The following is a 60566-nucleotide window of genomic DNA, read 5'->3' as shown; positions in this document are numbered from 1 at the left end:
CAGTCTCATTAGAGAGGGAAAGACTGAACTGCTTGGCACAGGCTGCAGAGCTGGCCCAGAGCAGCATGTATCCTGGCCAAATCTACTGACTATGGGAGCCTCTGTTTCAGTGCTATCCTGCGTTGCTTGAAGGTAGGGACACACCTATAAATCCTCATTACATTAACACAGCGCTATACTGGGGTGGAGCAGAGTAAAGTGCTCTGTAAGCAGCAAGGAATGAAGTACAAAACTACTCATAAAATCTCTAAGGGAACTTTCTTATTCCACACTAAATTAAATGAAGAGGACTCCTATGACTCGTTTTCCACCAAAAATCATAATAGATATTCAAAATTCTGGAAAAAAATATGTATAATTTGTAATCATTATTATCTGTCATTTGAAAGGCTGATCCTAATACAGTAAAGCTAATGATACACAAAGCAACATTTGGATCAATGTTGCTGGGCAATGTTCCAAAGTTTTGTTGTTCTGGCCCATTGATATTGGGAAACATTTTTTTTCTTCTGAGAGGGTTAATCATCCGTATGCAAATGATCACGATCACTCAATCTGAACCCATTGAACTGGTTATGTGGTTGCCCAGCAATATTGCACAAAAAGTGGCTTATGTATCATCACCTTACCACGTGCAAGCTAGAGTTGTTGACTTTTTGCACGTTCAGAGAATAGCTCTACAAGTTTGGAGCCATAATTGACAACAAGTGAACAGATGAGTAATGTTGGCTAAAATACTACCTAGCGTTTAATTTAATTGACTGTCCTTGGATGATTCGATAGATCATTAATAGGGCAGGAAGAAGGTTTGCTTACACACAAACGTTTATTAGTTTAGACCTACCTGCTTTGGGGGACTGGTCGCTTTCGTCTATCACCTTAAACTCATCCAATAGCGAGCTACACGCGCCCCTGACTCCTCCCTGGTGGGTAACTGAAGTTTCTTTAGTTTCTCCAGCGAAGTCAGAACGCATAGTAGCGCCAACTGTATGCGGATAAACATTGGGTCGCACAATGTCCAAAAGGAGGCCAGTTATGTTCTTTTCCCTTTGTTTATGGATTATAGTACTTTCGAACCCGGGGAAGGTCGGTGCGAGGAAACACGACGAGTCCTTCTTCACCACTAGCATTTACCGAGCAAGATGCGCTTCGAGATGTCTAAGTCTTCACATCACCCGCATATCGGCGTTCTTCAAGCATTTTCAGGTAGCTTTGGCACATGTGGAGTTATTCATACGTCAGTTTGAGTGATGATGTTTATTTGAAAATGTGCCGTACATCAGCTATATTAGCTGTTTTGCAAAAACAATGTTGCTTATTGCGTCTGTCTCTTTTGGACACCCCGTGCGCGCATTTAGACCTGCCTGCCGTTAACAGCATTAGTAGGGGATTCCTGAAGTTTTTAATGTATGTTTCTCACACATGGTGAATCATCTTCAACAAATAAGAGAAGCGTTTACAAGAAGTTAGGTGTCACTGGCCTGCATTTGCTATTTTCAAACTATTGGTGCTGATTTCAGAAATGAAATGAATGGAACACCTACCTGTTAAGCTGGCCATGGCAAAAACATCACCAATGCTAAAAAAAAGAAAACGAATTACTGCTTATAGGACCATACTATTTATCAGGTCCACTTGAGAGTCTACTGTGTCTTAGTTTAAAGTTCCAGATAATTTCCGTTCTCAACCGAGGAGTTGTTTAATAATGACGGTGATTACTACTCTAATTCATTTCTACTCTACTACTAAGAAACTGAGGTGAGAGAAGAGTGTTTTACTCAGAAGACGTGGTGTATATTTTACTTTTCCACTGAGGGTTCAGAGTGCATGTTGTAGGCAATTTCATCTTGGCAATATCTGTCACATTTCATATTCTTGGGATTTGACAGGGTAGGCTACTTGATCTTCCACCTTCCACCATTCATTCTTGTAGCATTTTGACAGAGTAGAAAATTATGTTCTCCCCATTGTAGTAGGTGTTCAGACCATTTCATCAGTAGAGGAATTAACTATCTCCTCCTCTGGGCTATTTGGTATGTTGTGTCAGAAGTTGTTTTTCACCCTTGACTAGACACACTGTTCTCTCCCAGAACCCCACTAAAGAGGACTGCAATAGATCTTTTCTTCTCTTACTTTTCATTCAGGGACTATCTCTTTTCTTTTATCAGTGGCATTAGCATAGCAGCCTTGTAGTTGATGTTCTAATTGTAGTAGACAGCACTTAATTTGGTGGTCACTGCACTTGTTCATTGGTGGTTTAGTAAATTCACACACTGTTTGCAAGTTTGTACATTTTTGGCGTGGCAGCAGCATAAATTGGCAGTATAAAATAGGTATGTAAAAAGATGCATCAAGTTACCATTAAAATAACATTTATTTGAAAAAGGGAGAAGGACCATGTCTTTTTTGTAAGAAGGAAAAGAATAGACTACAGACCTGATAACATCCACCTTAAGTAATTCTTTTCAGTCATGTAACCTGAAACAAGTCTTGGCCAGATAGATATGCAAATGTATGAACTGACCATCTAAAAAAAGAAAGTTCTCTGGTGAGGATATTATTTGCTTGCTTGAAGTGAGTGTTACATATTGTGCTGCTTTTGGCTTTAGGCATTTCCCCAAAGCAGGAAATGGGAAGGTGAAAAATGATGCATTTGTTTCTTGATAAGAGGCTGGTTGGACGGGATTGAACAGTGCTAAGAATAGAATGCAATTGTTGTTGATTCTCGGAGTGGACTACCGAATGGACTGTGTTCTCAGCAGGCCTTTCATGTGGAAATGGAGGTCTGGTCAGCTGCAAAAACATCCCCCCCCACCCAGCCCTGTGCCCCTGCCACCAAATGCCACCGTCACACTTCATAGAGGACACTGTGTCTCTCTGCTTTTCGCTTGGTGAGGTCACCTTCTCTCAAAAGCAACATAACCTCATGTGATCAGCTCCAATGTAGTTTTTCTGGAACACACGCACGCGCTTCAACTCATATGGCAGGCAGCAGACTCTGATGAGGCAGCTAAGGCTGACTTCAGATTTTATTATTGAGCTTTGTGGACTCAGAAATGATTGAAATGGAGAATGTTAGCATAATCAAATTGCAATTAATCATGCATGCATTTGGTTGCCACATGGGTGTTGCTGTCAGTGGTGAATTACAGCGCACAGTTTTGTTTCTGCCCTACTTTCCAATGCAGACTAAGGATGTTTATAACGGGGAGCACAAATATGGGGAGCTCCTGTAGCCCTTGGGTGCTGTGACATTAAGGTGTTTAAAGGTGAACGTACATGTGTTAATGGCTTCTGTGATAATGCTCATAATGTTGCACACTCGCCAGTTGCTCTGGTGACTAAATACTGCTACAGAGGAATACTTTTTGGCGTTTGGAGAATTAATGGGTTAATTGAAGCATGTTCTGTTTTGTTATGTGTTTTACTTTGCCCTGACTGGGTTAAGGAGAGTTCTGTCCACATTGAAGGATATTTTCAATATTTTCCGTCCTATATGGATGATTTGTATCTTTTCCACCATGGATAGAAGTAAACTCCCACTCGTAAATATTGTGGCTGACAGTGTGAAGTGAAACAGGGGTTTTGTTCCCTAATAGACTCAGAAGGCATCCCCCTTCTTTTGGATTATTAATGTGCTGGTCTACAGAACCAAAAAAACAAGGTGTGTCAATGAGGTCTTGTTTTTCCATGTGCAGCCATAAAACAGCGCATGTTAAATTCCACCCTTCATTCCCCCACATTCATGTTGAGGCCTTTGGTGTAATGTCTGGCACACTGGGACCTGTGTTATTAACCAGTGGAAAGAAAAACAGTGGAAAGTAGTTTTGCTGTGTCCCCTTGTTTCATCTTTGATATTAAATAACTCCGGGTGGAATCAAACCTCAGCTACAGCTCGCCTCATGTGTGCAGGTTTGTAGTAATCATGACGGGATGAATAGGGGCCTATGTTGCCTGGGTTCACCTCTCTGCATGGGGCTATGGACCAGGACAGTCTTGTCCAGTCTATGCACCTACTATTGCACCCATGCCTCATCTTACCAGTGCCTCACAACTTAATGGCAACTCTTAACCTTTGAGCAGCTGATTTCATATGCCCATTGATTCAACATGTCCAGAATGCTTTTGAAAAACCATGTGTTTCACCTAAAGATCACAATAGGGGGAAAATGTGTAGGTTAAGAACATGCTCACAGATGTTGAGCAGGTGGAGAGGGATGGGGTTTGTGCTCTTTGGCCTGTCCTAGGGATTGTTTTGTTTGGATTAAGGGTGTATGTAGGAAGCTTATCTTAACTGCTGTGTAATCAAGACACTCTAAACATGCTAAAGAGCTATGCGCCTAGAGAGTGGCCCTTAGCATTTCCCATGAACAGAACCTTGGAATGTGACTTTATTGTTCACAATTTTAGATTGTCGCTGCAACTGAATGCAGTTTCTATGGCTTAATGAGGTGTTCTGGAGCAGTGTGTTGATAACCAGTATCGCAACACCTCTGCTGGTGTTCTGTGAGCTCGGGGTGCAAAATGTCCTTTTGTACTGATGGGAATGTACAAGACCGGCCCATACACCACTAAGGAAACTGTGGCTATATCCCTCTGAAATATCCAAACAGGAAGGCCCCAGGTCACCTGCTAGGTCTTCTCAGCTGACAGGGACCATAAACCAAATCTGAATGCCGTGTTTACACGTCTATATCAACAAGGCTTAAACATGGACCCACTCCCAGATGCACTGTCACTCACGCAGCTTCCGCAGGTTGCCTCTTCTCTCCGATGGCAGCAGCTGCACTGACGCAATGCAAAAGCAATCGATCTGCAGACTCCACGGCGTGCATCAGCTCATCATAACATTCAAGCCGAGCAGGAATGTCTTCAGGACTTTAGGGGCTGAGGAGCTGACCTATAATTATCCCTTGTCGGCCCGTGACATGGAAGGGTCAGCCCGTAACAGCTGGGGCAACATCCCGCTGAGCCGCCGCGCTGCAGAGATGCTGTCACAGATCAAAATGAACCTCTCCATAGAGCCCTGCCACTGATGACTGATGGGTTCCGAGAGGTGTCAGAAACACTGGCCATGATGTAAGGGTTTGTCAGTGGCCATGACGCGCCATATAAATTACTCTGAGTGATGGCCAGTGGGACAACCATAAGGACCTTTTTTTTTCTTTTTTTTTTTAAACATGATTTACTGTTCTCTATTTCTCTCTCTCTTTCTCTCTCTCTCTCTCTGTTTCTCTCTTTTCTCCCATGCGGTCCCCTTTCCTCTGTCTCTCTTACCATCACCAGGCTGCAGGTACCATACTGGGATCAGAGAAATCAAATCTCTGCGGCTGTAGCTCCCTCCGCAGAAAAAGATAATTTTGAATTAGGTAAAACGGAATGAGGGCAGGTGACGCATTCCCTTTTCCCTCCCCCCAGTGGAAATACTCCTGAACGCTGTTAAGTAGGCAGCGGCTTCTCGTCTGAAATGGGATGGTATCGACTTAAAAGGATAGACTCTGTTCCAGTCTCGGCCATGGATGGCTTTGAAGCCTGTTGACCATTATCCTTGACACTGACTGCACAACACCCACCGGAGCTGGACGGCAAATTAAGTCCTTTAATGATAAGTTCGCTCCCAAGGTTTCACAGGGAATTTCCAGTGGATTACATTGTTTGAGGAGGCTTTGAACTTGACATTGAACTTAAGCAGACTTTTTGCATGGCAGGGTAGTGAAGTTTGGCTGTGTCCTTTAATGTAAGGACCAGAACACTGATTCATTGCCTGCCGTGACCTTTTATTAGCCTCACATTTGTCTCAACGACTCAGTTTTGCCAAAACACTTTATTACTAGACCCCATGTTCACCAAATGTCAAATTCTGTTATAAAATAGAAAATAAATAATGAATAGAAATACATTAAGTAATTACTAGGCCTGTTCAGGGAACATCTAGAAATGTGTGCACTGAAGTGCTCCATCATCCCCTGCAGCCAAACTGTGGTGCTAAATGTTGTGTCATTGTATTTCATATCTCCACCAGAGGAGCACTGCCAGGGCTGGAAGTAACAGCTCACGTCTCCCCACTGGAACCCAGGAAATTACTGCCTGTAATTGCTCCTCCATGGTACATTTGAAAGTGAACAGGAAAAACTACATTGTTACCCAATACACTTAGGACAACATGTCTGAGTTCATGGAAACCATACCTTGGCCCTCTCGGAGAAATTAGAGAGTGGTTTAGGTGTTTGCGCTCCGCATAAGTGTGCTGACACAAGTTCCTGTTTGTATAACCTCTCAAATGTCAGGAGGTTAGCTAAAGCAGTCTGTGATGAGAGCTGGGGTCAGGGTGTCCTCTGGCATCCGTGAAACTGACCAGAGACTCGGCTGGTACACATCTTTCAGCCATCTGTGGCAGCTCTCGTGGGGTTCTAAACAGAATGTATACCGTCTTAATTAATTACCTCTGGGATTGCAGCTAATTACTGTGAGTGTATGAAAGGTAAAAGAAAAATCCATTGTTGAGAGAGGAGGGGCACTATAAATGTGTCTATGTTTGACTTCCTCTGGAGAGAAAATGTACTGTAACAAAGCATTCATTTTATACGTTTTACAACATATTGATTCTAAATGTAATGCAACTGTCTGGTAATGCAACCCTAACTTATGCCCCCCTCCCTCTCTCTCTCTCCTTACAGAGTAATGGATCCTTGGCATGGTGTCAAAATCACAAACAGTGCTCAAAGGTAAAGTAACAGGAGGCTAAATGGGTTCTTTGGGCAATGTGACATGGTGCTATAAAATGTAATTATGTCTAGCAATTTACCACAACATGTTTTTGTTGTTGTTGTTACAGTTACAACTCGTTATATAGCATATTAATAATGGCATTATGGAGTTTCAGATATAGATACAGCAGCCCAGTGGTGGGATGTATGTAGACAGCTCAACCGCCACACTGTCAGATGAGGATAATCACTTTGTGTGTGTTTGTGTTGTCTGATGTCCAAGCTGTCATCGCTCCGGCTCCTGCTGCTTACACAAACATCCTCTGCAGCTCGCCACAGTTTATAGACCTCATTTATGGATTCGCTGCAGATTCACATCAACATCTTTTATGGCCGACTTTTCCTCTCACTCACAATAGGTGAGGCTGAAGTTGCTGGCTGTTGTAACCGCCGTGTCGGGCCTAATAAGCGTGCCACTGGGATGCCTGGACCGGGCTCCTGCTCATTTGAATTCTTGTCATTTTGCTCCGTGGCTGGGCTCATGGCGCGCTGCTCTGGCGCGGCGGTGTCCCGTGGCGGAGGATGGTGTGTCGGCCGGCTGAGGGGCTGGTGTTGACATGTTCTCTCAGCTCTCCCCTGAGCTGTTGACATCCCGTTCGCAGTTTGCCCGAGCCCACTGTGGGCTGTGCATTCACGGGAGGGGAACCTGCTCAACAGGAGCGCTCTTACTGGCGTCCACATGGGACCGGGCCAAACTCAGTGCCGTGATGTTGTCTGTTTTTCTTTTCTCCGCTCATGGCACCAGTCTGCATATTTTGTTTCAAAGGTTGTCAGAGGTAGAAGGCAGCGGTGGGAAGGATTGAAAATAAACTTGGTATTGAATGTTGTCTTTTACGAGAGCCTAGATGTTTATACTGTCTGCCATTCGATTGTATGAGTGCTTCTATTTTGATTGCTCTGTTTTTTTACACATTGAAGAAGTTTACAGTAAATTGTGTTTTTGATGAGGTGGTGACAACCATGTCTATTTAATAGCATTGATAAACAAAAGTTTAAGTAAATAAAAGTGTTGAAACATACACTTTGGTTAAGATTTCCAGTCAAACAGTCCCACATTCCAGTCCCATGGCAGTCTGATTAGAACTGAGGTAATACTGCTGCAACTTTAATATGTTCGGTAAAGACAGATAGTGAGAAAAACTCTGTAGTCTGAAATAATGGATATGTTGAACCAGAGCTGTGTGATCCATTTGAACATTTGGTATCATTTATTTGAACCACGAAGTAGGCCCAGTTCACAAATCCTGCATTTTTAGTTGCACATCTTTGACACATGGATGTATCCATTTCTGTTAGGACTCACTCCAGTCACATGCCTTCTGTATGAGGAATCCGTGGATGAAGGTCTACAGATTTCACACTAGTCTGTCTTGTCACAACACATTGCGTAATGTCATGGTTATGACATCCATGGTTTATGAAGGAACTGCTATTTTAAATGGTGGAAGCCAGACACCATGAACTATCTACTTAGGCACACCCTTTCAGTCTTTTTGCTACTAGCTGTCCAGTTCTGTGATGGTGTTTTTAAGTTGTAAATGTGTTAGTAGTTGTATGAGCTGATAAACAGTTAGCCTGAAAATATGGCTTATAAAAGTGGAACAGAAAGGAGCAGCCATGAGCTCTTGCCAAAGGCCTTGGGCGCAAAACAAAAATGAATTTCATCCAGCTTAAGGCAGATGAGGTTTTACGAGGTCAGGGCTAATGAGCTTGTCTGGGTGCTTGAAGGAGGAGATAGAGGGGCATCTCTCTCAAGGCTCAGGCTCCCTCTTCAATGCAGCAAAACTTGTTCCCCTCTGTGCGGAGATAGCCAACCTTGGCTCCTGGCATGAACAGATCCCAAGTCATTCATCAAGAGTTTTATGTTTGAAAAGGATGTGGCTGGATGCATGCCCAAGCACAGCACATTGTTTTCATAATCAGCCATCTATGTCACAGAAAGTCTAAAAAATGCCTGGGATTTTTTTTCTTCTTCATGCACATATTGTCCCCACCCCCTGAATCAAGCATGTCAGTTTGCCTCATTCACTGTGTGAAGATAAATAATATATTTTTAGTGTGAATTAGACACAGATGTAGATGATGTAATTATTTTCTATGCAAGGCAATGCTATCTGGCATTACTATTGCCAAAATAACTTGGGGATGCTGTCATCAACCCCCGACAGATCGAAGAACATAGGGCTATATTGCAAATTCAGTTATGTCTGTGTAGTATTGTATTTCTTTCCAAGTGCATACTATTTTATGACAGCATTATGTTTAGAGACCTATAAACTCAACTCAACACAAAAGCTGAGTTGAAATAGAGTTACTAGAGCATCTGTTTTCATCCTTGTGTGTGTTTATAGAGTTCAGATATACTCTACTGATCTGCATAATTGACAGAGTACTTTATTGAGGTATTCAGAGCGACTGGCACACAAAGGCTCTGGCCATTGTGACCATGTTGAACAATTCCCTCACACAGGCCAGAGTGTTACAGTGCTGGGCGTGTGAATGGCCCTACAGCTACCGATTAGCCTCCTCACTTCATCAGCAGTGCACAGCCTCAGTGGAAGTCAAACAGGACGACAAAAGCACTGGCCCAAGCAAACCCCCTGTGACTGCTGTGGGGATCAAGTCTCTCACACTGAAAGGTTTGTCAAAGACTCCCACTGGGGTCCCCGGGCAGATAATGTGTGGAGAGATTGGTTAATTATTTAAACAAAGATTCTGACCCCCCCCCCCCCCCCACCCGCTCTAGTCTGTCAGCACTTTTGGAAATCAAAGCCTGTAGCATTCATTTGAGTGTGGGGGGGGGGGGGGGGGGGGAACGTAATCTTGGCTGGCTCATATGCAGTGTCCAGAGTTGGCCCGACTTGGCAGTGTGGCCATTGTTATGGTAATTAACCTCACTGGCCTCTCACTGGAGCAGGGAGAGGGGGACATTGGGGACCGCCGTGGAGTCATTAGCATGCTATAACATCCCCATTTCCCCATTGAGCCGCGAGACGCCAGGAGGCCGGAATGCCAGCCTTTGTGAAGGGTTTTGTCATGTTGCTTCTTTATCTTTCATACAACCACTTGAAAAAAAGCGAAAGCAAAACCAGGCTTACCCATCAAAAGTTTGAGAATGCCGGGCTCCTCTTTCACTGCCTTCACAGTATAAAGGAGGTGTATGGAAACAATCAAAACAATCAGAAATATCCCAGATTTTGAAGTCTGCCGAGTACAATCAGGACAGCACTCTACAAGAGTCAAGCATCAAATCAAACACTGGAGTTGATTTGCGAATAGGAATTACTCAAACCCAGCTCCACAGCCACATGCATTATTCAGCTGGCCAGTGAGACCACAGGAACCTATCCAAAATGTAATTACATTGTTTCCTGAAATCTTCAATCGAACATTTAGAAACTGAAGCAGTAGAAGTGTTCCTCTTGTTATTCTGTTATGCTGAAATGAATATGTCAGTGAACAGAAAGGGGCCCTGTTCCAAGGCTGAGGAAGATTAATTCATTAATCTCTAACTCGGCCTCCCTGAGCGGTAAGACTTCGCTCCAGCATCCTCTTCCCCCTCTTTATTCTACTTCCAAGGTCTTCCTCATCAGCCAGTATAAAGGCTCTTTTGGGCGATGGCGTCTATAGGGCCGCTATTTAATTGCAGGGAGTCGTGTCCTTAATGAGACTGAAATGCCCAGGTGTCTCTTTTCAGACTGCGCTTTTTGCAATGGTGCCTATTGTGAGGGAAAGCCCTGAAGATATGGCTTGTGTGTGAGTGTTTATTCAGTGGCATCACTCTTGAGATCTCCTTTGAATTCGATGTAAACGCGAAAAATAAAGGTCAGAATGACAATCACAACACACCCCTAAGGCTTTCAGGGAAGAGTGTTGTTGGAATACTGCTGGTTTCCTCTCTCCTTCTCTCTACTTGAGCTTGAGAACTGTCAGGCGGCACGTCTCTAATGGTAGTGTTGTTTCTAGGTCAATCAGTCCAGTGGAATTAAATTGGTAGCGCTGGCACTGTACGCATCTTCATTAATCTTCATTTAAGACATAACTTTTGCTTCAGGGAAAATATCACTTTCCCCATTTGCTTCAAACTTGGCCGGAGAGTGCTGGCGTTTCACTGTGAGCTCTTTGTGTGGTCATCTTTTCTTTGGCGGCCAGCAGTCATAAAGGGTCCCCTGAAAAAGAGGTAGGTGCTAGGTGGTAGTTTTATTGTGTGGCGAAGCTGGTTTCCTTGTCTGGCAGGAAATGCATCAAAGCACCTTTTGGTTCTCTTCAGCCAGACTCTCACACCTTGCGCCATGTGTGTATGAGGTGTGCCACCTTCGTAGACAAAGCAGACTACAGCTAAAGGTCAGTCGCCACTGAGTGTGAAACTACCATTTTTTCCTGTACCCCTGCATTGAGACTTAACTGGATCCAGTCCAAATATTTCGTTGTCAGACACTTCTCTCTCTCTCTCTCTCTCTCTCTCTCTCTCTCTCTCTTTTTCTTCTCTCTCCCTCCTCCCTCTCCCTCTCTCTCTCTCTCTGTCTTTGTCTTTGATTCTCACTCTTCATGATGTTGTTACCTCTTGCCTTAACATGGACCATTTATTTCTCAGTATTTCATAGCTTTCCACAGTGGCTTCCCTAAACACATTAATGGATCCCTTATCCATTAATATTTACCTCTGTCCTGTGCCGTGGTGGTGTGGGGGGACGTGGGGGGGCGTGGGGCTGCAAGTCTGGCCGGGTGTGTGGGTGGCGGAGGAGTGGCGCAGAGGGCTGGTCAGTCTCTGCAGGGAGGAGCAGCTCTGGACATGGCTGTTAAGTTTCATTGGGTGAAGGAGGGGGCCCGCGCTGTTGCCTGCTATCTGTGGAGCTCATTATTCACATGGTGGGTGGCAAGGATGGGGGTGAAAAAAAGAGAAGAGGAGCCGGACTGGGGCATGCAGAGAGGTGGAGTCCTGCTGCAGTCTAGCTCACTCCCAGGGTCATTGTTCTTTTCTCAGACTAGTCATGTCTGAAAAGGAGCGAGGTGACTTTTATGTTGGATTCAAACAGTTGGCAAGCTGTAGTGGCTTGCTTGCTTGTTTATATATATATCTTCAAAAGGACTGAATGTGGGTTGCATTTTAAAGTGTGTCATCAGGAATGTGTACTTATATAGCATCTGCATTCCAAATATATCCTGATTAAGAAATAATCTGTTTCTTTACAGCTGTCATGATCTGATGTGTCTGCATGTCAAATAACAGCTTGTTTTTAATTTAGCTGGTGTTGAAGGAGGATTATCTGAATTACGACAGCTTGTAAAAATCCTCTTTAAGCAATAAAGACTTGTCACAGAAAGAATGTCTGTGATTATCCTCATGCCAGAGTGTGTACTGCTTCTCTGAGGGCCTATCTTTCTTATCAGCATCCGCAAGTTCCTCTGATAGTTCTGTCCTCTCTGGAAGCCTCCCGAGATGATGCAGATGGACCAGAAAAAGCCCTCAAAAGGGACCGATAACATGGGATAGAGGTCAACACTGATGGATTGAATGTTTCTGACATTTGATTTAGTTGTTTCAGTGACCTAGCAATTAACCACAGTGATGTGTCAATTAATAGCAGCCTACCCACTGATACCACTGGAGCACTAGACAGTTGAGAATATGGAGATGTATATTCAAAACATGTTCTATTTGTTAGAAATATGTATTCCAACTGTATTTGGATTGGATGGGCAAAGTGAACTTTGTACCACTATAGCTAAAGTTGTTGTAGCATTCTTTGCTACACAGCCCAATTTACAAACTGCATGTTTATCAGTTTGCTGCAGCAGCAGTGACATTTGTTGAGCTTTACTTGAAATGGTTCAGCAGGGGCTACTCAATTATCTTAAGCCTCTTGGTTGTCTGGTCAGTATGTCGGGGGAGTGAGTGTGCCTGCTCAGATTCCTAAGGACACCCAATTTATCAGTAATCAAAAAGTCATCCATTCTGGACTAATCCCACATTGATCCCCTGAAACGTGCAGCGGTTTAAATCTGTTCCATTTGCTATTCCTTTGCCCTATGACTTCCAGCTGGTCTAAGCTGGAAATAATGGAGCATGTTAATTATTTTGAAGACCTTATAGCTCCCTAAATCGCACCATACTGTAGCCGCATTCCCCAGCAGATGATTGAAAATGATTGGTCCACATCCTCACTCCTCACTTCAGGCTGCATACTCACAACATGGCATGACTGCTATGTGCAGCCCACAACCAAAGCCTGGCCATGGGCACTCATGCTCTGCTCTGGAGTGTATATCTGAATCTGGAGCAGGCAGAGCATGTTCACACATTAGTTTGTGTTCGGTGGCGTTTTGAAGTGTCCATCATTTCTCGAAGACTGTGGGTTTTGCCGTCGCCACCTCCTTAATATTATGGACTCTTAAGAAGACTTGTGTTCTTGCTCAGGAAATCTTCTGAGAAGCTAGCCAGAATGATCCAGGCGCTGTGCTGAGCGGCTGACTTTCCCAGGCTTGTGGCCCCTGAAAAACCACCAAGCAGGCTGTTATCAGGCATCTGACCTCTCCTGATGGATGTATCCTGTTGAGTCTAATTGTCACAGAATGTAAACGGAGCCCCCAGAGAAGCACTAAGTTCAGCTTGTGCCACCGCGGCGCTAGCAGGCTCGGCACACCCTAAACTAGTTTATCAACACCAATTAACCCACTCTCCCAGATCTACAGCACGGGCCGTCTCATGATACCAGCAACAACAACAACAACAACAACAGAACAAGAGCAACTGTTGAATGGGTGCAGTTGTAGTTTGATCCGCAGCGGTGGGGGGTGGGTGTTGTCTGCGCGAGACGTCAGGTTCATTAAGAATTAAGCGAATTGGCTATTACATTCCACTGTCGACAAAGCCTATTGCTGTTCGAGCCGTTTCGCTTTTTCCTCCAGCTCATAAATAAGACAGGCACCTCTGATTGTGAGGTGCATGTATAATTCATAGAATCCCCCAAACACTGCCCCGCCGCCCCCCCACCCTCCTCCTTCCCCTCCCAGCCCATTCTGCTGAGCTATCCCTCCCAGTCCTTTTGTTGTCTGCTTCTCCAACTGCATTTAAATTAATAATTGAGGTGATACTTCAAGAATGTCTGTTTGATACCACCTGCTAGGCAATTCAGCAGTGTTCTCTTTTCCCCTTCAAAGGACTGAGGCAATGCTCCATCTAAGTACTTTGAGCGATTAAACGTGTTGGGTGTGTTGCTTAGACCAATGCTATAGTAGGCCTATGAGCTATACTTTTAAGGGAATTTGTTGTGCTTGAATTGTGTCTATAATCCATGTAGGCGTTTGTTAAGCTTCAAATCGCTGGATGTTTTCATAGTTTCTTATGGCCTTTTACCGTCTCTAAGACTCTAAGAGCTACTGAATCACCCAGCTCACAAAGAGTGTGCATTCAGCGTGGCTTTTCTACAGTAAATGACATAACTACATATCTGGGCGGATAGATACGGTAATTGCTCAAATAAATCTTTGAAAGCTGAATGATTGTAAACATATGAGTCAGATTGACAATTCACATCTAAGCTCAGCGATGAAAAGCAGACAGCCTCCCTTCCCCTAAAGGCTTTTATATGACAGCAGTGGTGAAGTCCACATTCAGTTTGGTGAGCGTTGTTGTACTCTGAACCCGCCAAAGGGTCCAGGGCTACATGACTCATGGAATCCTTGGTAAACACCACGACCAACACAAACTGATGTGGATGCCTTTGAAGTCCGATGCAACTTGAGTCAAACCAGTGCTTGAGTCCTGATGAAAGATGGAGGGGGTTGGGGCGAGAGTCGAGTTGCGGAGTCGAAGCACCGAAGCTAATCAGTCGCGCTCTTTCTCCAACCTTGACATGCCTAATCCACTCACACACTTAAATGTGGCAGCATGTTCAGACTGCTTTTGCAAACACACACCTGTGTTGATTTACCAAAAAGGAGAATGATACCATACTTGATAGCTTGTGCTATCCTGCCCATTGCCACATTTTTGAAAAATAGCTTCTCTGAATAAAGATTTCACTGAGCCATGATAAAATATCTGTAAGTTCACAGAGTGCATGCCGCATGTTTCCACGCGAGTTGAGATCAAGGCGTCGCTATCAATCTTCACCTCTCATTCCTATACACACCACAGTTGGAAAGCATTCCTTTAGCTGTGTAGGTATTGCAAAATTGTATGGAGGGAAATAGCACAGCAGTGAAAGTGTTAAGTGTTTCTTTGATAGTGAGGTCTTCAGCACAGTGTGAGTATGTTCAACAATTGTAGAGATACATACCCCAGCATGGCTAATTATTCTGCAAAGCTCTGTGGTTATAGGAACTGAGTTCACCTCCCTTGTGCCCAGCAAGAGATTAATTTTTAATTCCCGATATGCCAGGAAGCCTGTGTGGATACTTTAACACGGGCAAGGAATAAAATGCCTGACTGCAGTATGGATTTGGACAAGAATGAAACTGACTTTATGTTATGATAATGTTGTTGGAAGCAGGGCCCATGCCATGAATAAGAATGAGGTGTTGTAAAGGGTAGACCATGGGTTGACAGGGGAACCATCAAGAGTAATGGTGCTTACAGCCTTCCCTGTGTTAGTGTTTGTGCGTGTGTGTGTGTGTGTGTGTGTGTGTATGTGTGTGTGTGTGTGTGTGTGTGCGTGCATGCTTGTCAGGAAGCCTAAAAGAGTGTAAAAGAGAAAAGGAGAGAGAAATAGGTCCACCAACCGATATCAAGGATGGCGTTCAACCTGAGGAGGGCTCGCTGGATCGATACTCACTTCCATATAGGAGGAGGGGGGGGGGGGGGGGTAATTGAGTCCCCCCCACGTTTGTGAAAATAGCAAGGGCTGGGAGAGGACACATAACTCAGTGCTGTACAGTACCAAACGGGGACGCTGAATTTACACGGCCGATCAACAAAGGGAGATTCTCCCAGGCCCCTCCCTGGCTGGGTCCTCAGCGGGGCGCGATCCCACCGCTCACCCCTCCGCCATTCCGCTCACACTCCATAAATCTCCCGCTGCTCCGCACTGAGCTGACACGCAGCCTCACCGCGTTGTTTCAGGCAGAACAACGCTTAGCGTCGGTGGGGGAAGAGATGGAGAGAGGGAGAGAGAGAGGGAGAGGGAGGGAGAGAGAGAGAGAGAGAGAGAGAGAGAGAGAGAGAGGGAGAGAGAGAGGGACCGAAAGTGGGGAGGTGCGCTGGAGGGAAAGTTTTTCATCTGGTGGAACTGGTGAAGAAAAGGAAGTGTTGGCTCTCATCTGGTTGTTTTTAACAGGAGAATTACATTTGTAGTCGCCAGCCATTTGGTAACAACATACACATGGCTGTGTGTGTTTGTGTGTGTTTGTGTGTGTGTGTGTGTGTGTGTGTGTGTGTGTGTGTGTGTGTGTGTGTGTCTGTGTGTCTGTGTGTGTCATTTGATAACAACATACACATGGCTGTGTGTGTTTGTGTGTGTCTGTGTGTGTGTCTGAGTGTCTGCTGTGGAGCCTGGCCACACACATGCGTTCTCTCTTGTGTGAGCTTGTTCTGTGTGCGTGCCTATTCCTCCCGTGTGATTCAATTTCAAGAGTTATGTGCCTCTTATTATTATGACTGCAGTGTGTATGGTAAAGCCTGCGGCAATCTTCACTGGTAGCACTTCATGCTTCATTAAGCAAAGCAAAGCACCTCAGCTGCCTTTTGTACATTCGTCTTAGCATAGTTTATGTTGTTTCAGCTGTCCCCTTTGGGATGTGCATGTTTCAGGACGAGACAGAGATAATCTTGAAATGCCACAGGGAAGTTTGTTTTTGGATGCTCAGTGTCCTTTTTGGTTGTTTTCCCCCCCCCCCCCCCCCATCCCCTTGCCTTTACCCAGGGAGGAGAGATTGTGGCGGGGCCGCCATTCATCCTGACTTTCACATCGGCCCCACATAAAGCCTTTCAAGGTTCCCCAGTGCAACAACTGCTGCATTTTATTACAGCGTGAAATGGGAAAAGAAAAGAGCCCAACGGCAGACCCTACTTATCCATGCAGAATGTGTCACTTTTGGGGAAGAAGATAACAACACAAAGGGAGAGGGTGAGGCACAATGCTTTTGTTTGGAGGCTGCTCTAGCCGCCATTCACTGGACTTACAAGCTTCTGGTAAAGCCGGCAAAGCTCATGTTTGGGTCTGCACAGGGAACCAGTGTGAATTTCTCCCCACCGCCCCAGTTTCCTTTGCTCCTACACAATAAAATGGTGGTTCTTTTTATTATCATTTCACCATGTAGATTCAGTCATCTGAACAAAACCCTCCTGTTCTGGACCCCGAGGACACTGACACAGAACACCTGATCCTAACAATCAGCACTTACTGTGGTGAATGGATCCAGTTGTAAACATGTGTTTTAAAAGCTATATTTTTGATTGATGCAAGCGGCTTTGTAATTATAAAGAGCTCTCATATTTGCTTTGGCAAGACATCTGTTGTCACCCTTCCCTTTCCCTGCTAAACTGTCAGTGTGTGGGTGGGACTGTTGGGAAATGCTGACAGATTGTCAGTTATCAGCACACCTGTGCAGGGGTTTCAGACACTCGACTGCTCACTTACCTGCTGCCACCCTCACCTTTTGTGACACACCTTACCGCTCTGAAAGGCTGAAAAATGCCAAAAATTCCATGACCTCCAGAAAGGGATGAACGTGAATGAATGCAGCTTATCCTGCTGCGTGAGAATAGTATCAACAGGTAGACAGAGCCCTCTAAGATACTGGGCATTATTGTTAAAAGAGAACCATTAAAGGGCCAAAAAAAGAAGTATAGACGGATTTGAGTCCTTCCCCCCCCTTTAACTATTGTAATATCTTCATATCCTGTGTCCATGGGAGCGGTGAGAGCCAGAGCGGCCCTGATCCTGGGCTTTATGTGTGTTTAGAGATTTGTAGAGGGGATTTAGAGCCTTGGCCTGTGCATGAGCTTGTTTCCTCCGTTTCCCCGGCGGGTCTGCTGGAGCCACGCAAGTCGTTGTCCAGGTATGGCCTCGGAGACACACTGGAAATCAAACTAAGGGTGCTGCTATGTTGCCGTGAGGGAAGGATAAATCCCTCTCTTTAGTTTCATGCCTTGCCTTGGTCAGCTCGGCGTGGAGTTCTTTTTTTGTGGGGGAGAATTCACATCACCATGCAATTTCAACATCATCTGGTTGTCGTCAAATTTTCCACCAATCTGTTGAGATATTGGCGTTCACTCACCTCTGAATTTCTAAATCAGTGTTCCCTATTCCCTGAGTTCCATTCCGTGAGGCCTGCTGTGATGTGGGCTCTCACTGGCCCCAATCTAATCATCATTAATGAACACTTGCACCGGATTCCAGGAAGCCAGCGTGCATTCTGAACACCTCATCACCTGTGTTCTCTAATCTCACAATTGTTCAGGCCCTGCATAATCAGGCTGGACAACCAGCGCCTGAGTCATGAGTGAAGATGTTCTGCCCACTTAACACAATGGCCCCCATCTCTCTGCACCACGTCTGTGCCACTTAACACTTGCGTGGCCAGACGATGTCACACGTCCTCCCCTGAGACAAGACACGCCAAGTGCTAATTAAGAGACTTGCGGAGTGTTATTAAAAACTGGCAGTGCCTGCGCGCCGGGCCCCCTTGATTTCAGCCTCACAGGAGCCAGGCTGTACGCTTAAGCATGTGCGTGTCCCACACTCGTCATTAAAGCCAAATAAACGTTTTCTGTGGGAATGGCATTATAACGATGGACCCGCCTAATGAGCGAATTAAAGAGCCATAAACAACTGCGCAGTGAGCAGTGAGCATCAGACAGAGGCTCTCGTAAAAGTCCATTTTCCCTTTGCTCCCCTGATTTGCCCTGATTTTCCCATCTCGGGAGTCCTTGTTACTGTAGATGTAGAAGGCTACCTAGGTCTGTATTTTCGGCACACTATAAGTCCGTTGATTGGCCGTTCCATCATGCAGCTCAGACAGCCCCGGTCATCTGTATGGACGTGAACCTGACGTGGGCTCCTTCCCAGGCTGTCTCTGCAGCGGGATGCTCGTGCAGGGCTCGGGGCAGACCCAGGCTCAAATTGAAAAGGGCTGAGTCTGGTTGGCTGCTTGTCTGCTTGGTGTGGTTTGGGTCGGCCCCAGTGGCTGCACAGAAGCAGCCCGACCGCAGGTTTCGGTTCTCCCTGCGAGCGAGCGAGCGCACTCCCAGGGTTCTCTCTCTCTCCGAGCGGCCGGCACCAGGAACGTATGAGCTGTTTGCTCGCTGCTCGATCCCGTCTGAAGATGCGCTCTTTGCTGTGGTGGACTCAGCATGATTCTATCAGACATGCATGAACTTTCATCTTTTATTACATTTGGACACATTGGATTTGATTTGTTGTGGGTAAATAGCTGCACTTACGACCAAAAGAATATGACTATAGTGATACATTTTCTCTGCGCTTCTCATGCGCTATGTTTGACTGGGTGCCTGGCGTTGTTGTTACATTATAGTGCATAGCTCTTTTATCTGCAACCCACGTAAAATATCCAGTAAATAAGTTCCATGTGTGGCAAAGAAGGGAATCCCAGGAACATTTAAACGGGGTGTATCATCCATTAGGCTGCTCCCAGTGCACTGGAACTGGAAGTGGTACAGAGAGAAGCGTGGTGCTGATGCCAGAGCCTATCAGGTCCAGACGTGAGCAGGACCGAGTACTGATGCATCCCCAAAGGAATCTCCGAGCGCTCCCACCAGCCAAACGCCACGCACCGCCGGCAACCGAATCTTTTATGCTGAGCGGTCCCCTATTCGCCTCCACTCTAACACATTGCTGGTCTGGTAAATATTAGAGGACTGTGTGTCCTGTGTGGAGGTATTTTTGGGGACATGTTTGCTTTGTGGGAGTGCGCCGCATCATGTGGATAATGGCGTGTGTGTGTGTGTGTGTGTGTGTGTGTGTGTGTAGTGTGGAAGTGGAAGGTGCTTGGCAGACGGTGTGGAGGCAGCCGGCTGCTTTGATGTGGTGTTTTCTTTGAAGCACTGACTCTGTCCTTTTTTGTCACTGTCTGTCTCTCCTTTTCTCCTTGTCTCTCTCACTCCATTCTTCGCTCTGTCTTGCCCCTCTCCCAGTGCCTTGAGCCCTGCAAAGAGTCCTGGGACCTGAAGGAGAACCAGTGCCAGGACTTATGTGAGGTATGTCACCGACTCTGCTGTTTGAGTGCTCCCTGTAGGCTGAGAAAATTCAATAAGGGAAATGATGAGAGAATAAGGCTGAAGTGGAAGCTCTGTGTTCTTAATGGCATGCCGTACATTACCGAATCAAAGCCCTTACCCACCCACCCATCAAACTCATGAGTCATGAGCTGCAATGTAAACAGGGCTATTCCTGTAATGGGGCACCTCTCTGACCTAACAGGCGGTGCTGCACTTGGCTTCTCAAATCAATCTGACATGGGTTTTTCCTTCAAGTCATATTTCTTTCCTCCCTTTCCCCCCTGCTTTTACTCTTTTCTGTCCAAAAAAAAAAAAAAATGCTCCTCAGCCGCTTTTCCCCAAGAAGCACTACGAGTGTCTGACGAGCTGTGAGTTTCTGAAGTCGGTGGAGTCGGCGAAGCAGGGCGACTGCCCGGCCCCCGAGAAGGCCACTGGCTTCGCCGCTGCCTGCGTGGAGAGCTGTGAGGAGGACAGCGAGTGCTCCACTGTCAAGAAGTGCTGCTCCAACGGCTGTGGACACACCTGTCAGCTGCCCAAGAACCTCTACAAAGGTACAGACCCACACACACACAGACACACACACACACACACACACATGTATGTGCACACACATACACACATGTGTACACACACACACACACACACACAACCCCCCCCCCCCAACACACACACACACACACACATATACACAAATGCACAAACAAGTAAAATGTACTGGTTTATACCACACCACACTGGCTGATCCATAATGTATCATGGTATGTTCATGAATAGGTTATTTTGATAGGCACAGTTTGATTATTTTCAGGAAAGTGCACATGTATTTACAGAGCCCACAGAATAAATAGAGCATTTATCTCTGTGAAATGATCATGTATAATGTATGCTATGTAGTATCACAGGAACAGCTCTGTTTGCGTGATGGCTCAGCTTGCAGTGCTGCAAAACGAGACAAAGGATTCAACAAGAGACTCAAATTTCAGAGCTCTTTATGTGTGAAGCACTTGGAGCGCAGGAGAGGTGTTTAGAGGCCATGCTCTGGGAAGTGAAGCATTGTTTTAAAGTCCTCCGAGACTGAGCTCTGAAATGGAACTTCTTGCTCTATGATCTGAACATAGTGTAGCCCAAGGCCATAACAAGGCTTTAAAGGAACTGAACTCAATTGGGGAGAAACAGAATGCAGCTTTGAAGAACCATAGTAACAACCCTGTACCCATCTCTCTCTCTCTCTCTCTCTCTCTCTCTCTCTCTCTCTCTCTCTCTCTCTCTCTCTCTCTCTCTCTCTTACTCTATCTCTCTCTATCTCTCTCTCTGTGTGTGTGTGTGTGTGTGTGTGTGTGCATCAGGGAAAGTTAAAGAGAAGGGAAATGGGCAGAGAAAAAGCTCCACAAAGATCCCACAAGGACTGATACAGTATAAAGCTCAATGATGTATGTGTGTCTGTATAGATGGATTTGTGCAAGCCTGTGTATGCTTGCAGTGCACGTAGATGTGTTTTCCATCAAGTACATCCTTGATGGGATGTTATTCCAAAGTCTTTGCAATCTCATGCCAGGCAGTAAGTCATAAATGAAGCAATTCTTTCAGAAAGCAGCATGTGAAAATAGAACAGCAAGAGATCCTCTTCCTAAGACCCACGCATGTATGTTCATTCCTCCTCATTTCCAGGTAGACTGAATTTCTTCATTATAAATCACCACTTCAGTTTGCACTGAGCAAACATCTAATTATTTGGCCAGTTTTCTGAAGCTCTAATTGCTTCTACGTGTGCAGAAGCCTCGTAATGGTGCCGAGGGGGGGATGATCCATAATGCTGGAAACGATTACCCCATCATGAGTGGGGTGCAATTGAGCGTTGCTCAGGGTGAGATGGTTCTCAGATGTTCTCAGCGTGCAGGTGGAGGTCCTGGGAGAGCGTGTCCCTGACAGAGGGGGAACCGGCTCAAAGAACCCAACCCTCTTTGTGCGCAGCAGATCTTTGAACACTCGGAGACAGAGGAGCCCATGCTGGGGTTTTGTTCCACAGTGCGCTGGGGGTCTTCCATTACATCTGCACCCCCAAGCTGGAACAGCGCAGTTCCACTCTGTTGTTCCATCTCGCCCTGTTCAAAAGCCTGAGGCCTCGGCGTAGGTTCATTAATAGTGTTTGTGTAGGGAACCAGCAGACATTTCTTTTAATCTTTTTTCTCTAAAACGTTCAGATTTTGCCAAGGTTTTGGGATCTAATTATGGAACCTCGTAATTTTTGCATGAATGTAATGAATGCAAAAATTATGCTGTGATATCTGCTTCTTGCTGAGTTTACACTCTGTAGTGTTGCGGAGTTGTCCTCATTAGACTGCTATATTCAGCGAGACTTGTAGCTTGCGGACAGTAAAGTCTGTAAAGCTCACTCCTCCCAAAGGGCTGGAGAGCTTGCTGCTGGGAGGCTGGTTCCTGTAAGCTGCATGCTGCCAGAGCCAAGACCTCTTCAGGCAAAGATGGAATGTTTGGGCACAAAGGAATGTGAAGCTCCATATTCTCTCCTGTTCCATACATTGCACTTCATGGCTTTGATTTTTGGAGAGGAAAAATGACCAGTTAGGAGTTGTTTTGGACCATTTCATATTCAAATATTCCAGTGCAACAGTTTCATGTTATATGAGCCCAATCAGTGATGCCAAAGGTTGAAGTTCTGATTCATTCTGTCGGTTTGGGAGATGGATTTTTGAAGGGTTGCACCATGGAAGTCAATGTGACTGGCTCGCAATTCTGTTGCTGATTGGTTAGGTTCATAGACTTCACATGTGGTTAAAGAAGGCTATAATCTGCGAGTGCACCACTGGAACCTGATAGCCATAAATAGACACTTCTCTTGTGATGGAGGTGATGTGAGCGGGTGAGGTAACATGAGCTGCATCATGAGCATGGCTGCTGGAAGCTGCCGGAGAACGTGTGTGGAACATGGATGCTGCAGCTATGATTCTTGGACAAGGTGCAGCGGGGGGGGGGGGGGGGGGGGGGCCAAGCCGGGGCCATGATTATGATTGGCAGACTGTGTCGTATGTGGGTGAGTGCTGGAGCAGAGGAGAGTTTGAGCACGTAACGCTGCGGTGTGTCTTTTCTCAGATGAGGAGGGTGGTGCGCGGGGAGGGGGGGGGGGGCAGGACTCGCCAGCAGCCGTGGGAGGAGGAATGCTGCGGTATTGTTATTGCGTTACACATTGTGCTGGGAGGTGTGACACACGCTCGGCCTGTGAAAACCACAGCACAATGACAGGCAGCTGTTCGCTCGGAGAGCCCTGGAGAGGCGCACGCAGGAACGGCCCCATATGTGCCTGGCGGACGCCTCTTTCCTCCTCTGTCTTATTTAAATCACACGTCCACCCTGAAGAATAGATCACAATAATGTGGGCCTCTGTGCAAAAAGTGAACTCCCTGATAGAGCTACAATGACCATTTCCATGCCTTAACTTATGGAATACATTAAGTAGGAGGGTCTCCCAAAGACTTGCACAATGATCAGCTCATGGTTCATTCACTCTTAGCTGAGGAATGGCTTCATGTGTTTATGCTCTTCCTCCCACACAAAACAGTAGAGGTGCTCAGGTGCTAAATATCAAGTCCTCTATTATTCCATCAGAAGCGTAGTGATTTATAGAGAAGTGTGGAATTTGTTCAGCATTCCTCTGCACTTAGAGAGCTTCCTTCTCTATTTCCATTTCATTAAACCTACGGGCTGCTCCTCAATCAGCGGCTCAGCATATCTCACTAGTAATAAATTGAGTGGGGAGAGTTAATCTGTCACGCTGGATGATTTTGTTTTAAAGCCCTGCGCTTAATAAATCTATAATTTATAGCACATGGACACATTTATTATGGTTTATAGGGTTGAATGGGGGGAACAATGATGCAAATGGAGTGTGTTTGTGTTCTCTCCGACAAAGAGGAGCTCTCAGCCCACAATACCCCAGATAGCACTTGTCTAATCCAGATGTACTCACATCCTCCATAGAAAGCATTTGTCAAAACATGTGTTCCTTCCCTGAGGTTGAGCGCGCGCTCAGTGCGATGGCTGTGATTAGAACGGATGGAGTTTTATGTGTTTATTTTGCCCTCAGTCCAGAGAAGTCCAACAGAGCGCCACAAGTTTAGAGTGAAATGGGTGAAATGTATGTCCTCTCTTCCAGGAGTGCCCCTCAAACCCAGGAAGGAGCTGGTGTTTTCAGAGCTCCCCGCGGGCCAACTGGACATCCGCTGGTCCTCCAAATTTAACATCTCTGTGGAACCTGTCCTCTACGTGGTCCAGAGGAGATGGAATTATGGGATTCACCCCAGTGAAGATGACGCCACGGAATGGGAGACTGTTGCACAGGTAGGCATGCATCCAGTAGATATTGTTGCTTCAAACATCTCTTCTTTTAAATGCCTATTTGACCTTTCTGTGATGCTGGCAAGTTTGTTGTATATATTTTTATTATTCAAATATTTAGATATGTGTTAATGAAATGACAGGTGCAGATTTTGTGCGATTTTGAGGAGAAGCATAGTGAGTCAGAGCGGAGAGATGTAGCAGTAAACATGTGACCTGTGACTCTGTCCGTGACCCCTGACCTCCGTGTGCCTTTGCCCTCCCTCCATCTGTCCCCCAGACTACAGAGGAGCGTGTCCAACTGGCCGACATCAGGGCCAGCAGATGGTACCAGTTCCGAGTGGCCGCCGTCAACGTCCATGGCACCCGCGGCTTCACCGCCCCCAGCAAGCATTTCCGCTCCTCCAGAGGTCAGTCCGCCTGGGTGGCCGCACTTTGATGGCCAGTTCCTACGGCTCTGGCCCTGACACCTAATCCCGCTCAGCTCTGGTGTTAAGACCAGGGAACAGGTGGAACCTTTGCATAGGGATTTTACAGCAAGTCCCCCCCTTCAGTGCCCAAGTTTAGCAAGAGTGTTGAAGTGCACCCTGACGCATAGTTCCCTGTGTGTCAACTGTTGATGTTCGCATGTCCATAGGTGGTAAATCAGTTTTTAACCCACTGATGTTAGTGCGAAGTGTGACAAAGCCCAGCGTTGCCATCCTCAGCCCATCAACTCACACTTGTACACTATTGACACTTTTCACTGCATAAGCCTCTTTAAACTTCTTGGCTTTTACGGCGTTGTTTCTCTCCCAATTCAGAACCGCGCAATGAGCAGAGCAGAGCCGTGAGCCGGGGTTGTAATTCACTGTGATGGCTGTCAGTGCCCAGGCGCTGTGATGATGTGACGAGCGCAGAGCGTGCCCATTCACTGTGGCAGCTAGCGCTTCATCTGCCTCCACTGAGGGGGTTCCCCTCTTTACTGCCATATAAAGTGTAATATCTTTGAATTAGTAGGGATATTGCAGGTCTCAGATACATGTAAGGGCTGCCTCGGTGCCAAGATGAATGAGGTAAGCAAGCCTGCTTCAGATCTGGCCCCAGATTAGTAGCCGCTGATGGCAGGGAGACCAAAGCCAGACTTTAGCACAGAGTCTTAAATGCCCAATGACATTGAGGAGCTTTCTAGCAGAAACCCAGATGTGTTTTTTTTTGTTAAAAACTCAAAATGATTTTTTGCTGGCATAGATGCATACTGATGCTTTATAAACGTGATGACGTGTCTGAATGTGGACTTTTGTATCTGCAAAGTGTGACATACTGGCAGAATTTATTTTAATTTCAGCAATATATATATATATTTGGTTTTTTTTGGACATTTTAGTTTTACAATTTAGTGTGCAGAAAAAAAATGAATTTGTTTGGAAGCTGGTTTAGTTTGAATCATTTCCAATTGCCAGCATTATACTCCTCTATTCTCTGGCCTATTTAGGCATATTTTACTTAATGGCAAAGAAGCAACACATCCATGGCCTGAGGGCAATTAGAAAGCAGCTAATGCATTTGCTCTCTGTAGTGTCATGAATCATCAGATCTCTGGTGTGGAACTGTGAACAGTTTTCGATGTCTCCTGCTGCACACACCCACACTGGGAGGCTCTGGTCTGTCTACTGACTTCCTGTTGGCATGAGATGATTAGCTGTGCACGATTCCAGTAAGTTTTTAGAAACTCACCCGGCCGAGGATGTAAAAACGTCTTGCGTGAGTTGGGGGTTCAGTAGTGTTGATTGATTGTGTTTGGTGTTCTTGGCGTGATGAGGTCAGCGGAACTGATGAGCATGTCAAGGTGTTGTGTTTTTATGAAACGCACACAAGTGTATCATCTGATTCCAATTTCTTACTTGTATAATTTGCAGCGGCAATTTGCTGTGACATTGGTTGCTTATTTATCTTGCATGGATAGCATTAGCTAGCTCTCCGTGATGCATCCAATTGCTCTCCGCGAGTAGCCCAAATGTGTTTCAGGTGGGAGCAGGCTTGGTAAGAGGAGCCGCCTGCCTTACAGTCCATGTCATTTTCTCATTAAAACCCAATTCCCCCTGGTCTACGATTTGGCCCTCAATGGCTCAACTACTCTGACATCATCGGTCAGACACACGCTACTCACGGCAGCCGGCAGCAATTCACGGCTCAGTCCATCTGTCAGAAGGCCTGTCCACATATGAGGCCTAACAGCCTGTTTATACAGGCCATGTGCTCAGCAGTCAGGTACAGTAATGTTGAGAGGCAGAGCAAACATAAAGCTGCATTTACAGACATGCGCCTGAGGGTCCGCAATAGTGCTCTTGCCATCGCTATAGTAACAGACGAGATGTTACATCAGAGTTGTCTGTGGAAAAAGGCATTATACTGCCATTATGGTGTCATTAGTATGACTTAGAAACATGACCCACATAATTCATAGAGCACACATTTTGTTACACTGACAAGCCTGAAACTAAAAGTACCACCATCTAATAAACAACTTAAAATTGTGATGACACCTTAAGAGTTTACAGATTAGACTAGTAAATGAGCTAAGTGGAAAGATTGTGTTCTTTTGGAGGGAAAAAATCATTCTGAGGAGGGAGAAAAAAAGAATCAGAAACTTGTGTAATTGAGTCAAAGGTTGCAATAAATCACTGTTCTGGATTTTTCCAAGAATGGACCTCCTTAGCTGCTGAAAGGCCCACTCACAATGCGGTGATGTTTTCCACAGACCCCTCCGCTCCACCCAGACCGTCCAGCCTGAAGGTCACCAACGTGACAGTCGGCGCTGACGGCTCGGTGACGGCTTGTCTCAACTGGACTCTTCCTGAGGAGCCAGATATCCCTGTGCACCACTTCAAAGTCTACTGGAGCTGGACTGTTGCTGGCAAGTCTGTGGTGCCGTCCAAGAAGAAGAGGAGAAAGACCACCAACGGGGTAAATCTGCCCTCTCTGTCTCACTAATGTGGTGCTGGATGGTTCACACCCCAGTGCCTGGGCGGGACGGCTGAGTGCTAACATCTAGACTCGAGTGTGCAACCCGCAAAGCTGTAAATAAGAAACAGTCCCACAATGGAAATGATACACAGCAAATGGCAATCACTGTGATTGCGTAAACTGTTTAAGCCCATTGTTTATGCATAAACACAAGGTCCCATTATTGTTTTATTGCCGTCTTCAACAAATTAAACTCTTTTTACATGGATGGTTAATCTTTTAAGGGGAATAGAACATAATGTTTGTGCCTTATTTACAACAAGGTATCCTGCAAGGGGTACTTTGGAAAAGCCATTTCCCCCTTTTTCTCATTGGTTTTCAGTTGGGACTATTCAAGCCATGTGGAGAGAAAACAATTGGATTACATTTATATTCATTTCTAATTTTTAAATTCATCAGCATTCATCAAACTTTTCATCTTTGACATTGTTCCACACTGCATTTCGTGATCTAGGTGTCACAAAAGCCCTCTCACATTCCAGTTGAAATTAGTGTTGTAACAAGTTTCAGATGTGCCACTGAAGCCTATGGGCACAGCAACATGAGATACTCATTTGACACGTGTACCAGTGGTTTTCACTTCGGCACCTCAGTGCTTGGAGAGCGACCTGCTGGTACTGGAATGCCAAAACAAGCACTGTCAATAATGAAAGGCAATCAAATGCATGCTGTTTAAGGAATGCCAAAACCAAAACATTAGGTAGCTAAGCGCTCAGGGGGTTGATAACACAGTCTTTCCCACAGGTTCTAAAGAAACAGACCTCAGAGTGGTAATTCTCACCATGTCAGTCCACACACCCAACATATGCTTCTCATAACTCGGGTTTCCCATAGGCCCGGCTCCGGTTCCAGAGTCAATTGGGTTGGGTGACACTGACTAGCCACAGTCTGGCTCCGTGATCAATGCTCTGTCTGTGCTCTGTCCATCTTAGGCCAGAACCTCTGTGGAGCTCGAGGGTCTGCAGGCCAACAGCAGCTATACAGTGGAGCTCCAGGCCGTGACGTACTGGGGACAGGTGCGCCTCAAGAGTCCCAAAGCCTCCCTTCACTTCAGCACAGCGCTCTACGATGACTCAAGTAAGCACTGACAACCGCGCTATTTCTCAGTGGTGAGACATGTCAGAATACACGATTTGAAGCAACAATACTGTGCAATGTTACGGCCCATCTCAAGTTGTAATATCACAGAGATTCCCAAATACTTCACATATTTCAATTAACCACTATAACAACCACATCTGTGGTTTATTGATCTTTGCTGGTCAATTTCCAAAGCATCAGACACTCAGACACTTGAATAAATAGATCTATTTTGCAAATCGTCCTTAGCAGAGTCGCTGTCCAAGACAAAGAAAGAAGATGGTCCTGCTGTCAGCTCGGTACCAGGCAAACGCCCAGCAGGCGCTCTGGAGGTGGGAACGCCCTTCTACCAGGATGGCCAGCTACAAGTCCGCATTTACTGGAAGAAGAGAGGAGGTACGGCAGATCGACAGCTCCCCCTTCTCAGTTCTGCTGCCAGCCCAAGTCACTCTAGCTGTTTTACAGGGAATTTGTGATATTAGCGCCTGCAGCTCCGATTCATTGAATGGCATAGAGGAAACAATGGCTACTTGTGGCAAGTTAATTAGAAGTGTAAATGTGTTCATGCAGAACCAGGGTTTGCATGGGCAATCCAACAATAAACACTTATTGGGGTGGACCTGGCCTTCAGAGTGGATTGAAAGCTGAGTTTAATAGATTATCCTCCCCAAAGCAGTCCCATGCTCGTGTGTTGAAACAGTCCATTTTGTTTTACAAGACTTGACGTCACGCCCAAGAAACACCAGAGGGGAACACAAAAGGGTTAAATGGAGAAATCCCCTCTATAGCTGCACATATGCCCCATCTTTCTATTAGGACCAGAGTGGAAATACTGAAACCTTGAAAGGCATACTCCAAGGACAGCTTGTCAGGTCCCATTCAGTGGTCTATGTTATGTTACTAATATATGTCATCACCCAAGCCAAGCTCCACATAACAGAGTCAAGAATGCACAGGCCATGGGGAGCCTGGTTTTCGTGATGGAGTGGCCTTATGCAGAATCCTAATGAGGGAAATTCTTCCTCGTCTGGAACTGTTAGCAGAGCTGGACACGGCTCTTGGCCCTGAGTGGTTGTGACTCGGCACGGGCACATTTTCAGCCCCAAAAGAGCTCCAAATTTACGAGCGCTGGTCTGTTTCCTGGTGGTGCTGGTAGTGGTGGAGGTGGAAGTGGGCGCGAGCGTGGTGGAGGTGAATGGGCAGCCCAGGCTCCTTGAGTGGCTGGAGCAGGCAGCTGCGCCGTGCTGGCCAGCTAATCCCTCCACACATGGGATCGAGTTTCTCATCAGCTCCTGCGGCTGCGGCCTGAGGAGCAGGTTCATTTAGTGCTGATTACAGCACTCACTCATCCCTGTGGCACCTCTCCGCTCAGCCTCTCTCTCTCTCTCTTTCTCTCTCTCTCTTTCTCTCTCCGCTCAGCCTCTCTCTCTTTCCTGCTGCCTGTGCTGCTCCCAGAAATATCTACCAGGCCTAGAGCAGGAGAGTGGAATTGGACAGGGACAAAGCCATGCAGCTGAGACTCACCCGCATTAAATCATCAGCCATCATCGGCGAGGCCCTTTTGGACAGGAACCTGTGTTCACGCCACACTCTGCGTGCCATAGCCATGTTCCTTCCTTTGCTTTACATACCACTTCCCTTCCCTGTCAGCCATGCTTTACATGTCTTGTTTAGTTTTGCCTTCTTCCCGCTTCCTACTCGCCTGTGATTCCTCTTTTCTGCTTCCAAAATGCTCTGAGCCACTGTGCACCAGATCCATGTCTAAGTCTTCAAAGGAGCCCTTTTATCTCGCGACCGCAATCTAGGCCCCTGCCAAGGGCTAACACAGCGTAGCTCAATTATTATTTTGAGAAGTATAATTTCACATCTAAACAGCACAGCTTGATGAATAATAAACTCTGCAAATAACATTGGGCATTGCGAGTATAAACACCCTGATTATCCCCACTGAAGCACTACTGTTTAATAATAACCAACACGAGGGGAGTTGAGTCAAGTGAGGCCATGTCCTGCTGCGACGTTTAATGGGAAATATTTGGAGGGGGGGAGGGGTGTGCTAGTAGATATCTATGTTGATACTGTATGCTCCGACTAAATTCTTTTCATTATATGGTCTGTTTATAAAGAGTGTCCTTGGTGAACTGCCTGTTCATTGACAGTATTTTTCCAGAAATCAAATTGTTATCTTGCCACCGAAATGAATTATCCATGTGAGGCAGATAAATTTATAGCAAGAGAGATTACAAGAGCAGAGCTCTTGAAAAAGAGTTGCAGTGAACCGAATCTGCCACACAGCAACATCGCCATGATCTAGAAGCATTGGGTTGGCTTTTATAGAGGAGTTGTGTGTGGATGCAGGATGACTCTACTCAGCAACTTTTGTAATGGGATTTTGTTTTTCCTTGGGACCCTGTGGCACTCACCCAATGATTCTATCTGTTCTATTGGCTTTAGACCCACTTGTGAGTCGCTACCATGTACAATGGGCACCTGAGTTCTGCAGCTACAATGAAACCAAGGGACCAGAGAAGTCTGTCACCCAGGTATGTTTTTCATTTATATGGCCTTGGAGTCACTGAGCGTAGGGGGCTGTTCACAATCAGACACCCTCTTGTCTAACTTGATTACTCTACAATCGATACCTTGCCACGGTGCAAATGCATGTATTTTTCAAAAACAAAATGTCTATCGCTTTAACAGTTCCCTGAAGAGGGCGAAACAAGTGAATGTTGTTTTTAATAATGACTTGGTTCATGTGGTGGAACATGTGGTGTGTTGGCTAATAAAACCCATTCACTAAAACAATGTTTCTGGGAACCAGGATTAAACCCTCCCTGAACCCCCATCCCAACCCCCCCTGCATGCCCTTGCGTCGGGGCTGGGGCTTGGGCTGGGGGCCTGTTTGGGCTCAGTCTGATGGAGAATGGCAGTGGCCTGGTGATCAACACATTCTTTAGAGACCTCTGCTCTGGTTGCTAGGAAATGCACATCCTTTCTCTATAGATGCCTGGAAAGAGATCCAAATGTGGGCCTGTCCCCTACACTCTGTATGAATGCCGTGCCTTGCTTGAATTCATTGGGGTCTGCTCCATATCACAGTAGTACATGCCCCCTTCCACCATGATTCTGGCTCCACAGTCCCTGGTTAAAACATTTGTGCCACAAATAACTCAAATAGTTTAGATCTTGAATTAAAAACATATATAATTATATTGTATATCATTATATGAAGTGAAAGTAATTCTATTAAGAATTAGGAACCAGTATCTGCTGTCACTTTTCATTCAAAGAAAAGTTTTCAATAAACTAGTGAAATGAATGTCACTGATCTCTAGCTGTTCTAGCTTTAATGTGAGTGACAGTTACAGAGCATGGCAGGGCTGCCTGTTCTTTCACAGCATTTATTTCATTATTTCCTGGACTTCTTTGGACTTGACCTGTGAGAGAGTCTGTGAGAGTCATCAGGGCTGACAAATGTTTCTTTTTTGGCTCAGGATAACTACATCAACCTCCCTAGCTTGCTGTTCTCCTGCAAGTACAAAGTTACTGTCCACATGATGAAGTCAAAGAGACGTTCCAAGGATGAGAGCGTTACGTTCCTCACCCCATCTTGTGCTACAATCAGGAGCAAGAGCCTCAAGCCCATCCACTGCCCTGGAGAACCAGGTAACTCCCAATACACAATGCAATGATATCTCATCAGTATCCGACCTTAGGCCTTGATGCAAAAAATCATAACATTTCCCCATAAATAAAATAGCATGGCTAAATAATACCCTTTGTCAGTAGTTCCATTTCAGCTTTCAACTGTTAGTTCCTCTGAGTACTCTGAGTACTGAGATGTAGAATTTTAGAACTGCTTCTAGTAGTGAGTCATTCTGAATATACCACATGTTACCATTGCCAATTGGGTTTCAAAATTGACACGTAATGAACTTGATGTAAACATTTACATTACATTTCTCAGTTTCAGGGCATCCCAAAGTTCTGGCCAAACCAGAGAACCTGACCGCAGCCTTCTCTATCCACGAGGGGAACATCACAGGGAACTTCTTCTGGAGAGTGTCTCGACCGCAGCCACACCAGCGCATCACGGGCTTCCAGGTCACGTGGGCCGAGGTGACCACAGAGAGTCGGCAGAACAGCCTTCCCAACAGCATCATCTCGCAGTCCCAGATCCTCCCCCCGGTATGCCTGTCTCCAGACCCGCAGGGTCACCTGCTCTCATGTGGTTTGGGATATTATGTCTACAAGGCCCTTTTGAGGCGACAAAGAGGGAGCGCGGATGAGATCTGGAGTGCTGCTGTGAGCTGTCAGTCAGGGCCTCTCTGGGTGGATATGAATAGTTGTGCAGACAGAAGCGGTGTGAGATCCCAGAGGGTGAGGATGGTGTTGCTTCCCGTCTCCTCTTTTCATCTGCCGACTGGCACAAACGCTTTCATCTGCCAGGAGCTGAGGAGGCTGAGAAACCCACACGTTTACATAACGTCCCCCATCAACAACACACGCGGCCTGTCGGCACCACCCAGCAAGATGAGGCCCTCTATAAATACATGTCCCATACACCATCTATCACACCAAAGAGGGCCGCTAAAGAGGGGGGCAGAGATGACAAAGTCTTTATTTACTATTTGTTATGAACGTGCGCCCAAAGTGCCTTTGATTTACAGATCTTCTCTTTATCTCTTTTCTCTCTCTCTCTCTCTCTCTCTCTCTCTCTCTCTCTCTCTCTCTCTCTCTCAGGATCATAATCTGTTGGTAGTGGCTAACCTCAGGCCAGCGACATACTACCGGTTGGAGGTGCAGGTTATAACATCAGAAGGGGAGGGCCCCGCTACAATGAAGACTTTTCAGACGCCCAGTGTGTCTCCAGTCCTTCAGCATCGTAAGCACCAGCTCTCTTCACTACTTTTCCATTGCTTTTGTGGCCACTTTTCAAACCTGGTGGAAATGTAAAGGTTTAAATTGATTTAGTACATTAAAAGGAAACATTCTGTTCAGGGAGTTTAGTAAAGGCTTCAAAAACTGTTGGTAACACTGCTATGTGCTTTTATTGTGCACATTTTTTTTCCATATCTGCCCTGTGTGTATTGTTGAGATTGTTGTGGGGATTGAAGTTTGTATATTGGAAGTGAGGATACAAAAAAAGAGTTACACACTCTGCTGGAAATTGCTACCAAAACAAGTGGTTTAGAAATAGTAGTTATTCAGTATGTGCTTCTGAATACCACTGTCACCACAAAACTGCCCAAATGTTAAAGACAGGGCATGCATAACTGTGAAGTGGCCACATATTTAATGGGCATGAAGCATCTGGAGACAACAGTCTTAAGAGCAGTGCTGTGTGTTGGGCATAGCCATATGGTTGGCAGATTGAAGCAGAATGAGTAAGAGCTCATGTTGTTCCCCAATGGCATTCCACACAGGGCCTCGGCTCAGGCAGCACCACCAACACCACCAGAAACCAGCGGCAGAGAAACACTGAGGAGCGGCTGACCAGACCCACTCCGCCAAACCAGCTCCGGCACCCTCAGCCTCTCATCCACAGGCCGACTGCAGCACACCGACCGCCCCAACCAACCATCAGGGGAGAGGCCATGAGTCCCCACCCCACACCCCACAGCCAGCCCTCCATGGCCTGGGAGTCTGCCTGCACCACGGCCGATGCCTCTCATTCAGTGGAGTAGCTCAGAGCTTTCAGGAAAAAACAACACACACATGGGAGGAAGATTTCATTTAGTTCATTTACTTCCCCTGGCCTCCCTCTTGTGCTCATGTGCTGTGCGATTCTGTCATCTTCATGGACAGCACAGACAAATGTGCTCTGCGATCTCTCCGGTTGTTCATCATCAAAATGATTATACACTTTTCTGTTTCTTTTGCCACAAAACTCATGAGTATATCAGGGGAAATATCCATACTTTTTCACATAAACTTTGCATAAATTTGACATCAAAGACACTTGAGAGCAATGGAATGAGTACCATGTGAGTGTTGAATAGAATCAAGCTTTGAAGCAGTGAAAGACAGACTCCACCTATTTATTTTGTGGTACAGCACCAAGTCTGCCGCCTAGGCACACAGAATATATGAGTCATGTAGCTAAAGAGCTGTGTAGTGGACCTGAGGATATCACATTTAAAAAAAAAAAACTGTGTAGTTGACCTGAGGATAATACATTTAGGTTGATGTTGCATGTAGAAGTCCATCTCATTTTAAGCTGTAAATGTGTAACTAGCTTCAAACTGAATGCTCATATTGGTTTTGCATGAGAGACCTTCTTGTTCAGTAGGCATGAGAATACATCTGTGTCACCTCATATGAATATGTTAGCAATATTCCATTAACAGATTAACAGATAATTATTTGGGGAGTAATATGTATTGTATTATTAATGAAATTATAACTTTTTGTGTGGACATGATGAAACTGTATATGTTCTTGGCTGTAGAAATATTTGTTGTGAAACAGTCAGTGAATGTCTATATTTATTTATGTGTGTGTATTGAAAAGTTTGATTTGTGTGTATGTGTGTGTTTCTGTGCTCTTGTCTAGACCTTTTCTGAACCAATAACTCTGTAAAGACATTTTGTAAAAAATCAAATTGTAAATATAGTCTTATGTTACGTTATTTTTCCATGGTAGACCCTGTACATACTGTTAAGTAATAAAATAATCCTCAAACTCCATTGGCAAACACTGAGACTCTTGTGTTTACATGTTCTACCACGGAAAGGCCTTAATGTCAGCATTTAAAGTTTTCTCTAAACATTTTGCTTTTTGGCACATGCTGCTGCTTATTTAACGCCAAAGTGCAACTCAGCATATTTGCACATCTCTCGCTATTTTATTAAGCATGAAACATCCACTCAAGCGCCCAAAATAAAAAGGTTATTCAGTTTGAGGGGAGCACGGCGTTCCAGAGGCTGACTCATTAAATATGATCATCATGTCATTGTTTGTTTTTACACCATGGTGGAGTGATAGAAAGAAAGGCTTTCTAAATGTGAAAAACGAACTGTCAAACACTGCTTGAAGTAGCTTATCTGAAATATGAAGCATGTGTTTATCATGTCGTGTGGATGATATGTTATTGCATGGCATACATGCTCAGTACTGTTTGGAAGTGGACTGTGATGTCAGATGAGGGCAATTCTGCTACACTCTTGGCTGCTTTGCCATGATGCTATTGTGATTAAACCAGGGTGTTGCTCATGGAAAAGAACATCGCTACCATCTCTTGGACTGATCTCGATTGCAAATCCATCACCCAGTTTTGTTTTGTACAAGGCTGAAATGTTTGCAGGTGTAGGTCTTTAAGCTACATGTTGTGTCTTTTAACCATCTACTTTTAACATTTTCCATTTTTTCTTTTGAGAAACATAGGCTACTGAGCAGTATGTGAACGGAACTGCTTGAAAATGAATAAGATTCATAAAATATATAGCCAATAACTACTCATTTTGCCCATGTTGAAATGCAATTATTTTTCCAAGCATTGCTTTGGGAGTGGTTTCTGTGTATTCATATTTGTAATGGCAAACGTCAGACTTATTTCTTTAGCTGTGGAATGATTGATTCTGTGTACAATAATCTATTTGACAGTATGTGTTTGTAGGAAAATAGTGCAGACACAGAATGTTTCATCCATCTCATTTATTAACCTACCTGTCACTACTGCATACACACACATATTTCCATTGTTGGTTCATACTGTAACGTTATCTTGAATGTGTCTCAACCGAATCCTGTGTGCATGTTTGCCCATATCCACGGTATGTGCACTTTATCATGGCCTGTGCCTGGGAGAGTGCCTATAGGAAAACTGTGTTATTATGGAAGTCCTTCATCTTTAAATTCCTGCAACAAGAACTCAATCTGGATCCAGACCTTGCCAAAGGCTTCTCTGGCAGAGAGGAGATATAAGCACTCTCCCACAGAAACACATGGTTTTGCCCAGCTTGCCTTCTTTTTTTATCTGGACTGAGTTTCTCAGGCTCAGTTGTGTGTTTGTTCAGAATGTTCCTTTACATTCCTTGGTATTAAGAAACCCTTCAATGGCAAGTCAGTTCAGGGTAGAGCATTTGAGACAACCACATTACCAAGTGGTCAAGGTCTGGCCTTGATGCCAATAGACTCTGCAGCAAATTGTTCTGAGAACTTGTTTTCACACTTTACCCATCTTGTCAGTCCTTGAACACTTTGCTATTCAGCATGTTTATGTACAGTTCTATTATGTCGCAAGAGATTAGTTCCTCTCTGTCCATGCAAGGTAATCCTCTTGTCTGCACTGCTACCCTGTTCGTGGCTGAGCCAAGGCCTCCTCTCCTCCCAGCCAAGTCCATCCCTCCTCCCCCTCTGCAGCCTCTCTCAGCCCCAGCCCCAGCCCCTACAAACAGCAAATACCATTGCCCTCAAGTGTGAAGACATCAAAACAAAGGCTTCAACTCTCCTTTGAAGCCGCCCAAAATGCAGCTGTGGGTGCAACGTTTTGGCGGGGACAAAAGGAGCAAAGCTTCAACAATGAAATACACGCACATATCGGATAGTGCAGGATTGCGGAGGAGAAATGCAAACGTAAATGCCATGTAAACAGGATTGCTCGCCGCGTGCAGATGAATAACTGCGCTCACTCAAATATTTACTCTTCTTGCCTGTTGACCTGTGTCTTTTATTTGAGTAGAGAGTGATGAAACACTAACCTTTTTGTCTCTTTTGAATAGACCAACAAAGCCCAGCCCTGTCTCGGACAGATTTTGTTCCAACCCAGCAGCACCCGTTCTGCAGATTAGCAATGCCATATTTACTGTTCATCAAAGCTCTCACGCCATCACTGCCCTTAGCCGCTCTTAACCGCCCGCACAACCCCTCCCCATGTCCCAGGGTGGCACACAAGAGCACCAGAGGGTTTCCATACATACTCCTACAAATGTTTATGTTCTTTGGTAATTAGTGGCAGTTTTAGATGCCAAAAAGAACAGTATACAGTGAAGTTCACTGTGTGAAAGAGGACATTTCTCCTCTTGTGTAATTTCTCCTCTTGTGTGGTTTATTCAATTTAAGTAATTTTTCTTCATATTTCTTCTTTTCCATTTTTAAGCCCATGGACTAGATGTGTGTATGGAATGTCACAAAGGAAAATCTTTCACAGTCATGGTCCTTGGGTGGATTGGGGCTCTCAAGGTACAAACGGCAACAATATCCTGTGCAATTGATAAAACTTTTTTCCCTTTCTTCATTAGATGCTTTGTGCTGGCCAGGACTCCCCTGACCTTGCCCAGGGGTCCGGTGTGTTTCTGGTTACAATCCGGTGAGTGGGAGCAGGCGGGCCACAGATGAAAGACTGTCAGACCGGGAGGATGTTCACTCCAAGTCTAATGAAGTCCAGAGTGCTTATGCTCACCACACCATGAGGAGGTACACTACACACAGACACATAGACCCACATAAACACATCGACTGCAATCCAGTCTTTTTTATTAGATACTTATTCACCCCTCTTTGAATTTTAATGTGTGATTAATGTCCTTTCAGTGAGATTGTTAACAGTGTATGTCATTATTTTTCCTTTCAGTTCAACTAAGACTAAGTTATGTCTAAATTATCCAGTACTGATTAAATAGCAGATCTTTTCCAGAGCCATCTTTATAAGAGGCTGATGCTAATTCCATTAGTCTTAGTGAGGATCAGTGAGGATATCTCCTTAACCAGCCCAAAGCAAAACACACTTAGTGACAGGTCTTTTTGGTTTGAGTAATCTCTTTATATTGACTAAGACTTAAGATGCACCAGACCACTGTCTACCTCACTGTTCCTTTCTGAGACGGGAGCTTTTCTATCAAAGCCACACACACTGAGTACAAAATCCTTTTCTACCGCAGGGTATTGGGGCCTCACCAAGGCTATAGCCAGGAGTGCTTATGCTCCCTTAAGCATTATTCAAGGCCTATGAAATATATTTAAGCCCTCTGCTGTGCACTGAGTCAAATGCAGAACACTTTTAATGACTTTTACAGCATCGCTCATTCTGTCACTAGAGGAAGAGAGCAGTGTTGTGCTGAGAATATTCTTTGAAAGTGGAAGAGAAACAGTTTGGTTTGAAACTTTCAGTATGAGCAATAAAGTATTAAGAGGAATTATGCAATCTAGAAATAGCCTTTCACAGAGCCAGAGGACAGTTGTGACTTTCCACAATGAATCGGGACAATTAAACCCAACTTTGAGTCCTTGTCGGTCCTCTGTGGCTGAAGCAAATCATAACAAATCTATGCAGTAAAGTCACTCATGCCTGAAGAAAAGTCATCCTTCCAATATCTCAAAGTCCCACTGTGTCCATCCCAGTGTGCTGCGGGGTAAAGGCGGCAGGGTGCTGTCTATTGTGTACACAGCCTGACATGAGTTGTCTGTGAAGTTTATTAAGATCCACAGGCTCCTGAGATGAAGGCTCGTCACCTCCTCTCAGGGACATGTGTGTCACATTAAAGCAGATAAGGCGTAGAGAGGAGAGGAGTGGAGAGGATGGAGTGGCCCCTGGATGCTCAGGGACAGAGCGGAAAGGTAAACAGAGCGGGGGCCCTTGCAAATCTCACTTAGCAACTGGAGAACAACCCCCTGGGAGCGTATTATCTAGATCTCATTTGCCCAAAGGAAAACATCCTCTCGTGCCCCGCTACAAGGGCTCCATGACTAGGCGATATTTCAAAATCTATTACATATCCTAAAACTATTAACCGTGGTAAATCTGAACGCTGATTAGCAGTAATCCTCCCCGATGGCTCTTCCAGGAAATAAACAATTATTGACCCCCCTATTTCACCTCTGTAATGAAGCCAAGGAGTCCAATCAACAACAAAGAGCTTAATACATCACTCTAACGCAGAGTGATCTGTGGTACATTTATTGGCATAACATTGAAGTGGATATGATTTAGACGAATTGCACGCTTGAAAGTGGAATTTTTTTTACATTTATTTGTGAATTCAATGATGGCACTTGTTGCAGCTGCAGCAGACTCCAGTGAATGCTCCTCAGTTCTTCCAGTGTGCCGGTGTCAGTGTTTGTCTATTGTGATGCTGCTGCTGCTGGTGTTTGGTGTTGAGACAGGCCATGCCAGGGGTCAGCAGGAAAAGAACAGGTCTGGAGTTCCGCCACTCTGAAGTCGCTGGTGGTGGATGGTAGCAGGACCTCCGAGGCAGGTCAAAAGGTCGGGCCCCCTCCCAGGAGGAGGACGGCACCAGAGGGCAGCAACCTGGCTCTGGGACAAGCATGCGGTCACGGGGTCGGGTTCAGCTCAAATCCACACACAGCAGATGTAATTGACTCTGTCAAGAGGGAGCTCCGCCTGACGCTCACACAGACCTGCTCCTCCTGACATGAGGTGAGGGTACGATGAGGAGGACGGAGGGGGGGAGCCACTGGAATAACAAAAGAAACCTGAAGCTTGTCATTAGGGCGCACAGCAGAAACCGCACAGGGGCTGCAGAGGGCAAGAATCTGCTTGATGTCAGGATGGGGTTTCTGCATACCGCATTGTAAGTGCAATGCAAATGAGTTTGGAGAAGAGGTGTACTTTCGTCAAATTCTCTTCGTTGTTGAATCTGATCACTACTTCCACCATATTAGGATGAAGAAGGAACTCCTAAACATCCCCAGGAGAACAAAGGAGGCCAAAGGACGGAGAGGAACAGCAATTTTCCAATAGGATGAGCACTGCCCATTCCCCTTACAGAGGTCAAGGAGAATAAATCTGTAAGGGCTGAAGATTGTAGGGAATAATATCAAATACCAGTCATAGTGTAATGATTGACAGATGACACAAATAGATTGTGAAATATTTGATGTCTGACACATGGATCGGGTAAATGTATACATCTGTTAATCCTCATGGTTCTCCACATGGATTTTCCTTAGGCAAGAAATAGTGCATAATCTTTAGACAATATATGAAAAGAGCAAAGTGAGTCAGAGTATATCCAGACACTGGTAAAATCTTGCTATTATGTGATGCTCAATATCCATATGTATTGTCTTACTGGTGCCATTGTGTTATTTTATGTATAAAGTCTGTTTAAAATCAGCCCACATGTGTTTTCAGATCAGAGTGGTGTATGTTCTTTATTCTTCATTCATTCGTGTCTTATAAACGAGAGGCAAATGGTAGAATGGTTGGCATGTTATAATGTTATAAAAGTTCAGCTAATTTGTGTTATGAAGGATCACACAAGGAGCTCTGAGGTGAAGTATAACAACTCCAGACATTCCATTATTCTTTGCACAAACACAGGAAGGAGCTGTTTCATTTGATTGACTCCTACATGAAAACACCAATGGGGTGATCTAATGTGATTTGCATTATTCCAGTAAGTTGTGTCTAAATATAATAGGATGGAAACCAACACATGGCTTTGGCAAACCACTATGTTTATAAAAGGGGTGCCGGCCTGCTGCCTGTGTGAGAGAGTTTGTCTGAGACTTTATATGTATATCCTCTGTGTGTGTGTTTTCTGAATGTGTGTGTATGTACAAATGTATTGAACTGGGTGCGTAAGAGAGAGAATACGAAAGCGAGAACGATAGAGACTGTGTTTCAAAGTTTGTGTATTCTTGTGTGTGTATGTGTGTGTGTGTGTGTGTGTGTGTGTGTGTGTGTGTGTGTGTGTGTGTGTGTGTGTGTGTGTGTCAGAGTGTCTGCACAGCCAGGCCCAGAGCTTGTTTCCACTCCCATGCTCACCGGCACCATTGATTGTAATCACAGCGAACAGGCTGTTCTGCCCTGTGGCACACCAAGGAATCTGGACGTGTTTAAAGCACTAACTTTTATGTTTGCTAGACATGTATGAAGTTAAATTCTGATGTTGCGGCCAGCTGGGTTTCATTAAGCAAACATTATGTCAGACAGGGGCCTGGCTGATGGATGCTAGCGACTCTCCCTTTCTGCTCCACTGGGGTGTGATTGAAGCCTTCCGAGCATCCCGCAGGTAAGCCCCCAATTGCCAATCTCTCTCCAAGGCTACACCCCGCCTCACGTGTCAGACAAATTGCATACTGGCCACAGTTCAGCTTTTACATATTAATCATGGTGAGGAAAGGCCCAATGGTTGGGTATCTCCATGGATGCCCACAAGCCAGCACTTGTTTGTGGTTTTGTTTTGGATTCATATTATTCTTGTGTTTTGGCGCGCGCACCACAGAGTTCCTGGTTACAATCCCTGGAGCTCTGTGGATTTCACATTATGAGGATATTTTCAAGTCTATGTCTTGTATTATGTTACTGCTTTTTGCAGATGAATTGGCTGTGCTATTGTTGGTGATTAAATCAGACAACATGTATGCCTCATTTACCAACATGCCTATCTGTGCTCATCCTCAGTCACAGCATTTGGCTGAGGAGCTTCTTCTGACTCATAGAACAACAGAGGGTTAGTGGTTAACCCTACGTCAGAGTGCCAGTGCCCAGGTCGCAGATGGTGGGCTGATTGGAGGTGTGGAGGATGCAGTAACTCACTCGTCACGTCAGTACAGGGTGGAGCTCAGGTGCGTGAGCCGTGAGGATCACCCATCAGCTCCTCATCTGCCCCACAGCTGCCTATTTGGAGGTCCAGCACCGGGCACTTTTTTTATCACTGACTGCAGCTGTACTACTGTTTGCACAGGCTGCACACAACACTGGCTCTACGTGCACTGGAGCCGGTCCGGTGAGCCACAGTAAAAATGCGCTGGAGGAAAAAGCATGCAGTGACACTGAGTGCAGGGGCCAGTGGAGGCGGGAGTGTTTTCCCGGAGCTCCGCGCTTTTATTGGCTGTTGTCAGTGTTGCAGTTGTTTTATGCGGGAGAGCTCGGGCGCATGTGGGGGATCAAGCGGCCCCATGCCAGAGGCAGCGGTTGAGCTGGGGGTGGAGGTGCTGAGACGGCCGGTGATTTATGCGGGTCGGGGAGCCCCGCGACGCCGTGTCAGAGCAGGCCAGTGCGGCCACGCAGCTCCAAGAGGCTCCAGGGAGAGGGAACATGTGGGATCTGTGTTAAACAGTCTCCGACTGCACACGACGGCCCCGATATGATCTCTCCTCCTCTCTTTATCTAGCTCCTCTCTCTCTCATGGTCACCAGGCAAAGGCAGTCTCCAGCTCTACTTTGATAGATGTTGTTTTCTTGTGGTCTGTCTAATGTCATTATTAAAAGTTTTACTGTTTGTACATACTTGGTTGCTTAACTTCAGTACACAGTTTCAAAATGTCACTTTTACAACAAATTGTACAACACAGCTGGTATGCACAACGTTGTCATGATGATTTCCTGTAGTGAATAAAAAAACAACAACATCAAATATTATGTTATGACTTGAGGTTTTTAACACTTTCATGTATTCAACAAATATCATGAATATAAACTAAAAGAGAAATAAACTATAAAGAAATAAACTAAAGTGAGGCTTTCCATAAGAGCCAGGGAAGGCGGTTGCAGGTCGTTTAAGAAACACTGGGTGGTTCCTCATAGAGGAGGATCAAGTCCCAGAACACATTCAGAGTTTATGAATCATGAAGGTTGGTTCCGATTGCTGAGATTCTACGACATGACACCGCAAAGCCATCCCCCAGTGCAGCGCTGCTTTTCCACGGAATGTTTTCAAAGATGATAAAAAAATACCTTAACCCTCCACAGATGGTCCTTGACCAAATGGATGGTCAGGTTTGAGATTCCAGCGCATATCAAACAGTCCGAGGTATCAGAAATCTCCCTGACAGATGAGGGAGCTGAAGAAAAGAGCTCCACAGATCCGGAATTCTTTTCTATTTACTTTCAAAGGCCCCGAGAGCTGCCCTGAGCCATCTAAGGCCTCATGGAAAACACAGAGACATCAGGGCAGTAAGTGGAACAATAATAACTCAGTGTGTTCTCTTGGCTTCTAAGGAAAGGCTGGATCAAATATTACACCATTTTGCCCTCAAGCTGAAAAATATTTATTTGGGATATTTATATGAAATGAGAGGCTTTTGTTGTGTTTTTGCGCCTCTCTCTACTCCCTAAGGGTTGTGAGCATATTATGTTACGGATTATGATATAGGCCCTCTCAACCCTGCCGCCCCCTCACTGGACACACATATCGTCTCATCCTCAGCTCCACTCTCTATAAGGGAGGTCTACAACACAAAGCGCCAAAATACAAGGAAAATATTGTGTGGTCTGTAAGACTTTTAGGTCTTTTTTTGTTTTATGAAAACCTTAAGGTCTGTTGGACATGTATCATTTCATGTTTCAACTATCTGTCTGGAACGTGTGCTTTGTTAAATTTAAATGTACTGACAGCTAGAAGTCTTAGTCATCACAGCAAAGCAAAGACAGTTGGTATTTTTCGACTAAAGAACTCACTGGTTCTATGGAGAATTGTTTATTGTGAAGAAAGAGCCTTTCATGAGGTCTTTGAGGGACTTACTCTAATACTTTACAGACACATTTTTAGCATCCACACTTTGTAATGGTTTTGTAGCCTGTTACCCAGCTGCTTTTATGACACAGCCCCAGCTCGTACCTTCTGTTAATTTAGCTGTTATTTGCTTAGTTGCTTATTTTGCTTCTCTTCTCTCTTTGGTCAGTTAAACTGTCCACACAGCTTATGCTTTTCGTGTATGTATGTGAAGATACTCTTGTACATTTCAAGAAGCTGAAACACTGAAACACGGTCTTTTAAGGATGCATTAATTAATGCTATACTGAGGCTTAACAGCCCATAAACGCCATCTGAACTGGAGCCTTTTCATGCCAGAGCCTGAAGTAGCAAGACTAATGATCTCCCACAAACAAATCATTTCGTGTAATTAAAGCAGTGGTTTTGCACGGCTGTTGCTCCTTCATTCGCTTGGACCTCATCAGAGTGCCAGGCTCGTGTGGTTTACACTATTCCAGTGGGCTATATTAACCAAGGTCCTACTCTAAACTTTGGTGATTAACATAATTAGCAGGGCCAAATCAGAACCAGGAAGCAGTAATATGTAAAGATAATATGAAACCCAAACATTTTATTAACAAACCACTGCAGTGGTCTCCCCAAAATCCCTGTAGAAGACGTCTGATCTTGCCTTATGATCTGTTTTTCATAGACGACGTGAGCAGACTGCCAAGAATAGCACTCTCTCAGCTGTGTCTGGCTCTTGTTAGCAAAGGATAGGTTCCACTCAGAATCAACTTTTCAGAGAAGTGATTTCTCTGGATGGCTTCTGTTCTTCATCTGTTGTTATGCCAGAGAGAGGGGCAGTGTCCCATTGTGTGCGATCCTTCAATGACTGATAAGCCAGGAAGAGTAAATGACACACCTCCAATCATCTGATGTTGTGCCAGGGTCCCGTCCACTTCTTATTTCATTAACGAGAGGCAGGAGCAGGCCAAATGGAGCCCAGATGTCCAAAGTCTCAATGTATCAGCGTCCACTTGAGCTTGTGGAGTTGTATCATCTTCCTTCTTAACTCTGTGATATCCTTCGAGAGCAGGGATTGTGCATTTGAATATAATCCCATAATCTATTTAGCTATCTCAAAGAACACTGTCAGATTGCAGATCTGGTTTTTTTCCTGAGGAGAGCCACACCCTTCCTCTATGCTGTAGTTAACCACTTCCCTCCAAATGGATCTGGCACACATTTGTGATACTTCAGTTTGTACCTTCTGGGATCAGTTTTTCTCTCTGATTGAATTTGCTTAATAACATTTCACTGCTTGGAAATGTATGATGATTACCAGTATCCAGCTAACTCAGATATGTTTGAAAAGGATTCAATTTAGCATTGCTCTCATTCGACTTTAAATCTGGTCTGCATTGATTTCCCAAACCTATTGGACTTGAAGACTGTCTTTAAGGTGTAAGAGGGAGAATATTCATAACAGTCTCCCAATGAATGTACACTCCCCATGGAGAGTGAGGATATGCTGAGGGATTAGAGTGGATGTTGTAGATGACACACACAAGCGTGATTAGATTCCTCGAAAAGGCATTTGGAAAATCCACGAGTATTAACTTGCACAGAGATGCCAAAGCAGACTATCAGCATCTATGCAACATTTATTTCCCTCCAAGATTAAACAAAATACCTGATAGGTCAGTCACCTGGAGACTAAGCATTTTGCAATAGTGATCAGCTTGAATAATGAAGTTAAACAATCAATGGAAGAACAAAGCGAAACACAATCACTGAATCATGCCATATCTTAAATAGCCTTTCAGCATATCTTATTGCATTTTGTTACCAACTCCATCTTTCTTTAAAATATGGACCTTCGACTTGTTCTCCTTAGATGCTGCCAAGCATACGGTCTGTTTTTTATTGGCCCGTTGTCCACATGGTCGGAATATTCATATTGCTTGCCAAGGGCCCCATTTCTTCACATCAGCAGCTGTTGACGGATGACCATTTCAGATCTAAATCCTATAATTGAATAGATGGAGCTTGATTGATGTTTTAAGGAAGTTCCTTTCCTATTTAAATATTCATGTGTTCCATGCCCTGCAGGGGGGACTGGAGGAAGCCAAGGCAAACCTGCGGAGGACAATAACAGCATCTGACTTCCCCTGTCTGCTTCTCATTACGGCCGTTCTCATGGGCTGCCATCCGCACTGCATTCCTGCCGCACTCTTCAAGCGGCTGGGCTCAGGCACACATGAAAAGACGATTGGTCAACAACAATAACAACAGCAACAACAAAATATCACGTTACTCTATTGATCAGTGCCGGCGTGATTGCTTCCTGCTGTTTAATGCTGCATGTATTTCTCTCAGGTAAAACATTGCTATGAGTTAGACAATGACTGTATGCACAACTCATTTCATTTAACTCATGTAAACACAGCTGAATTTCCTTGCATAGATAAAGCAAAAATGTAAGCAAGTCAATCTATTGAACTGTTGACAGTGCTGGCTTCAATCTGTTAAGACTTGCACAATATAGGAGTAATCCATCAGAGCTTTACAACTTGCCCAAACCCATCTATTTGTTGAGCATGAGCAGCATAGAAATATACAGTATAAATTGATTATCATAAACCCAACCAAACAATGTTCTTGGGGAACAGGCAAAACAATTTCAATAGAGAGATTGTTTGTTATTGAAGACACACTTGCCACAGGGATTTTGAATAAGAGCGCACAGTCTTCTTCATTACTCTTTTCTCAGTGAGACTGTACAGTATGTCAACCACAAGCAGCAAGTTGTATCTAGCGCTGTTAGCAGCTCTGAGTCCAATGTGTGTGTATGGCTTGGACATTTACGTCTCAAGGACACAGAGTTGGATAACACTTTTTAACAGATTTTTGATTGAGTGATGTCCTCTCATACCTATTAAAGTAATCTTGGCAATAACCTGAGAAAAGTGCTGGGGTCTTTCATCCAAACCTTGAATTTTTCAAGTGAGAAAAATAGAAGTCAACCTTGAGTCTTGCAATAACATATCCCACGCAAAAGGTCTTGCAACATCATAATAGCCAAAGATTTTTCAATTTGTACAAATACTTTCCATTTGTGTCATTGAAATTAAATCGAGAGGTCAAATTAGAGTTGGCTCGTTGTGCACAGAGTGGCAGAGTGCTTCTAATGTCGACTGTCTCCTCTTTCACTTGTAGGAGGACAAGAAATAAATATGATCTCAACGGAGATTTAATTAAATGGGTTTGTTTGGGAGACCAGGCAAGTAACAAAACAATAAAGTTTTGTTTCCTTACTGGTGAGAAAAAGCTGATGGGAATGCAACTCTCTGCTCATTCTGTCATCCAAGGCTTTACCGCCATGCATAATTAGTCTACACATCTTCAGGTTTGGGCCATAGCCAACACATACCTCTCCATCACTGACACAGTACAGTCAGAGTGACATTTAATGGGCAGGGCAATTATAGACCGTTTATTATATTATTTATTATGCATTATTCCACTAAGTGAAGTGCATTTTACTCTAAAATAAATGAACCAGTATTTTTCTCTCTTTCAAAGGACGTGTCGTGTCTGAATCTAATCTGCAAAGCGTTTAAGTCTGTGTCCAAATCTGCAAAGCAACTCTGACTGTGTGTGTAATATGTATGTGGGAGAGAGAGCTCAGAGCGTTGGTGTGTGAGACCTGAGAAAACCACAGAATAAAACAGAGGAATCAGTTGTCTTTATCACTCGCTTCCGCCACAGAGCCTGAGACCGGGCCGGAGCAGATAAGCAATAAAAAGGATATGAGGTGTTCAGCGGTTAGACATCCTCATTGCCTAAGTCACTGGCGCAGGCCCAGCCTCTCCGATGCAACACAGTGCATGTTGTTGCTTTGACAGTCAGAGTTGTAGCAGAGTCTGTGGAAATAGCTGGATCAATTCAAATGCAGAGGCTTTGAAGTCGCAGATAACGTGAAGTGAGCCATAATATCCTCCGGGGTCCTATTTAGTGTTTAGGAAAATAAACAGTTGTCCACCAAGTTTCATCTTGTGTGACTGATTCTGAATACAGAACTCTGGGACAGACGCCAGTGGTGTTTTGACAACATAATTAAAAAGACAGGAATTTAAGTATGTGTTCTTCAAACACACAATGTTGCGCAATGCTTGTCTGTCTGTATCAAGATGGAGATTAATAGCAATGTGCAGGTGATTAGCACTTAATAAGGCGGCGATGAAGAGTGGAGTGTGCAGTATGCAAACTCTCTGCCCTGATAAAGCGCGGCGTCTGCCGCTGGATCAGAAGCATACCCATGAGACACCCATGTGACGCACGCAACAGATGAGAGATATTCAGGGATTGAACTGAAGGTGTTTTGAAATTCATCTCTATCTGAACCCTGGATTATTATTGATCTAACCCAAAGAAAATCAAGGAACATGCAGCTGTATGATATAAATGAATAATGTACATGGGAATATGATTTCCATGGATCACTTACATGGGAAAACACATTGCATGATACAATCATTGTCTCAAGTGGAATATGACCCACTGAACGAAATAACATTTCTATATAAATGCGCCATAATCTAGAGAATATTCTAGAGTTGGGATATAACAGTCTCTCCAGTGTCTCCACCATTTTAGATCCACAGTACTATGTGTGGGTCTCAGACCAGCAAGTGCTGTTGGTCTTTTGGACGTTTCAGACACATACAGAACACGCTGTGTATGCCTTGGGCACTGGCTCATTAAGATCAATGTCACTCTGTTTTTATAAACATGGAATCATGGAATATCAAACAAGTTCCTTAGGCATTCTTTGGTAGGAAAAAGAGTCTGTCAAGGTTGAACTCACTCTATTTCATCAGTGTCCTCAAGTACTGGTCTTATTGGTTTTAAGGAATGACTCCAGCAATGAATGAATGTACAGTAACAAAGGGCACTGGGTTTGTTGTTTAGTCCGAACTGCTTTAGAAAGTTACTGTGATTCTGAAATGCACAAAATTAATATGTTTTTTTTTGTCAGACGTCACATAATGTTGCATGACATTACTAATACCGACCCACCCTGACATTTACTGGAAACATTTGCAACTTGCTGTTCTCTATTTTCTGCAGATCCTTTTCCTCCATTTGTCATCACATAACCGCAATGCAAATAGTTTATACATAAGAAGCCAGTTGTAATAAAACTTTATGGTTGCTTGAAGTTTTTTGAAAACGTTTTTATAACAAGACCCACCTATTTGCATACAATAAACTTGAGCTTGTTACAAGTTTTAATCCATTTACATGGAAAAATGGATTTTCACTATTTTAACTTCAAATGCGGTGGTTTTAGAAAGCCTATGTCAGAATAAAAAGATGATTGTATATTACAGTTGCATGGTGAAAATGAAATAGTTTTGAGAGACACAGGCGTACTCCCACCATGGAGAGAACAGGACAAGACACTCTCCTATGACACACAAAAAAAATCATTTTGAGGCGAAGCAGGCCAGCACGCCAAAAACACTCTTAAAGAGGCATGAACTGGCAGGGTCCTGTTATCCACATCTTGGAAAATAATCACTACCTTCTGGTTGTATTTATGAGGGCAGTGTGGCCTCGTCTATGACGCTGAAACAATACATTGTGAAAACACACACACACACACACACGCACGCACACACACACACTCACAGAGCAGCTGATCTCCTTCACACTGGAGCAGTCGGGCCTTGTGTGAGATGGGGGTGGGGGGCTGAGTCTGCTTGAGATTATGTAGTTAAGGCAAAATGCACTATATCAGCCTTGAAAGACATCAAAAATCCACTCTTCATACCAGCATGGATTTCATTTGCAATTGTAATGATTTATGATCTACATGCAGGCAAATTATTCGCTGAGACTTCACAGAACTAGTTCTCCACTCTACATCCCAACTGTCACTATGGGTTTTTGTGGGGGTGGTTCTAGGAGAGGTGACATTTCTCCAAACAAATTACTTGTATCCGTTCCATAATTGATGGAAAAAAAAACGATTGCAGTATTTTTTTATTTATGTACTGTATGTTTATATATGTATCTTAGGTATTCCACACATATGCTTCTGATCAAGTCATAACCAGCATACATTAAATTGTCCTTAAAAATCATATATTATGGCACATGTGAGCTTATATAAGTTTTGCCATAAAATAAAATATTTGTCCCTGGGCACAGAGAGATTGCTTTGTCCCAGTGAGAGCAGCACCATCCATTGCCACACAGGCGAGCACATTTGTCACATCACTGGAGAAAGGGCACATTGAGCCACAGCATACTACATGCAATCACCTTTAAAGCTGTTTTTTCTTTCAGCACACGCTCTGCAACTCTGGTGGAAATGCTGGAAACTGAAATGCTGTCCTGAGTTTTTTGAACATGTAATAAAATCATGATTTTGACTTGTGCCCGCAAATAGAAAAATAAAAAAGGATTGACTGAATTACTGCAGTTTGGTTGCTTGTTTACAGACTCAGATATTTCAAAGAGGGTTAGGTTGCAGATTCATATTTGAAAACAATACATAAACAATTTGAGATTACTCTGGGATAGATTTCTTCATGTGACTTTGAAATGAGAGGCTGGGCAAAGTTTCTGCAGAGAGGATTTTCTCCATTATTTGGGCTCACAATGTTTATTTATGTGGGCCTCTGAGGACATGTCTCAGGCAAAGCCAAAGACCAATTTGCAGCATGCACAGACATAACAGCCACGGAAATGCTCATAATAACATAACAACACATTCATTTTTGGATTAAAACTAATTTCAGTCAAGAACATGAGATTACTCTTATGTAAATTTTTCTACAGCAACCTTTCATATCACGTTTCAAGTGCTTCAGTTTAATTTATTGCACTCATATTTCAAACTGTTTGGACAGATGGACACATTTAAGCCTCCTTACGAGACAAGTCGGGCCATGTACTGAAATTTCTATTCAACCTTAAAAGAAATAACACAATGCATATCAATCTTCCGTGTTTGCTAGTTAGATTTTTCCCCCCTCATCTTTGCCATTTCTTGGCTGGAATAGGATTTTAATTGAGTGAAAGACCTTTTTGCCTTTTTCTGTGATGTGCTGTTCTGTGCTGGCTTGGAATATAGTGATGCTATAATGATAATGATACCACCCGTGGTCCTTTCCGGATCCCACCCCGACTCTCTCTCCCATTCGCTTCCTGTCATTCTCCACTGTCCTATCCGCAATAAAGGCATAAAAGCCACCATTAGTCACCTACTCAGAAAGGAGAGCATATTCCTGAAGAAGTCATGCATGACTGAATGGTGACGCTTTCTCTCTCCAGCTCCATTCTCTGGGGTTACGCTCGCTAAAAACTATCCAGTTTTATTGACAGATGACTAACCGTTGCCAAAATCATGAGGGGACAAAAGAATGTAAGGAAATGGAAACTCCAGAATGTTAGGAGAAAACAGCTAGCTCCTCGATAATCACCCTCTACTGAAATAACACTTCACGTGAACTTCTTCAGTTCTATCACGTTCGAGGTTCTGATTCCCAGAGTTCCAGAAACTTCCAGTGCATTATTGTTACTGTGGTGTGGCATCATAAATCAGAAGACCTCTCTCCACAGGCTGTCTTCCTTGAGTCATGAATCTTTGCAATATACACCTGATTCTCCCTAAAATGTCTCATTCTTGTCCCGCCACTTCAACTCCTGCAAATGACATCAATTATTCTGCACTGACAGATATCTCAATCATTCTCAGACCCACTTTCTTAGTTTCACTGCTGACCGTCAGGATGAAAGCGATGGAGCGGCCATCGTGTTAAAGTCCACAAGAAAGCTTTTATGTGTCTCAGTGAGCTTGTTAAGAGGCGAGAGGGAATGCCATGGAAAGGAGCACGTGTAGATATACCATTCCCAGATGAGCAGCTGAGAGTTTAAGAGACAAATGTGTGCGGTTATGTCTGCCAACTTTTCCTGAGTGGTTGCTGCTATCAATGCATTTCATTAAATATGAAATGAGTTTTACACAGGACAGTGCCAATGGTCAAATATGCTATGAAAAGCCTTTCCTGGAACACAACTCGGAAGTGCTATAAAACGTGTTTGTTAGTGTAGCTCTTGAGAGGCATTTGTGAACAAGATTGTTCACATTTTTTCCCTCATGAAAAACAGTTCTCTCAGTGCATGTATAAATGCTGGTCTACAAATTTGCAACAGGTAATCAGTTCAAATCACAATTTGTTTCATATAAAATTTAAATGCAAGCAACACATGGAGCATGTCACAGCGGTCACACTGTATGTTTATGAGCTACGTGGCAAAAAGATTACCGATACATTTCCAGTTACTGAAAATGTAAGCAAGACACCAGTCAACACACTATTACAACCATCAATTCATGGACAACTAAATCACAAATAAACTCACTACTACTCACATACAAACACAAACACATTTTTTGGCATCTTCAAGAGCTTTGATATGGCACTAATATAAGATATATTTGTCCACATGCAGCATCAACATCTCTGCAGATCTCTGCAAGAGCGTATAGGGCTATGCTTGATCTCACTCACTCTCTCACTGTCATATCAGAGAGCCCTGATTGCCAAGCCCAGCTGAGGAGCTGCTTTGATATTCCTCTACATTTCCTCTGAACAGGGCCTGCCAGCTGCCTCTGTGTTTAGGCACCAGGTATTTCACCTGCCATAGAGTAAATGACCGAATGCTTCAAGACAACTGCTGAAGTCATTTGTATGTTCCGAGACACCTGTGAAAAAGTTGGATTCTGAATATGAGCTGAATATCTCTCTGTTGTTAGGTTGATGATTGTCTTCAACTCAAATGGTGTCACTGGCATGATTAGCCTTCACCAATATCCCTTAGTTACATGTTAAACTTGCCCATTTTGTAGTTGGTCTTAAATTTAACAACTTTATTACAGACTTGTCTGCTACCACATTTCATGCAGGCTTCCTCTGCTGACATTTATAACACCCGAGGTAATAGCAATGGCTCTAACAGGCCTCATCACGAATGCATGGACTACGACCTTCCTGTCATCCTGCACAGGCTCTATGTGGAAAGTCCACTGAAAAGAATTCAAAGGTCCCAACTGACCAATTCAGTGACAGCACAGCCACATTGGAACAATCATCTGATGTCTGGGTACCATGTGATTTTCAAACTCCTGAGGTCGTTGCCCAATGTCCTACAACAACCTCGACTTAATTTCCTCATTCATCATTGAACACACATTGGCAGAACCTGGAACACAAAGGCTGAGCTCCAAAGGTTTGGCTTTGATATGGAAAAGATGCTAATGCATCATAACCCTGAAGTTTCGCTCCAGTGGATGGGAAGGGCCAACATATCAGGCTAATGACGTTGATTGTAATTGCTCGTGCAAAAGCGTTACCTTATGTTATTTCTGATTTGATTTAAATTTCACTTTAAAGGTATGATGACAAACAGGCCAGGAATCACAAGAATGGACAAACATCAAAGTCTCTGGAACCAATCTAAACACTGTCTGACCCACTGTCACAAAGTGTCAATGTGAAATGAAAGCCTTTGCATGTTCTCCTCAGCTGAATGGTGATGTGTCGGCCTGACAACTGTCCCTTCTCCTTCCCACTTCAGGAAAAGCTTCGAGTGTGAAGTTCCTTAATGGAAAGGGCAAGGGCAAGCGGAACATGTGCAAGCAATTTGTTTTGAATAAATAAAAGGACGATCTCCTAAAAATCTGCGCAGCTGGTGAGAGTCACAGTGGCAGCATGCCTTTGTTTTGAAGCTGGAGAGACGCGGCTTCCCTCTGGTGTCACTTGAGTGACATTCCTCTGTTGTCAGAAATGGACTGAGTGAAAAAGATGCTTTGTGAGACCCTGCCCATCGGGGGGGGGGGGGACTGGTCCTTCAACACTTCTGCGAGAGGTGAGCAGAGACGGTGTCTTGGGAGCTCTTACACAGGTTCCTGAACAGTCACTCAGAGACCAGCAATGGCAGGACAGAGGGAGAGAGACATATATCACTTTCACAAGTCTCAATCATACAAGGCTAAGAGTTCCCAAAGACTAAATCGTGACATGTGTTGTGCTTTATAAAGGCTCTTTGCATGGGAGTGGTCCTCCACTCTCCCCGGTTAAACAGATGTGGTATTTGCACATTGTTCAATGTGTGAGAATAGTGATTTATGTACTTCATTAAAGGCACTTTGTGAGAGTAATGTACATCAGATGCATTTTCAGACTTCTAAAGTATACTGAGGTATGTTCTGAAGTCGGCATGACAATGGATATTTTTTACAGCTACCCATATTCCAGACGCTAGATGCTTTCCTTAAAGCCAAGGGTTTAAGGACATAATGATTTAATACGTAAAAGTGGATTTTTTTTCTTGAGCAGAAGTTTTCTCTTACAGCATGCTTCCAGAATTTAAAAATCAAATCTCACATTCCATTGAGAATTCCAAAACAAATAAAACACAGGGAGATAAACCGTGGTCTGATGGTCAATCCGTCATTTTGCTCATGGTGTCAAATAAATTTACCAAAGCTGGTATGGATCATGGTGTTGCTAGTCTTGCAGAAGTCCAGATGGATTGAGATGAAACCAAGAAGCCTGGGAATTTGCAGGTGAGTGTCATTGTGCAAAACTTATAGAGTGGAATAGTGGGACTGTTAGTTTTTGTACCTTGGCCCTGCATTGGAATTGGCCACAGCTGATCAATGAAGTCCAAGAGTTTTTAAATCTGTTTAGGAAAAATATGCTCGAAGACATCAGCGCAAAAGACTCACTTTCCAAACAAGTGTGCAATGAACCTATAATAAGTTTAGTGCAATTATTTTCTTACAGTGAAGGCACTGCAAGGTTTTACATGCAGTCTTTTTGATATAATGGATCTCCTCAGGAAAAATATGGAATATAGACTAGGGCCCTCGCTAACACTGTGAAATGATATCTGATACGTCTGATGACAAACTTAGAACTTCACATATTTGTATGTGGTAGCCAACAGTGTGCATAGGCTATTTTTGAAGTTCCATATCAGCTTGCAGTGTTCCCATAGAGCTGAGCTACACCTAAAGCCATTCAGGGAAAAAACAGTTGCAACCTCTATTTCATGTTTCTCAGTTACTTGTGAACCTCACATCCTCCAAGAATAAGAAAAACACAGCATCTTGTAAACCTGGACTATCCCTGTGGTTTTGAGGCAAAGCTCAGAAGCAATAAAGGGAATCCCAAACACTTTAGGAGGCATGGGAGGCTCATGGGGTTGGTGCAGCTAATTGTTTTCTGGAGAGAGAGGGAGAAACATGCTGAAGATATCCACACTGACATCACAAACTCCTCTGTATGACTTATGTGTCCAGCCACATGCCCTTAGATTCCTCTATCTGATTTATGGCTGGACAGTGGCCTGAAGAGGTGTTGGATTAAATGAAATACAAGAGAGAACATCTGGAAAGGCCATTGGCTGGAATTCACAGTCTAGGCCTATTTGATAGGATTGGCTGGAGTAGGTCTGGAAAGCCAGAACATATTAATGGACGCTCTGTTACTTTTTGGTCAAGGAGCAGTATATTTAGCAAATGATTCTGATGTCCAACTTAACATCTTCCAAATTTTAATTTAGTGTCTGAGAATGCAGTGATTTATGAATGTGATGAGTGTGTGGGTTTAATGTTCCTCATTTCCTCAGCATGTTCTGCGGTGTGGCCATTTTTGTCATTGTGTTGATTTGAAATAGTTTCTGTATTGTGTTCAAACATATGCTATAGACATACCAACATCTTAGAAGATATATGTGAGAGATTAGATAAGAGAGTGGCATGAGGCAGATGTGTAGAACAGCCATACTGCAACCAACTCAAACACCTACTTAACTGTAAATGGTAAGATAAGTGCATACTGTGTATGTATCACCAATTCCACTAAATGTATCCAACAATGTTTTATTCTTAACTGCTAATCCTTTATTTTACAACAGGGGTTGGTTGGTCACTGTATCAAGTTCAGATATCCTCTCCAACATAAAATATTAGCTGATCATTTTCTCCAAACACCTCAGCATGAAAATCATTTATTAGACTTACAGGCATTTGTGTGAGATGTAGGCTAAGATGCAGAAAATTAGCATGGAATGTGGATCTTCACATTACAGATGTTGTATCATAGCCTATGCCTCCTTCTAGACTGACATTAACCCATTCGCGCTGGATGCTGCACGACGCAACATTCTATCTCCCGCCGGTTGCTGCATAGCGCAGCATGCTTTTTATTTCATGTTTCTATTATTTAGTCTAGAATGCCATAGGATTCTATAAGCGTTTTTAGCAGGCATTTTAGGAGTAAATGGGTTAAAACATGATAAGTGATTATGTCTGCCTGAAACTCATTTTCAATCATAAAGGTCAGATTGACACATCTGTGATTCAAGGCTCACTTCAATTACTAGGTAGTTTTGCTGTGTCAGGTACAAGAAGCCCCAGCTACACTACACTGAATCAGTTTGGACATGGGTAACGTATAGGTTATGTATAGTAAATGTTAATAATACCTTGAAACTATTTGTTATATTTCATGTTGTACTATTACATTGTTAACAATAGTCTCACAGAATTAAATATCGGACACCGGTTTCAACTGCTTGCCGTTTACTCTTACACTGTGTCTCAAATGGTGTAGGCCCTATCTGCACTTACCTAATTTGAGTGTGTGAGGGTGTTCACACTCACAATTCACACGACACGAAGTGCACTGCTAGTCCCCACCATAGACAGTAAAAGAAATGGATGAACAGACTCCGTCATTTTCAATGGGAGGGCACTGAGTCAAATTGAACGATTTTTCAGTTGGTCCCCCCAGTACTGCGCACACTCGCACTTAACTTCGTGACGTTAGCCATCGAACTGAATCTTGTAACTCATATGATAGAAATTCTTCTCACACTTCCTTAGTCTTCAAAGTCATCAAAGTTAAACATTTATTTATGTATTATTATTAATATCATCCTCACAAGTGATATCAAGTCGTGTTAATGTTGAAACTACCACACATGATCATCTTCAAAAACAGTCATGGTAGGCTAAAACAAAACAAAAAGTTATATCGGAACCCCTATTACCGTCGGTCCCGTATTTCCGCCGTCTTGCGTGTATGTGTCACTTAATATCCATTTCTATACAAACCAAGATGGCGGATTCCTAAAGAAACGCAAGCACCCACACCATAGGTGTATCTAAATTAGCTATGTACCAAAAATGAAGAGCTGTAAACAGTGTTGTAAGGCTGTGTGTACTGTACACATCCTCCAGGTGAATTTTAATTTCATGACGAGAATTCTCGGTCTAACCCAGGGGTGGGCAAATAATTTACCCAAGGGGCCACATGACAAACTGGGACTGTTGAGGAGGGCCGGACCCAAAATACCGAACTCAAGTCTGAACTCAATTCTGTTCAATTCTATTCTGTTCTTGTATAACATTAAGTAAATCATATGGTTTTGTTTACTAGTCGTAAGAACAGATGAAAATGTGAGGGAGACAAAGGAAAAACAGCAATATTATTATACATATAGGGATTGTCAACGTTTTTTTTTTTTTTTTTTTCGTCATCTGAAAAAAAATTTCGTTCCTGAATTTTTGGTCAACGATACCCGGGACACCGAACCACCGGGGCACATGAAATTTGGTGGGTATGTAGCCCCACTAGACTTTTACGGAAAAATTTCGTTTAGTCCCCAGGGGCCACTCCACCCCCGTGCTGGGCCCCCCGAACCGCAAAAAAAGCAGTTTTTCCTAAATAACTACCTGAACCGTGGCACTGAGGATGAAGAATCTTTTATGGTATGTTGGTCTCAAGGGCCCACATCAACCTGGCCCATAATCACTCATTTGTGATTTGCACCCCCCCCCCCCCCCCCCCGGTAAAAAATGAAAATGCAATATTATTCTGCTTTAATCGCCCCTATCTTCAGTTAAGATGTTCAGAACTGCACCAAATTGTATGTGTATGATTGACCTGGCATTCTCTGGGGGTATGCCAAGTTTCGTAGAATTTCATCCATGGGGGGGTCTAAAAAAAATTAGGTTATGTGTACATTTAGTGACTGTACACTCATTGGCCTGTAGATGGCGGTGCACACATATACACATGCACACACACACAGGCACCCACATACTATCGGTATTAGAACGGCCGATACATAATTACAAATTCAGTAGGATTAAAAGAAAGCCATAATAAATATTCATCACCATCATCATGGCTGCATTTCAAGTATTGGCGATAAGTAGTCGTTTGTCCACTAGATGGCGCATCGTTGCAGTGAGACGTAATTTTGTTGGAAGTTAAAAGTGGGTTGAAAAAAACAATGGACGCTTCCTACAAGGACTGTAATTTACCGCAGAGAACGTCTAATAAGGATAGGACGATGTTCACATGAAATGTAATTCCCATTTCTCCTTGAAGCCGACATAAATTGGATGTTTATCGGACATGCTTGGTTTTTACTGCAGGTACGTTAATCTTATAATATCAATCCCCAGAAAGCAAGGTGACATTGATATGATGTTGATTTTCCATCCAAATCATCATTTTGGTTGAGATTGAAATCTCAATGGTAAATAGACATTGAATCAGCATTACAATCCTGACAAAACTCCGACAGTGCATGGATAGAGAGACATCGAAACAACATTGGTTTATAGTTTATATTACCATAATCGATAGACCATCGATACATAGTTCACTAAAAGATATTGAAAAGTCATGGATGCATGGTTTACTGGGACATTTTGACGTGGTGATTGAAAAGTAGTGGATTTTTAGTTGACCGCGCGACGACGTTTGAACTGTCCAGCGGGAGATCATTTTGAGCAACGGTTCAGTCAGACGGACCAACAGTGTTCAGCTCTCTGTCAAGTTCGCCGCTCCACCTTAATGGCAAGCATTTATTTATCTAACGATAATGTTTCAAAGTGAAATTGTACTACATTAAATTCGGGCATGTTTACAGCCTATGTACATCGTAGCCTACTCTCTAACTTACAAACTCATTCATGCTTGAGTCAACTTAGGCTAGCTACGTTATCTTTGCTGTGGTCAAATTAATGTTTTACGTTACGTTATGGCAGTTCATCATAATGTTATGTTAACGTTAACGTTACTCCCAGTCTGATTTATAATTAGGGCCTAGGCCTTCCTTAACGTTAGTTGTCAGTAAGTTAGAGTTGATTATATTCGTATGATTTACATAAAATGTTTGTTGAGTTTACTGTCAAAATGATGGCTGAAGATGATGTGCTGCTGGCTAACGTGAACGCTTACTGTTACCAGCTTCTAGCCTAAGTTGACTCTAGCATGAATGAGTTCGTAAGTTAGAGAGTAGGCTACGATCAGTGTTGGGAGGGTTACTTTCAAAACGTATTCCGTTACTGAATACAGAATACATGCCCAAAAATGTAATCTGTAACGTATTCCGTTACGTTACTCAATCTGAGTAACGTATTCTGAATACTTAGATTACTTACGCATTGAATTGCATTTTATAAGTGTAGGAATGCAGCCATCAAATCCTGCTTAGGCCTACTAAACAGGCCTATTCTGGTGTGTTCTTCTGTTCCAAATGGCTGAAGTGTTAGGCCCACATAGGAGAATGTAAAGTCAACTAAGCTACCTGATACAACTTTAAAATAGCAAGGTGACCACTAAAACTACTGTACAGCAGGCGACTAGGCTAATTAAAACAAACTAAATAAATAGGCTACTTTAAGGGCGTAGCCAGAAAATACATTAGTGCCTGTGAGATTTTTCGGTGGCATCAACCCAGTACAAGTGAGGGGCGCATATGACAGGTGGAACGCAAATGACCTGTAAATGTAAACACTATCTAGGCTATATCAGTGCTCTCAAAATGAACGTGATTGCGTAATGACAATCAAAAACCGAACGTTAAAATATGCTAGCCTACTCGCAAGAATAATTCTTCAGAGACTGCACCATATAATTCATTTTAAAACGTAAATGTAGATCTAATTAGAAAAAACAAATAATCCATAAAGCTATTTTAAATTAGAATAAAAAACTTAGAATGCAGTGCCTATTTTAGAGATTGGTTTAATTGTAGGTCTAAATCAACACGTAAATAGGCTCTGTTTATTGATTAGCAAATTGTGTAACCGATTGGCCGAAGTAGCCTGCAGCTATTAATACTTGGGAAAATATCCTTTGAACAGACATCAGGAACCGCGATCAGTGAGGAACAGGAGTTACCTCCACTTACTGTACTTTACTCCTAATTTGCTGTGCAAACAGTCATTTCAGGGTCTCCGATGACGCGTCCATAATGCGCGCTGGTTGCGTTTTGAGGCTAGTGCAAGACGGCGGGGCTTGGATTTAAACATGGAAATCATAGATTGCTTTCAGGAGCTTCTGGGAAATGGAGTTGCCTTAATTTATTTAGAGAGTGAATAAACTTATGAAACAGAGAAGTATCGTCATGTAATCCATTGATTTCAACAATGTAACTGTATTCTAAATACCAACTATTTAACTTGTAACTGTATACAATACAGTTACTCATAATTTGTATTCTAAATATGTAACGCCGGTACATGTATTACGTTACTCCCCAACACTGGCTACGATGTACATAGGCTGTAAACATGCCCGAATTTAATGTAGTACAATTTCACAAATTGAGCAAATTAATTTGCCGCCGCTAGGGTGCGTCTAGATTTCTAGGCTAGGAGCTGCATGGATTGTATTACAACTTTTCGCCACAA

At 43.9% G+C, this 60566-nt stretch overlaps 1 protein-coding gene across 2 annotated transcripts; it reads left to right on the top strand.

Annotated features, from left to right (window-relative positions):
* The first annotated feature begins 975 nt into the window (after positions 1–975).
* On the top strand, positions 976–35072 carry anos1 (anosmin 1). Of its 2 annotated transcripts, none has more exons than XM_076263634.1 (14): positions 976–1206; positions 6678–6725; positions 19864–19926; positions 20276–20498; positions 24116–24300; positions 24578–24707; positions 27038–27243; positions 28236–28380; positions 28636–28779; positions 30838–30926; positions 31878–32049; positions 32351–32571; positions 33127–33268; positions 33810–35072. In XM_076263634.1, exons 1-14 carry the CDS (start codon positions 1015–1017, stop codon positions 33866–33868), a joined length of 2019 nt encoding a protein of 672 aa, XP_076119749.1. In that variant the 5' UTR covers positions 976–1014; the 3' UTR covers positions 33869–35072. The 2 variants fall into 2 exon arrangements, with proteins under 2 accessions (XP_076119749.1, XP_076119748.1); XM_076263633.1 differs by having other exon boundaries at positions 28633–28779.
* Positions 35073–60566: the final 25494 nt, after the last annotated feature.

Source organism: Alosa pseudoharengus, unplaced genomic scaffold (genome assembly GCF_046254945.1).
Source record: "Alosa pseudoharengus isolate Yale_2024_CS ecotype anadromous, Long Island Sound unplaced genomic scaffold, YU_APseudo_1.1 YU_APseudo_1.1_scf_3, whole genome shotgun sequence".
Taxonomy (NCBI): Eukaryota; Metazoa; Chordata; class Actinopteri; order Clupeiformes; family Clupeidae; genus Alosa; species Alosa pseudoharengus.
This window is presented reverse-complemented; position numbering and strand designations above follow the sequence as displayed.

Coding starts and splice junctions, on each gene's coding strand:
- anos1 (XM_076263633.1), top strand. CDS start 1,015: ATGTCCAAAAGGAGGCCAGTTATGTTCTTTTCCCTTTGTTTATGGATT. Junction 1,207..6,677: donor CGTTCTTCAAGCATTTTCAG/GTAGCTTTGGCA, acceptor CTCTCCTTACAG/AGTAATGGATCCTTGGCATG. Junction 24,708..27,037: donor GCATTTCCGCTCCTCCAGAG/GTCAGTCCGCCT, acceptor TGTTTTCCACAG/ACCCCTCCGCTCCACCCAGA.